Below are 72,089 nucleotides of genomic sequence, written 5' to 3' on the forward strand. Positions count from 1 at the left end.
CCTGAACTGAACTTATCTAAACTTATTACACATGAAATAAGTGAAAATAAGGTGAATTGAGCACACCCATTAAAAAAGATTAAGCACATCAAATAAGTCCAGTTCATGTTTAATAAGTTCTGATAAGGGTTGACCAAGTACAAATTAAATTACAACTATATTAAGTTTTAATCAGGTCTAATAAGTTCAGATTAGTTAAGACAAGTTCAAATCAGTGAAAATTTGATTAATAGAACACACTCTAAGGGTCTATTTCACCTTATTTTAACTTATTTTAGGTGTTATATATAAGTTCAGATAAGTTCAGTTCAGGCTTAATAAGTTATGATCGATAAGGGTTACCAAAGTATGTATGAATTAAAACTAAAATAAGCTTTACGGAGTAATAAGATCTAATAAGTTCGAATAATTCCAAGTAAGTTAAGATAAGTTCTAATCAGAGAAAATTAGGTGAATGGAACACACCCTAAGTATTATGTACTCCCTCCGTGTTTTTTTAAGTGTTACAATTTGACCGCCACATAGTTTTAAGCAATTAAGAATATTAAAGGCTCAATCAAATTAGGCATTCCTATTAAATATTATGTAGTCTCAATAAAAAAAATATTTGAAAGTTATTATAGTCAAATTAGGCAAACCTAATAAAGTATTATAAAGTCCTGATAGATTATATTTAAAGATTATTGCAAACAAATTAGGGAGCCTCATTAAGGGTCTGTTCTATTCACCTTATTTTCACTTATTTAAAGTGTAATAAGCTCATCATATAAGTTCAGTTCATGTTTAATAAGTTTTGATAAGGGTTAACCAAGCACAAATTAAATTACAACTAAATTAAGTTTTAATAAGGTCTACTAAGTTAAAATAAGTTTAGGTAAGTTCTGATAAGTTAAGATAAGTAATAATCAGTGAAAATTGGGTGAATAGAATACTAATTTTTGTTTAATTGAATTAATCTTAGGCTTTAATTATACATCACAATGCCACTTATTTCATCCTCCACCTAGCAATCAAGCTTAGCATCGTGCTGTATATTAGTTATTCTTAAGATTTACTTATCATATATATTATAAAGTTCCAATAAAGAATATTTGAAGGTTATTACAATCAAATTAGGCAGCCTCAATTTTTTAAAATTAAGTATTATAGATCGCTGATTTCATCACTACCTATGTGTCACTTTTTTATTTAATTTTTTCCCTCCAAAATGCAAAGATAATGTCATTTTTTTTTTCCTTTTTAAGCTATCCTATTTAACATAGCTTTGAAAATATATTCCATTTGAATGTTTAAATTTTTAATTTTGGGTTTTTTACACATACATATTATGCTATTTAGTTATTTACGAGTTGTTAACAATAGTTAATAATATAATTTAATTGAAATTTCCTAATTAAATATAAAAATTATGCATTTGGGGAATTGTATATTCATATTTAATTATAAATTAGTTAAGAAAACTGAGAAAGTAGTTATTTCCTTTTAGTATATGTTAAAATTCTATAATTCAATTCTTATTTTAAAACCGTGTATCGCACTGGGTTAATCTAGTTAGGTATTATAGAATTCCAATAAAAATATTTTCAGGTTATTATAATCAAATGAGTTAATCCCAATTAATTATTATAGAGTTCTAATAAAGAATATTTGAAGGCATTATAATCAAATTAGGCAGTCTCAATTAAGTATTATAGAGTCCCAAAATAGAATTTTATTTGGAGGTATTATAATCAAATTAGGCAGTCCCAATTAAGTATTATAGAGTCCAAAAGAGAATATATGGAGGTATTATAATCAAATTAGGCAATCCCAATCAAGTATGATAGAGTCCAAATAAAAAATATTAGGAGCTAGTATAATCAAATTAGGCAGTTTCAATAAGTATTATAGAGTCCCAATAAAGAACTTTTGGAGGTATTATAATCAAATTAGGCAATCTCAATTAGGTATTATAGAGTCCCAAAAAAAGAATATTTACAGGTATTATAAATAATCAAATTAGGGAGTTTCAATTAAGTATTATAGAGTGTCAATAAAGAATATTTGGAGGTATTATAATCCAATAATGCAATCTCAATTAAGTATTATATTGTAGAAGCCTAATAAAGAATATTTAGAGGTATTATAATCAAATTAGGCAGTCTCAATTAAATATTATAAAGTCCCAATAAAGAATATTTGGAGGTATTATAATCAAATTAGTCAGTCTCAATTGAATATTATAGAGCCCCAATAAAGAATATTTGGAGGTATTATAATCAAATTAGACAGTCTCAATTAAGTATTATAGAGTCCTAATAAAGAATTTTTGGAGGTATTATAATCAAATTAGGTAGTCTCAATTAAGTATTATTGAGTCCCAATAAAGAATTTTTGGAGGTACTAGAATCAAATTAGGCAGTCTCAATTAAGTATTATAGAGTCTCAATAAAGAATTTTTGGAGGTACTAGAATCAAATTAGGCAGTCTCAATTAAGTATTATAGAGTCTCAATAAAGAATTTTGGAGGTACTATAATCAAATTAGGCCGTCCCAATTTGGTATTATAGAGTTCCAAAAAAAATTAATATTTGGAGGTATTATAAATAATCAAATTAGGCAGTCTTAATGAAGTATTATAGAGTTCCAATAAAGAGTATTTGGAGGTATTAAAATAATATTATTTGTGAGATTAAGTTGCAAAAAATATGAAATAGAGGTAATATATCTATTTTAATAAATTAAACCCTAATCATTTGAGGTTGCCTATATATTAATTAGAAGGTTCCATTTGAATATTACAAAATATATATATTTCAACAAAAAAATTTTTGAAGGGCAACATGAAAATATTTAATTCAAATACGCACACACCTTTTTAAATGTCTTTTTTGACTCAAAAAACAATTTTAATCTAATTTTTTGAGTCGAAAAGTCATAAAAACATAAATAAATAAAAAACAACCAAACTACAAATACTTGACTTGCACCAAAAAATTATATATAATTAGACAAAATAGATGCATATAGTTTATGTTGTTCAATTGTCTTGATTCAATATTTTTTTTTTTTGAGGGAAAGATTCAATGTATTTAGTTTGACACTAAATAATAATTTGCACTTTTTTTTTGAGGAAAATAATTATTTGTATTAATTAAGTGAATGTTAATTACGAGTAATAGAAAATCCGTACTATGTAAAAAATCAATACTAAAGAAAATCCCAAAATGTATGAGTAATGCTAAATTTCAAATATTAATATAATATTTAAGCCTTTGTTAAGAGAGAATATCCTCTGTTTATAGATAGAGAATAATGGATAAAGAATCAAATATAACACTAGTGATGAATAATATTAATAAGGTTCATTTAGAACTTATATTCTCCTTACAGATTAATATGAATATTCCAAAATCTGTTATGAAATATTTGTGGATATCCATTATCCTCTTTTGTATCATACCGGAACAATCTAAATCTAGGGTTTATATTCTTATCCATTCAAACCCTAATGTATTGTATTTATATATACCCCATTATATGGAATAGAAATACACTGATATATTCTCTATCAATCTCTCTTATATTTCTCCTTATTTTATAACACGTTATCAGCACCAAAGCTCTACGCAAATTGTTTAATTTAGATCCGAATTAAAGAACTCCATTACCAAAGCTGACCTGTTGTCATCACCACTTTTGGTGGCACCATTCTTGTTTTGCTCGTTACCAGCATCTCAAGCTTTCTCACTTTTCAACAACGTGAAATTGAGCCTGGTACTATTAATCCTAATGATCAGGTTTTGTTTACTCGCAGTCTTCTCGATACTTCTCTCATGGGTATGATCTCTTCAATTTTGTTTTTTTTTGATATTTTATTTTTTCGTGAAATGATGAATATGGTTATTTGTTCTGTATTTTGGTATCTAATTGAATTGTTCGATTTTTAATTTTGGTAATTGAATGATGAGAGATCTTATTGAAGGAACTATATGATGTTGTTAATTTTTAGGATTATTCGATTGATTCATTCACCTAAATAAATATATTGAATTTGTTCTATTAGTTTAATAGTTTAATTAATTTGTGTTCATTAGTAACTAGATTTAGATGGGGAGATTTGGGCTTTCTATTTGATGCGTTATATGTTCTTGCTTTGGTATTTAGGTTCCGTTTATAAGTTTCGTGTCCATATTCGATTATTGAACTCGCATTATCTCTTTGTTTTGTGTTGTAGTTAAATGTTAAGTTATCATTATTTTTCTCTATAATTAACGTTACATATCCTAAGTTCAGGTGTATGTGGTTACATAATTGTTGGTTTACATAATGTCTCATGATATTTTACTACCTTAAATTTTAAGAATTTTGGTGGTTTTTGATGTGTGAATAGTAATAAAGATACGCATACATTATATACTATTTATATTAATTCTTTATCAAATTACTTTATGTAAAGAGTATGAGTATTTGGGTTCATTAGCTACCAATGATTCAAAGTAGGATGTACCAATATGAGGTCAATGACTACACTATATTATGACGCAAATTAATAATGTCCAAGTAATTAAGTGGATTAGTGGGTTTTATATTTTGTTGGAGATTGATATTGTTCAAGCAAGTGGGGTATTGATCAAACTGGTTAATTCAATGTTTTATGAATTTCATTTGTTGAATATGTTTTAATTTTGATACGGTTGTCGAGCAGTAATTACTCTCTACATGCTTATAATATTAATTGCATATAGGCCTTCACTTTTGTTTTGGTAATTTGCTATGGAATCAGTAGATATGTAACCAGTTTCAACAAAAGGCTAGGAATTAGAATTCTTATCTTTGGAGCTATACAAGATTGATATACATGCTTAACAATATTAATAAGATAATCGTTAAGCAACAGTCTATGGCTTGAATAATAGTAATAACCTTATCAGTATTATCATTTATTTGAATTATATATATGTATACACTTTTTAAAAAGATTTGCGTGGACCTGGTCCACAATAATATTATTGTGGACCCGAGGTCTATACACACGCAACTGACATTATATTGAACATAGTGACCATTATTTTTAACATAGTAACCTTATTTTTAACCTAGTAACCTTTATTAAAACTACTACAACGTTTAATAATATTGTGAACTTGAAATATGACGCTATTACCCTAATTTTAACATAGTGGCCTTTATTATTCATATTGACCAGTATATAAAATATTTCATTACAAAAATAACCACTTAGGCATATATATTACCAAAATAAATTTTTATTTCAGTATAGTGACCTTTTTTTTAATTATAGTGACCCTTTTTTTATTAATAAAACAACCCTACTTTCTCTAATGTTAGTGGTCCACAATAAATTAGTGTGAACCAGGTCCATTTAAGAATTTGTATACACTTTTGGTTCACTAAATAACAGTTGTATTTGTAATGGATTATAAGATAAATCAAGTAACAATATCTTGAGGAGTCTAGACATTAATTAATTATATCAAGTTATTATATCATATTAATTTTTTTGGTAGTATATACTCAAGAAATAAAAGGTATTATCAAATATATCTTTATAAGAGTCATAATTACATATGACTTGCACATATGGAGTTGGTTTTTTTTTGAAGTGATCAATTTGCAAATTATATCTTCTGCACTAGTAAAGGTACGTCCAAATGTCCAATAATATAATTACGGACTCAATAGTAATGCCAAATTATTATTTTCTATAATTAATAATAGATTTGAGATTTATCATGTGAATTTCTTTCAAACAAAGCATTACGTTAATTGTTTATTGTATCTGACAATTGTTTGACCTTGAATCCCACTTGGTCACTTGGCTTTAGTGAGTATAGTATGTAGTAGGCACTCCATAACAATCATGAAAGCAATTCTATATTTGTTTGATAAATTACCTTTCTTATACATCATATTTGGTTTTATGATTAAGGTTGTTTATATTTTATTGATTAGCCAAGGGCAATTTTGTTTCAAGTACATAACATATATATTGCTTTAAAGTGCTAAACCGCTAGGATACAACTGTCAATGAACGTAATTGGGCATGAGGAACATGATAAGTGTTCTATAAGTATAATTTTATATAAGCATGTTTTTGCTAAAAGGAACATATTACTTGATACATGACATTGCCAAAAGAATTTATGACTTAAAAGTTGCAAGGATTTTAAAGGTTGTTGGACCCGTATGCAAGGATTAGGGGGAGATTGTATGTAACCCTTGCATATAAATAATAAAATATATTGATGGTCAGTTTGATACATACAATAACTTAAATATCAACGATTTATTTAATAAAAGTGACCATATGTTCATTAAATATTTTGAAATGATACCATCCTGAAGATGGATATAAACAAATGACATTTATCATATACTAGTTGTAAATGCTCTAATTTAAAATTGATGTCCTAAGAGTACAACATCAATTGTTGATGAACCTATAGCATGCCTGAAGCGTGATAAATCAATAGGTTCTAAAGATAATTAAGTATCTTTGAAAAGGAAAGGAGTCACTATTGACAATGACAAATTTGAGGAAGTGGTAAATATCATTACATTTCTAGAGAAATCACTTTTAGTAAAGTTCATATGTTTCATGATTATATAAAAGACTCCAGAAGAGTATGAAATATCCAACAAGATTAACATGTATCAAGTTTATAGTATAAACTCCAGTAGAGTATGAGTAATTATTGGATAAAATATTAATTGATTGTCTTCCCAATTGTATAAAGAAACACTTGTTGGTGTTCTAAAATCACATCACATTCATGGCCATCTATATAGTAAGTTAAATAAAGTGATCACTAGTGTTGAAAACTGACCAGAGTTCAAATTTAGAGAAGTGATTGGATGTGATAATTAAATTAGGCCATCCAGGTTTAATAATAATTACCCGTAATGGAAACCTGAAGTTTCATTTGATAATGTGCTGACGCTTTCTCAATGTTAAATATATAAAATGAATTGAATGGCAAGACGTAATATTGATATTGAGTTATATTTGGATTGTGAGTTATAATAATTTGTATTGATGAAAATTTCAAGATTTAATATGTTTTGAATTTTTTTTTTTATATAAAGGAGTAAGGCTGATAAAGGAGTAATTGCTGACCAGAAGTTCACCAAAATAACTTATATATTATTGTCAACTATCAAGTGATCAGAAGCTCACCAAATACACTATTTAAGTCTTTAACGATCCAGAAGATCATCACCTACTAGAATTACGAGCAAGTGATTTATGCTTGTATAACAATTCTTTTGATTGAGGCTATTATATGTCAGCACATATTAAATTGGAGAAGAAAGAAAAACGTACAACTGCACAACATATGTCTCCCCATTGACATTGATATCCAGAAGAGAAAATATTATTGAATATTTAATAATAAATACACATGAAATATAAAGTTAATGAATAAATGATTCTTCATCGAAATTGTTCTCCAGAAGAGATAAATTTTGATTGTGATCCTCCCAATGAAATGAATTTTAATGCAAATTTATATACTAAATTGGTATAGAATCAGACGCCCCTATAAAAGAGATATATTACCAACTTAGGGGGAGAAGAAATAGCAAAAGTTGGGAAAATCAAAATAAATAAATAAAGAATATATATGATCCCTATAATGTTAGTTTGAAAAGTTATATATATGCCAACTTTTGTATATATATTATCAAGATATGTTACACATTTATGATTTGATTTGTATTCAGTTATGACTCATGTTGCATAGCGTTGAAGATACATTTTTGTCATATTAATTATGTGTATACATTGAGATTAAATCTTGCCAATTGTACTTGAATCACTACACCTGAAGTGTAGGTTGTGTATGATCGGTTCCAAAATAAAGAAATGTTTAATAAATATGATGTTTGACAAGATAGTGCAGTTGACACTAATAGTGTAATAGTATATAAATACTATAGTGTATGAAATACCCTAAAGTGGTATAGATATCTGAATTATTATAATAGATGGCCTATGATGTTAGAAAAGTTATGATGGTACCAATGAGAAATGTATTAAGATATCATAGTAAAATAGCATGCGGAATGTAAGTTAAAGGAATTTTATGATACCGGTAGATAATGGAACCGATGAATAATATGCATATGCATAATGAAATGAAATATGGATTTTTAAATCCACAAGTAAGGGATCTGAAATATATGTACATTTTGATGTCGACATAATGATAATGATCATAAGTTTATCATAGACCCGAAGTCCAATGAAATATGGATTTTTAAATCCACGCTGTACAGTGTCTTGCATCATTTTGAGTCTTATATTCATGTACATGTGAGTCATAGGTTAATGGTTTATTTCATATGTAGGAAGTTAGATGCATTACTCATTATATAATTTGTTTAATATGTTATCATGTTTTATATATCTCATATTGCATGGATTAATTTCTTACAATGGCTGTGGTGTATGTGAATGTTCTTTCAAAATATAGCAAGACATATTTACAACTTTGATGAAAAATTAGAAAGAGATATTTATATTCCAATAGGCTTATAATTGTAATGAAATTATTGATGACACTTATATAATAACATGTTATGAATCATGTAAAAGGAGTTCCTGAAGAACTTATATATGACGTATTAAATGCCCAACTCTACAAATTTTTATGTCTTGAATATTGCAATTATTATCAAACTCTTGAAAAGTCTATGTGACTACATTATTGACATCTCAGCCTGAAGTTTGAGTATATGAGAGCTAGTAGGATTTACTATTTGTATTTATAAGAGAGCTATCATGTCAATCATGAAACATCTAAATAATATCAATGGAATACTTATGCGCGAGAATGTTTTCTCATGGTCTAGAAGAACCATGATTAGCGAACATAATTACATATTTTATATTATAATTCATATGAGATTGAAGAATGACATTAATAATATCAAGTTTGTCATCAAATTATCATTAATGAATGTTAAATCAAATAATGATCACCAATATTTATTATTTAACGACTTCCAGAAGAAGTCATAACCGAATGAGTTTAACCTTTTTAATCAACTATTAAATAGATATTTGGAATGGTGATATTAGAGATAAACACATATATGGAGAAATGAAGACACTTCACATGTTCACGTGAAGACTTGAAGAATTGAAGATGCAACTTCAGCTTAGGATAGTCGAAGATCAACAAGTGATATTTTACCAACTTATTAGAAGATATCCAACATATTGGATTCATTGTTGCGACACTAGAAGATCTCAAGTTATGTATTTATCAGGGGGAGAAAATACGCGCTGCACTCTTTTTCCCTTGACCGTGGTTTTGTCCCAAATTGGGTTTTCCTGGTAAGGTTTTTAATGAGGCAGCATCTCGAGCGTATTATGAAGAATGATGTACTCTTTTTCCTTCACTATGTTTTTATCCACAGGGTTTTTCGTAGTAAGGTTTTAATGAGGCACAATCTTCGATAATGGACATCCAAGGGGGAGTGTTATGAAATATTTGTGGATATCCATTATCCTCCTTTGTATCATACCGGAACAATCTAGATCTAGGGTTTATATTCTTATCCATTCAAACCCTAATGTATTGTATTTATATATACCCCATTATATGGAATAGAAATACACTGATATATTCTCTATCAATCTCTCTTATATTTCTCCTTATTTTATAACAAAATCTAAATACTTATAATTAGGGGTGAGCAAAATATCAGGGTACCCTGAATCGGAACCGGAACCTGTTGAGAACCGCTGGTTCTGGAACCGAGACCTGTATAAGAGGTTCCGGTTTCGGGTAGCAAACTGGAGAACCTGTTGTAACAGGTTTCGATTCAGGTTCTCAATTTTTTGGAACCGGAACCTATAGGGTACCTTGTACTTGATAAAAGTATCACTTAATTTCAAATTATACACTAATTCTTACTCAATTTTTAAATAATAAATATCAAAATTAAAATTATAAAAATATATATATTAAATTTGTTAGACAACTACTATTAGTTTGTCTTATTTGCAAGTTGAAAACATTATAAATTAGTGACCAACCAGTTTTTTAATAAAAAATCCGCAAAAAAGTTAGTGAGTATATTATAATACAGGGTACCCTAAATCAGAACCGAAACCGGAACCTGTAGGTTCTGGTTTCGGTTCCCAATTTCCAGGAACTTGTTCAACATGTTCCAGTTCCGGTTCCCATTTTGAGGAACCTGTTGCAACAAGTTCCGATTCCTGGAATTTTTACAGGATACCCTGCTATGCTCACCCCTACTTATTATCAAATTTAGAATATCTTTTTTTGTTCAAAAAAATAATAATAAATTCAGAGTATCTTTTAAAATTAAATGTCAACCTTAATTTGAGAAAAAATAATTATACTACATATTTTTTTTATATACTACATATTCATAAATTGAAAAAAATAAAATTATATTGAAAAAAAAAGATAAGTAAAGAAAGATTTAGTCAAAGATAACTAATTAACCCCACCCCCAAATCACGAAGTACTGATTTATTTATTTATTTACACACTAATTACATCGATCTGCGCGTGTTTTTGTCCTGAATTCCTAACTTTATACATTTTTCAAGAGTAAATTCAATGCTTATATATAGCCCTAAGGGCTATGTATAGCATTACCCATTTATTTATATGTATTTTGATAAGCATTTTTTTTTTCAATGAAGGTACAGGGCTAATTAATTTTTTATAAACCCCACCCCCAAATCACAAAATACTGATTTATTTATATGTATTTATTTATATGCATTTTGACAAGCATTTATTTATTATTTTTTTAAATAACACCAATTTCTCTTTTTCCTAAATTATGGTTGTATGGTTTTAGCTAAAATATTTAGATTGATTATATAATCTCAAAAAAGATTTTTTTTCGTATAAAACCTTTTGATATTTCTTCAAAAAAAATATCCTTTCTATACAAAATGCGAAATGCTAAAATCATGGAAGTTTTTCAACTTATCTTTTATTTATTTTTGTACAAAAATAAAAGAAAAATATAAAATAAAATAAATTCATCTTCAACATAAACATGCACCCATCTTAAACAATGGCATTGTAGATTCAAGCTTTAACAATGGGGTTACTAAAAACTCATATGACAAATTAAAATTTAACATGAAATCATGTGACAAATGAAATTAAACACAATATTATAAAATATTACGCTATTGCTTTAATCAAATTGTGTATACATATACTTACATTGATTTCAATCTCATAAATTAATTTTATATTGACGCATAAATATGATGATTACATTAATCTTATTGATATCATATATACGAATGAATTTTGGATGAAAAATAAGGTTAAAAATTAATGATGAAGTACGCCATGAAAAAAGGTTGAAACTATTAATATGAGTTCTCATCTAAAAATAATTGTTAACTATTTTATAATTAACTTGGATGGTTTTTTATAATATTGTAAATTGGGGGAAAAAAATTAACCTTCTAAAAGTATGAAAACAAACAACACTTTGTCGACTGGTTGCTGACTGGTCATGACTTAAATGATATGTAAATTAAGTTTTTAATTTTTTTTGAAAATGTAATATTCAAAGGCTAAGATTAAGCAAAAAAATAATAATAAACGGCTTAGATTTAATTTCTTATCATAGTCGTCCGCAGTCGACGACTACGGTAGAACCATCCCTGTTGATATCTTTGATTTATTCTATGTTTAGTTTTTTCTATAAAAAAAAAAGATGTAGTTTGTCTTTTTTTTTATTTTTTTTTAGAAAATGTTAGCCGAGTAATTTTATTAAATTAAATCAATCCACACCCAAATTAAATAAAACTTTGAGGAATAATTTGAACCCTAGATAACACATATTGATCCAATGAATTAAATGCACCAAGTTCGACCTTAATTTATATTTTCTTTTAAAAGAACCTTAATCTGATTACGTTATCAAAAGTGAAAAGCCTACGTTCCATGCATACGTTGACCTACATTCTTAAAGGAAAAAATCAAAAGACATCAACAGATAATGATATCCATGCATATGTTATACTCGATAGTTAAACAACCTACATTCATTATTTTAAAGTTATTCCTTCTTTTCCAAATTTTCAAGAGAATAAAGTCGCAATACATATAATGTTCCATTGAAATTTTTATAATAGTCGTTTGAAATATGACTATCATAATATTTTAATGATTATAGGGTTCATAATTGACATATATATCTCTAAATAATAAACTATTTTATTATATTTTTCGTATAAAATAGCATTATCAGAATTTTTTTTTTAGATAAAATATTTTGTCTCATTTATATAATTATTATTATTATTTCTTAGTTTCTCAAAAAATAATTATTTTATGTTGGATTAAACTTTTAAAAAATTATATTTACGTTGCCATTTTAAGAGACTAATTATATCCAATATATAGTTCCAAAGTTTGCTTAGAATAGGGGAGATTCAGTACGAGTTAATGGATATTATAGGGGATCCATTAACAAGATCATTAGTGATTAGTCAAGGGGGCCATTGCATCAGTCCCAGACTCTGATCCAGAAGCTTTAAGGCAATATCTTAGCGCATAAATGAAGGATAGACTCAGACTAACATAAGATCAAAGATTCAAAGAAGGGGGCATAAGGAAAAGATAAAATATACATATAAGAAGTATATAATATAGAATTTTACAATTACTTTGTTGTTACGAAACATGTAAAGTGGGCTATGTACATACCCTTTATTATCACAAATTTATAAATAATTGTGTTGGACATTGAAATAAATCGAGAGCTTAGAAATAAATATTAAGAGCCCAGGAGTAGCTAAAGATGGATATCAAGCTGTGCCAAAGATTCGCTTCATCCGCATAACTTCCTTACGACTCAAAAGTGTAATATCCTGGGCAATGTCAGCAGGTAAATTCCCAGCAAATAAAGCGGTAGGAGTGAGTTGTAATGCAGGGTTTGCACCATTCAGACTGACATAGGCAGTAGCCGGAGTTTTACCAACGTTAATTTGGAAGTGAAGCATGGCCTGTGGAAACACCATGACATCACCAACCTCTAATCTTTTATAGTATGCGGTGTTGTTGGTGTCAATAAACCCTGCTATGATTGAACCTTTCACTAAAAGAAGAACTTCTGACGTACGATGGGAGTGTACTGGGATCACTCCTCCTACAGCAAAGTCTAGCCTGGCCATAGATATACCTAAACCATTAAAAGCCGGGAACACATCAGAAAATGCTAGTGTCACATTGTTCCCAAATACGTTATTGGGTGTTTTTTCACCACGGAAACCTGTGTAAACAAAATCATCAGTTGTGACTTCAGCAGGATCTTTGCAAGCATATCCTTCAGGTCCTCTAGGAAGACTAAGATCTCCAACACAAAAGTCGAGTTCTATAGCATGTGAGAGAGACGATAGGAGACAAAAGACAAAGAAAAATGAAAGATTTCTCATTTTCTTAGAAGCCAGAAATCGGTGGTACAAATGGTGGACAAAATGAGAGAAGTAAAGAGGTAGGTGGTTAAGATGGTTTGATTGTATTTTCATTGCGGCAATCGACACCCTTTATATAGTATTGGCTGAGCATGCAAGTTTACGCGGCTTAAAAGAATAATAAATGATGTATGCGATAATGTTAAGAGGAATTTGACTATTTGAGAGATCCACTTGTTTAACCAATTCATGTTTTTTTAAGTATCATTTTATTGACTAAAAGTTTCCATTTATAAAAACCGTTGAAATTGTTTATTAATAAGTTATTTTTTCTTCGTTGATTAAATAGGTTTAATAGATTTTAGCAAGATTTAATTAAGGGACTGTTTAGTTCTTCAAAGGGAAAGGGAATGACTTAAACAAAGGGAACGGATCGGAAAAGAATAGAATGTAATTCCTTTTGTTTTGCAATGTTGTTTGTTTTATACAATAATAAAATCACAACCACCATAAAAACTACCAATTCACTTTTCCTTTCCCTTTTTCTCCGGCCACTGTGAATATCCCAACCTTCCAGTCACCCCACCGTAACCAATCGCCACCCCTCTCCCTCCCCACAGTCGACAAGGACAACCGTTGCAATCGTGGCCGTATGAAGGGGAGGTTGCAGTGACGACGTGGATGGTGGGGAATCTTGGTTCGGGGGTGGGGAATCTTGCGCCTAGGGTGTTTGGCTGGGCATTTTAGGGGAGAAAAGAGGGTTTTTTAGGTTTTAGCGGGGACGGGGGAAGGTTTCGGGGGTGGCGAAAGGTGGGGAAGGGATGTTGGTGCAGTGGTTGGTTTTCCGGTGGTGTGGGTAGGTAGGTGGGTGGTCTGGTGGTTGCTAAAGAATGGGAATGGAAATACCTAGGGGTGAGGAATCGACTTAGAGGGATTTGGGGGAATGAAGAGGGTAAAGGGAATGGAAAAAAGACCTAACAAACGACAACAAAGGGAGTGAGGGCAGTTGATTCCCATTCCCTTTGATGAATACCCCCAACCAAACGACCCCTAAGAGTAATGATATATATTGTCGTCCTTACAGCTGTAATTAATACTTAACCCTTTCCGAATGCTACTGGTTCATAACAATTTGATTTTAGCATTGTTCATTTATTTAATTTTACTACATTTATTTTACTAGAATGTATATACTCATTTTTTTAGTAGGAAATTAGCAAAAGAATAACGTATCTCATTTTTACAACAAAAAATAGTTGTTCAAAATTCGATATATTTTTCTTACGCAAAACGAGGCACTTGCGTTATTTTTATGCTAATTTCGAGCTCAATTCAGATCCTTTAAAACTTAAATGGCCTCTTAAGCGTTGATAGAATATTTTTCAATATGTAAACCGATGAAAAAGTTAAATCGGACTGTAATTTACATTTTATAAGAACTTTTGGCTGCAATTTGCAAAATACTAACTTTAAATAAATGCAATTTGCAAATTTTCTTTTTTTTAGTAATACATAATTGCAATGTAAAATATATATTGGCATGTATTTATGTTAGTCAATCTAAAAAGAGTGTTTAAGAACACAAGGAGTAATATATTATTATTACTTATTAATTAATGAAATACAGGGTACTTAAATTAGGATTACATGACAAAATTACACGTAGGGTTATTATTTTCTTTTACCTAGTTATTAAAAAAAAAAATCAGTTTTTAGGCTTGAATGTATTTTTTTGGTATTATGCTTAAAATATATCCGTAATAGTGCTAGTACAATATTAGTAATCCCCCGTCAAAAAAAAAAAATAACAATAATAATATTAGTAATGTGGCTTGACTTTCCTCTTGAAAGATGCTTCATATGATTTAAATCATTTAATAGTAATTTTTTTTCTGTATTATTAATTTGTCACCGGCATTCAGCCCCACAAAGTTGACTAAATACATGATAATATGAGACTAGAATTATTTAAAAAACAAATTGCCTGATGTCTGGTCTTATATTCAACTATTCAAGATATGTAGACCTTGTAACAAGCAATGCTATATTTCAAATTATGTAGAGATTACGCAATAAAAATGTATTAATTTGGCTAATTGTTTTCTTTTTCGGGGTCACTTAGCTTGGTAATTATAAAATCTTTCAAGTTACATTTTTTTAATGATTAAAAGAGTCTTAAAATGAATAAAAGCCACACCATGGCCAATATATATATTAATATATAAAATTTACCCTAATACAAAAAAAATAAAAATAAAATAAAATAATTATATACTTCTGATAATACACTCTTTAAATAATTGAAAATCAGAGAGTGAGGGGTATATAGCTTAATTATTGGTTAGAATTTTCCTCTGGATTCCAGGAATGTTAAAGGCCAATTCTCATCACTTGATCATGTAATTTATTCCGCAAAAACTTTTTTATACACCCGGATTACACTAATATTAGTGTACATCGAGCAATATAAGGGTAACTTTTAGCTAATTTTAGGGTAACTTTTTACCTTTTTTGGGTAACTTTAAACATAATACAATTTTTATATAAATAGATAACAAGAAAAATTTTATAAAGTTAATTTAATTACATTCAATCACTAATAACTGATTTTTTGTCATTTAAAATGTGATTCCTTACTAATAAAGAGTACATAATTTTTATTTGTATTGGGTTACTTTTATGCATATTAATTGGGATAACTTTTATTCATTTCAAGGATAACTTTTGCTCATTTTAGGGTAACTTTATATTGGATGTACAATATTTACACGATTTTTTAAAAAGTTTATCATTTCTTCCAAACCAAAAAAAAAAAAAAAAAATCAAATCTCAAATGCATGAGATTTGAGTAGGTGTTTTCGGGGTTGTGGTTGAATCACTCTACAATCATATAAAAGATTAATAATATTTAATTTCTATTACTGATGTTCACATCAGGATTTGGATTTCATTTTAGCTACCAACTAGGTTAACTCCCGTGCTATGCACAGTAATAATTAAACTTTATAACAAAAATTATACAGAATGATGTTAAAAAAATATTTGTAACAAAATAATACTTAAGGATATTGATGGTTAAAGTTATGTCTCGACAAATGTGCAAATCCAACTATAACATATAAAAAAAACGGAGCAGTATAATATAATAAAATAATTTTGTTTGGTTGTTCTTACAAACATTATGCATAATTTTAAGATTTATACAAAGTATGCTATCAAAATATTTTTTTTCTATTTTTAATTAAAATAAATTTTAAGTTGGAGGAAAAAAATTAATAATATTATAATAATCTTGGATAATGATATACGAAGTATTTCAATACCTTAATTTTAATCTATGTTGCTATATTTGTAACTAAAAGATTCCTAGTATATAAAATATATATTACAAAAATAATAATTAAAAAATTAATTGAGTATGATTGGATTAAATGTGTTGTCAAAATGGAAATAAGTATTATTGTAGGTTAAAAATTGGAAGTCATTCAAATTTGGCAATAAATAAAGAAAAAAAAAGGCGGGAAATTTTTTAATGACATCATGACAAGTGTCACTTTAGGTTCGCTTTTAGTATAGGTTAATTGATTATTGTGAGTGTTTATTTAAGGAAAAATATTGTGTAGAATGGACTCACGTGAGTCCAATCATACAAAAAAAAATTTGTTAGAAATTAGATAAAATGGTCAGATATTAGATAATAAGTATCAAAAATTAGATAATAAGGAGTTAGTATTATATAAACCTGGATCGTGTACTCCATACCAATTATGATTGAGTTATTTTGCCTAAACCTTATGTTATTTTGCTTAAATCTTGTGTTATTTTGCTTAAACAATATGTTATTTACTTATTTACTTCAACATGTATAAAAAAAGCATGCAAGAACGAAATAACATGTACTTAATTAAAAAATATCATATATATAAATTGAAATAATAAGAAAATCCTATCAAAATAACATGAATTTTATAAACTTGGAGTACAATCGATGTTGAATATAAAAAAAATAAAAAAAAATATTCGTATATGCAAGTATAAAATAATATGAACTTATTTCAAAATAACATATATATAAATCAAAATAATAAGAAGTTAACATCAAAATAACTTAAATTTTATAAACCTAGACTCCAGGAGTAACATAGAAATTACGGATAATAAGTGTCAGAAATTAGATATTATTGGTCGGGTATTAGATAAAAAGTATCAGGAATTAGATAATATTGGTCAGATATTAGATAATAAGTATCAAATATTAAATAATAAGTGTCAAAAATTAAAAAATATTGATCAGATATTAGAAAATATTAATCAGATATTAGACATATAGTCGGTAAATACACAGTTATTGCAATAGAAAGCCTTACTGCATTTAGTGATCTGAAAACCAGCAACAAACCTTCATGACCAAGGGATTATTATGCACTGTGAAATCAAGTGATGAGCAAATGAAGGTCACGCTACCATCTCAACCACGTTTGCTGTTTGCACGAAGGACTAAGAGAAAATGAAAATTTTCCATCAACAATCAAATACAGAGCATGGACCAAGGTAGTAACAGATTAAACAAGGGTGCACATAAAAACTTGAACAGAAAGAATTAACATTTGAAGCAAGGGTGGAGTAGTGACTAAGAGTTGTTTGATTGGTGTGTGCTGTGTGCGATGGATAGAGCAGCAAGTAAGGGTTTTGGCTAGGCGAGTGGTGGAAGGTACTACGGGTAAGGAGTTGGGGATGGGAGGGGAAGGTGGTCATTGGCCACCAGCAAATGTCTAGGTATTGGTAGTGGTAGTGGGTGAGGAATGGGTGTGTATGGATTATAAACGGGACTCACGTGAAACGGTTTCACGCAAAACCTTCTCTTATATTAAAGGGTACCTCCTCAACTCTCTTCGATCTCTGTCTTTGAGGGGTTTTTGGCTGTCTTTTGTGCCAAAAATAATCTAAATTCTTCAAAAAATAAAATATTTTCAATCCTTATTATTTTATTCAATTTAGTTTTTTGTTTTCTTGCTTTGTTCTATCCTTTAGGAGAGTCTTCTGTCCAATTTCTTGGAATTTTGGTTTTAACCTATGGATGAGATTTTTTTTTTTACGATTTTCATTATTGGGAAGGTGATTTGGATTCGCATAGTCCAGGTCAGGTTTAGGTCTTGTCATCAGCTTTATAATCAAAACATACATCACTGCATAATGTGAAAGTTTAACTAGCTCACTCTACTTGAGAAGATAAAAATACATCAAAATCAATGCTCACATCAAGCTTGAAGCTAGCGTTGGAGTATGAGCTATGCCGAAATTGCAAAAAAGTTATGATTTTGACTGTTAGAGTGATGGTCTTTTCTCTAAATTTGTGGTTTATATATGTATATTATCAATGTAGATGTCATGTGACTAATAATTATTAATAAAAATATTTTCCTGTTTTAAAAAAATTATCTACTTATATATATAGATGTTTCATTTATTCCATTTTCATATTTTGGTGTCAATGTTTATTGAAAATATGGGTATGGGCTACATTTTCCATCAAGAGAAAAAGTCTACAAAATTTCATACTAAAACCATGTAACAAAATGATTATGGGTCTCACTCTAATACATGTTAAATATGGGTTTGGGTCGCACCGTCTCTAAGGGATAATCCGCTTTACGAGTTCAAGAAGATTCCATCATAATATCATATTGTAATTAAAGGATTAGACTCTTAGCCTTTAAACAATATTTAATACTACTATACAAGAAAAGGATCGACCTAGTTCCGATGGATATATAGCTTCCAAGGACCTGACCCTTTAACATGGTATCACAACTGGGTATATGGGAGATCATGCCACATCCACACTTTAAACTGATCAAAGAACTCCTATGTAAAGGGGTGTGATAGAGTATATAAGTCGATCTTAGGATTCAATTCAACCATCATTTAAGATTTTGGATATCGTTATCTGTTGACGTCTTTGATTTATTCTATGTTTTGTTTTTTTTTTTTAAAAAAAAAAAAAAGAGATTAAGATTGTTTTTTTTTTTTATTTTTTTAAGGAAATGTTAGCCGAGCAATTTTATTAAATTAAATCAATCCCCGCCAAAATTAAATAAAAACTTAGAGGAATAATTTGAACCCTATATAACACATATTGATCCAATGAATTAAATGCGCCAAGTCTGGCCTTAATTTATATTTTTTAAAAAAGGACCTTTATCTAATTACGTTGTCAAAAGTGAAAAGCATACATTAAATGCATACATTGACCTACATTCTTAAGGGAATAAATCAAAAGACATCAACATATAACGATATCCATGCATATTTTATACGCGATAGACTCATATTTACATAAGATAAAAAATTCAAGAAAGGGAGTATAAAGAAAAGATAAATTATACTTATTAATCTTGAGAACATATAATTATAAGTATAAAATATAAAATTTTACAATTACTTTGTTGTTACAAAACATGTATAGTGGGATATGTATGTACCCTTTATTATCACAAATTTATGAATAATTGTGTTGGACATTGAAATAAATCGAGAGCTTAGAAATAAATATTAAGAGCCCAGGAGTAGCTAAAGATGGATATCAAGCTGTGCCAAAGATTCGCTTCATCCGCATAACTTCCTTACGACTCAAAAGTGTAATATCCTGGGCAATGTCAGCAGGTAAATTCCCAGCAAATAAAGCGGTAGGAGTGAGTTGTAATGCAGGGTTTGCACCATTCAGACTGACATAGGCAGTAGCCGGAGTTTTACCAACGTTAATTTGGAAGTGAAGCATGGCCTGTGGAAACACCATGACATCACCAACCTCTAATCTTTTATAGTATGCGGTGTTGTTGGTGTCAATAAACCCTGCTATGATTGAACCTTTCACTAAAAGAAGAACTTTTGACGTACGATGGGAGTGTACTGGGATCACTCCTCCTACAGCAAAGTCTAGCCTGGCCATAGATATACCTAAACCATTAAAGGCCGGGAACACATCAGAAAATGCTAGTGTCACATTGTTCCCAAATACGTTATTGGGTGTTTTTTCACCACGGAAACCTGTGTAAACAAAATCATCAGTTGTGACTTCAGCAGGATCTTTGCAAGCATATCCTTCAGGTCCTCTAGGAAGACTAAGATCTCCAACACAAAAGTCGAGTTCTATAGCATGTGAGAGAGACGATAGGAGACAAAAGACAAAGAAAAATGAAAGATTTCTCATTTTCTTAGAAGCCAGAAATCGGTGGTACAAATGGTGGACAAAATGAGAGAAGTAAAGAGGTAGGTGGTTAAGATGGTTTGATTGTATTTTCATTGCGGCAATCGACACCCTTTATATAGTATTGGCTGAGCATGCAAGTTTACGCGGCTTAAAAGAATAATAAATGATGTATGCGATAATGTTAAGAGGAATTTGACTATTTGAGAGATCCACTTGTAAAACCAAATCAATTTTTTTTGAAGTATCATTTTATTGACTCAAAGTTTTCATTTATAAAAACCGTTGAAATTGTTTATTAATATATATATATATATATATATATATATATATATATATATATATATATATATATATATATATATATATATATATATATATATATATATATATATATATATATATATATATATATATATATATATTCATATATATTTCTTCGTTGATTGAACAGGTTTAATAGATTTTTGCAAGATTTAATTAAGTGTAATGATATATACCGGCTGTTTCGGTTGAAAACAATGGGACCTTGCCGAAGGTCCGCTGAAATGGAGAAGACTGGATTCGGTCCAAGTTGTGTTGGGCCGAAGGTTTCCTGCACAGTGAACACACGTAAACTAGCCTCGGGGGTGTTTCCGAGGAAGGCCCCTCCGATGCTAAAGTCAGTACAATGTGTAAAAGGAAGACACTATGCAAGAGAGTTTGTAGCTTGAGGCTTTTGTGGAATATTTCTGAATGCTAGAATGAGCATATGAATTGGAATATGAATTTCTCTCCTCCTGAATGTGTCAATATGATGGCTTTTATACCTCATCATACATGGAGAGGTTGGGCTTTAGCCCAATTGGCTTACTTTGTGGGCTGACCTTTGACTTTTGAGCAATTGGAGAGTTGAACCTTGACCTTGGGCTTTTAATTGGATCATTTAGTGCTTAGGCCCAATTTTGACTAAATTGGACCCAAACAACTTGCCCCCCAGACCCGATTTGGAAGGATGACGGGTCGGGTTTGATTTAATTCAGAAAAGGAGGGAAGTAAATGATTTAATTGATCCAAAAATTTGAATTTAAACCGTAATTAATGAGATAACAACGGTTAATGATTTGCGGAAGTTGGACGGATAATGGGCAGTTTAATCACAAGACATGTGTTTAATGGCTACTTAGTGGGTATTTAAGAGAAATTAAAGCACAGACTCTTCGTATCCCGTACCTGGAGATATAAACAGAGGCGCGTCATTCTCCTCACTTATTCACCAATACAAACCCAGAATTCTTCGAGAGAGAAACCAAGAACCCGCATCAAAACTTCGCAAATTCCCCGAGCATTGAGCTTAGAAACTGAGACTTGCCACTACGAACTCGTAAATCGGCAACTTTCGCTTCAGATTAAGGTAAATTCCTTTGATTTCAGTTTATTTTTCTTCGAATTCGAACTCCTTCCCCTTTTCTTTCGACTTTTCTCTTCGAAATAATCCATGGCAAGAGGAGTTAGAGGTAGAGCCCGTGCTCCAAGAAGAGCAAGGCCGATTCCCGATCCTAGGAACAGGATTGGGACCTGGAATGGTCAAAGGCCGGAGTCTGACCCTGCTGAAGGGATTAGGGCGACTCCCCTTTCCTCGGCTCCTCCTCAAAGAACGGATGAGCCGAGCGCTTCTGGACGGGATGATGAAATTCCCGCTGTCCTTTGGGATATCCTCCCTGGGTTTTCAGAGTGGGAGAATGCCGAAGTCGTTTCGGCCATGATAAAGAACCGCCCCTACTCATGGTGGGTAGAGAACGCCGATCAATATCGATTTGCCGAGCAAATTGAGTTGCATTACGGCATTTTTGAAGCTGATGGATATTGGTGCCGAATGCCCTCAGCATCCGATAGAATCCATCGTCCACCCCCGGGGTATGTGGGGGTGTACACGAGACAGCTTCAGTATGGGCTGAGGTTCCCTTTGGACGTTTTCGTCCGAGACTTGCTGATCCATTACAACATTTCCCTATGTCAGCTAACCCCCACCAGCATCCGAAGGGTGATGACATACTTATGGGTCTGCAAGTTCTTCAAATACGTGCCGAACCTGCACTGCTTCAGAAAGCTCCATCGGCTAGTGCCAAATATTCAAAGTGGGCACGGAAGCCATGGTTCTGGGTGGTATCGGATTGAGTCCCGGCCCCAATATTTGACCATGTGGCCAAATGACTCTTCAGACAAGGACTGGAGAGGTCAATGGATTTGGGTTAGGGCACCCACAGATCCGGGCCACCCTTGCGTCTTCAGCGCTCCCCGGTACTTAGCTGAGCCTGATCCCGAAATGGGAAGTCTAGGTCCCCCCGCAGATAACGGGGCGGATCCGAACCTGGATCAGCAACATATCTTCGGCAAGCTGCCGAACCCGGGGGGCAGTGGTCGAATGCAGCATATCCCGGAGACTTGGCTCCCCGATACGCATTACGTTTTCCAAGAGAATATGCTAGCAGCTGTTGGCCTCAGCCGAAAGTTTAAGGATGGTAAGCTTCTTCGGCTGGGGCCGAGGCTTTTTAACTACCTCTTTTTCTTCTCTTGCTTTGCTTTTTTTTTATGCTGTGCCGACATATCTGAGCTAAACTTTTTCCCTTTCCTTTTTTCAGAGCGGGACGAGACCAACGTTGGTATTAACTACGCTCGTCTTGGTGTTAACCGAGAGCGAGTTGTAACTGAACGGGCCCCGTCTATCACTGAGCCGAGGCATAGGGAAGTTCATCTGGATTCTTCCCACTTCCAAATTGAGGCTGTTGCTCTGTATCAGAGGCAGAAGCCTTGGTGGAAGAAGAGAGATCCTTGGTTTCAGCTGCTGAACGAAGAAGCTGAAGCTGCCCGCACAGCCGAAGAGGTTGCACGGGTACTTGAGGCTTGCGAAGGAGGAGAAGGATCCTCCAGAGCTGCTGAAGCCGAAGCTGCAGCTAGAGCAGCTGAAGAAGACGAGGCTTTGCTGAAAACCTCGGTGAGAACTTTTTTTCTTTTCTTTTTTTTTTTTTTTTTTTTTTTTGTACTCACATTCTTCTTCCCCCCTGTCTGTTACAGTCTGAAGAGAGTAACAGACACAGAGAAGGCAAAGCTCCTGTTCGTCCCGAAGACCAAATACAAGAGTCTTCAGACTCAGATATGGACGAGCAGCCCCTTCTGAAAAGGCGCCGAAGGATGGCCATCATCGGCCCTCATGACTTTCAGCAGAGGCCGATGACCATCGGCGTCGCAATAAGGGAACCTGAGGAAGGCAATGGATCGCCGAGGGTTCCCCAGCCAACACCCCAATCTCCTCAAAAGACCCCTCCGCCACCTCCTGAGATGGAGGTGGATCAGAGAACTCCCGAACCTAAGGGAGGGGTCCAAGAAGAAATGAAGAAGAGTGCTGATGAGCACGAAAATAAGGATGCCGTGATGTCCAGCGCTGAGGGCTTCACGGCAGACATCACAAGAGAGGTTGAGGCTTTCGTCCTCACCCCTGAAGAAGAGGAGGTCATAGTAATTGACTCCTCTGAGAAGGATGATGCTGAGACAACCAAAGCTAATCAAGCTCCATCGTCATCCTTCCCTTCTTTCCAGACTCTGCATTCTGGAGAAATGGGTTTCTCGGCCCCCCGAATTCCAATCCCAGATCACATCTGGGACCTCATATGGGGTCAAAACCGAGAAGGAGCTGCAGCCTACTTCGGCAATTTTGCTGGCATGTCCGAAGTAGACAGGGCAAGGATCTGGTCGCTGAAGGCCACTGCTGGGATGGGCGAATCCAGCAGATCAGTTCCTGACCCAGCCAGGTCTAACCAACTGCTGATGATGCAGGTAATTTTCCTTCATTTCCTCCGAAATTCAGCTCTTCATATATATATATATATTTTTTTTTTATTTATTATTTTTTTTGTCTTCCTGTTTTCAGTTCGTGCACAATCAGACTCTCACTGTAGAGCTGATAGATACCCTACAAGATAGGGTAGACGCTGCTGTGCACGAAAAGAAGGTGGCTGAAGAGGAAGTTAAGCTTGCTAAGCTGAAGCAAGCAGCAGCTGAAGAGAAGCAGCAGGAGGTTGAAGAGTACGGGAAAAAAGCTGCCGAAGCCCTGAAAACCTTCTGCGATGCTATGGAGAAGGAAGTTTTTCCCCCACTGATGGAAGGGGAAAAATTCCTTCAGGAGCATATGGGAGTGGACGTCTCCAAATTCAAGGCTGCTGTTGAGAGCCGAATTCAAGAAGGAACTGCTGCACAAGCTGAAGTGCAGCAGCGTCTAGAGGCTCTTGAAGCCAGCCGAATGGCTGCTGAAGAGTTGCTCCTGGCCAAAGACGTCCAACTCTCAGAGGCTGCTGCTGCTGCTGAAGCCCAAAGAGCTAAATTCCAAGAGGCTGAGGATCAACTGCTGACCCAGAAAGTTGAAGTGGCCCAAGCTCAGACAAAGGCTTTCCAAATTCAGCAAGAGCTGAATGAGCTGAAGGGTTCCTCCTCCAAAGTCGCTGATGAGCTGAAGAAATCCAAGGAAGACTTGGAGGAGACCCAGAAGAAGCTGGCTGATGCTGAGGCTTTACTCAAGGTCCGTGTTTATACCCAAGAGGAATATGAGATGGGTTTCAGAAACGGATTCCGAGTATGCCGAAGAGTCTGCCTTCATGCTGAGCCGAAACTGGACTGGTCTAAATGTGCTGAGTGGGTCCAGAATCCCGAAGACCCTCACATGAAGTATGCAACTCCAGCCGAAGCCGAAATTCTTAAGGCTGAGGAAGCCGAAGAGGAAGCTGAAAGACTGGAGTTGGAAGCTGAGCAGAGGGAAAGGGAGGCTCGGCAAAGTGCAAAGCCCGCTTCTTCTGCTGCTGGGGCTGAGGCCACCATGGGGCTCAACGCTGATCAGTCTGATCCTCCGGCTGAAGCATAGGAACTCGGGCAGTCGTCTTCAGAATCTTGCAGTTCATCATGTGCTTAACTTTAGACTTGCCGCTTTCTGAGTTTTTTGCCTTGTTTTTTTGCTTCAGCTTGCCTTGTCGTACAGCAGTTTTTATTTTTTTGCTTATGTACGTATTTCGGCAGCTGTTATTTTCCGCTTGTGGGCGGCTGCCGATACTGAATTATTGAACTTGTAGCTCAATTTTTGAGCATGAAATATTAATCTAATGCTCTTTTCTTCAGTTGCTTTATTTTTGAATGCTTTACTGTTTCTTTTCTTCAACTCTGCCGAACATAGTTGCACTGAGTGCTTCTTGCCCCCACAGAAATTGAAGTATGACTTCAGTTGAATAAGCAATTTCTGAACTTCTTCAAAATGGGTATCCGAAACACAGGGCCAACTGAAGGCAATGCTTCTGGGATACAAGTCTTACTGAAGATTGACTGTCTGAAAGTTGGATATCCGAAACACAGGGCCAACTGAAGGCAATGCTTGGGATATTAGCTTTCTGGGACTAACCTCTTTAGAACAAGTCTTACTGAAGTTTGACTTCAGCTGAAAGACCAGCGTTCTTAAAGAAGACGCATATCCGAAACACAGGGCCAACTGAAGGCAATGTTTCGAATAATGGCTTTCTGGGATACAAGGCTCAGTTAAGGCAATATCCCAGAATTGTCCATGGACTAATGTCTTTGGAGAACAGGTCTTACTGAAGTTTGATTTCAGCTGAAAGACCAGTGTTCTTTAAAAAGACGAGTTTTGTAAGCCATCTGAAACCCAGTTACCCGAAGGCGAAGGTTTCAGACGAGGCTGATTTAAAAATTTTCAACTGTTGCTGTTATCCTTGATTTTCTGTCTATCTTTGAAAAATGGATACCCGAAACACAGGGCCAACTTAAGGCAATGTTTCGGATAATGGCTCTCTGGGATACAAGGCTCAGTTAAGGCAATATCCCAGAATTGTCCATGGACTCATGTCTTTGGAGAACAAGTCTTACTGAAGTTTGACTTCAGCTGAAAGACCGGTGTTCTTTAAAAAGACAGGTTTTGTCAGCAATCTGAAACCCAGTTACCCGAAGGCGAAGGCTTCAGACGAGGCTGAATAAAAAAACCCTTAAAGAGTAGATAGAACAAAGAAAATTTTGAAAGGATAAAAAGTTGTAAATATTTATATAAATGGCGGCTCCAAGGCCTTTCATTAGTTCAAAATGTACTTACAAAGATTGTTCTGCCCCGAAGGGTTTACACATGATATTTTTTCAGTACATCAGCGTTCCAGTGATTTTTCAACTCAGTTCCATCCAACTGCCGAAGTCGGTATGTCCCTGGCTGAAGCTCATCATAAATTTCATAAGGTCCCTCCCATGTAGCTGAGAGCTTCCCATGGATTCGGCCTTTCTGAACTGCAGCAGCATTCCGAAGGACAAGATCTCCAATTTTGAGAGGCCTTGCATGGACCCTTCGGTTATAAAATTTGCTGACTCTCTGCTTATAGGCCGCCATTTTATCTCGAGCTGAGTCTCTTACTTCGTCGAGGAAATCGAGAGATTCCCTCATCAGTCGCTCATTCTCAGTCGAGAAATGGTGCACTCGAAGGCTCTCTGAGCCAATTTCCACTGGAAGGACGGCTTCGGCACCATACACCAGTTCAAAAGGTGAGTGGCCCGTTGCCTCTTTTTCAGTTGTCCGAAGGGACCAAAGGGTTCCAGGGAGCTCCTCTAGCCATTTGGACTTTTGATCTTCCACCCTCTTCTTGAGGGCATTTAAGATCTGTTTATTTGCTGCTTCGGCTTGTCCGTTACTTTGCGGGTGGCATACTGCTGAGTATGCAAGTTTGATGCCGAACTGATCTGTATATCGCTTCAGCGGTAAGTTATCAAATTGCCTCCCATGATCGAAGACAAATACTCTCGGGATGCCAAAGCGAGTGATGATATTCTGCCAGATAAATTTTCTGACAGTTTGCTCTGTAATGTTCGAGGCTGCTTCGGCCTCGATCCATTTACTGAAGTAGTCGACACCAACTATCAGCCATTTTTTCTGGTACACAGCCTCTGGAAATGGTCCCAGTATATCCAGTCCCCATTGGGCAAACGGGAGTGGATTAAGGATCGGCTGAAGATCCCTTGCTGGCTGATGGATAACTGGAGCATATTTTTGACATTTTTCGCATTTCCGAACCAGCTCCTTAGCATCTGCGATCATGGTGGGCCAGTAATATCCAGCCCTCAATGCCTTTTGGGCTAAGGTTCTTCCCCCAATGTGGTTCCCACAGATGCCGAGGTGAATCTCCCGCAGGATATAATCTGCATCTGTTGGTCCCACGCATTTCAGCAATGGGGCTGAGAAGGACTTTTTCAGAAGTTCCCCCCTGAAGACAATGAACCTAGAGCTGGTTCTCTTCATTTTGGAGGCCAAAGCTCTGTCCTCAGGAGTTTCTCCCCGAAGCTTAAAAGCTAAAATGGGTTCCATCCAACTAGGCTCTGGGTCGGCGCAGCACACTTCAGGTGCTTCGTCGACACTTCTTACTCGACGCACTTCTACATATACAGACCTGTTCAGCTCGGTAAAAGATGAACTAGCAAGTTTGGAGAGTGCATCGGCCTGAGTATTCTGACCCCTTGGGATCAGCTGAACCTCAAAAGTTTTCAGCTCTGCAATGACTGATTTGATCTTGGCAAGATAAGCTATCATGGAGGGCTCTTTGGCCTCATAGCTGCCACTGATCTGATATGCAACTAGCTGAGAGTCTGTTTTTAAGCAGACATGATCGGCTTCCAAGGAGATGCATAATTGTAAGCCGGCGATTGCTGCCTCATATTCGGCTTCATTGTTCGAGGCCTTAAAAGAAAATTTTAGTGCATACTCAAAGGATTTGCCTTCGGGAGAAGTTATCACTACTCCTGCCCCCGAACCGTTTTCGGTGGAAGACCCATCCGTAAACACGGTCCAGACTTTCTTTTCACTGTCCAGCACTTCTTGGTATGAGCATTCGGCCAAGAAATCCGCCAGGGCTTGAGCCTTGATGGCAGCCCTCGGACGGTAGCTGATGCTGAATTCGGTGAGCTCAAAAGCCCACTTGGCTAGCCTACCGGATTTTTCAACCTTGCCAAGAACTTTTTCCAACGGCTGATCAGTTAAGGTCCATCCCGATTGTTACACATTTCTCAGCATCTCCTTCGGCCAACTCAACTGTTTCAGTCTGTTGGTCCATGTCCATTGCCGAGGGACTGGACTCTTCAGAATCTGGTCTGCTGCCAATGTCAGCAGGTGTCCCAGTCTTTGTGTTCTTCGGCTGGCTCTCCGAGTCTTGCGGCTCAGCTGAAGAGTCAACCTTCTCCCTTTCGGGACCTTTTTCTCTGGGCACGGATCCTTGGGCCGAAGCACTTAGGCCTTTCGGCTTTTTTGTGCTTGGCTCTCTTTCTTTTTCTTTCTCCTCCTCATCCTTGTCGTTATCTGGGCGACTACTGGATGGCTTGAGGTAGTTGCACCTTCGGGCGTCCTTTTGGTTGCCCTGTATCCTTTCGGGGAAGCCGGCGTCTGATACGTAAATCATCAGCTGATGATAAGTTGAGACGACCCCTTGGATCTCGTGAATTATGGGTCTCCCCAAAATCACGTTGTACACTGAAGGAGCGTCGATGACCAAAAACTCAATCATGACGTTCCGGGCTGCCTCATCGCAACCGATGGTGACAGGGAGTGTCACCTTCCCATCTGGATAAGTTGAAGCCCCATTGAACCCGGATACCGGATAGGGTACCGGCGTAAGGTGCTTGGGCTTCAGCTTAATTTGGTTGTAGGCCTTTCGGAACAGAATGTTTGCTCCGCTGCCACCGTCAACAAGGACCTTACTGACGTCGTGGTTGGCCACCGTGGCGATGATCACCAACGGATCCTCGTGAGGGAACGTAATCCCCCGGCAGTCGGCGGCTGTGAACGTCATGTTCGGCACCGGCGACTGGGGAGATTGAATGTCAGCGTTGTTCACCTGGTGAGTCAAAGCTCTAAGGTGACGCTTGTGCTCCCTCCGAGAGTATATTCCTCCCGAGATAACATTGATCGGAGGGAATTTCCCCTCCGGTTTTTTTACTGTTTTTCCGGGGGAAATCAAGGTCCTGCCGAGGGTCCTTTGCTAGCCTCTCGGATTCTTTTTTCTCGCGGTGATCCGCGATGTATTTTTTCAAGTATCCCTTCCGGACCATGTCCTCTATCTGGTCCTTCAGCTGGATACACTCCTCAGTGTTGTGGCCCGAAGACTCGTGGAACTCACACCACTGATTTTTATTTTTTCGCTGATACCACTCTGGGAGTGGTCTCGGCTTTCGGTAACTCTGCTCCTCCTTCGTCACACTGTAAATTTTGGCGCGTGGAAGAGAGAGCGGAGTGTAGGACTCGTATCTGCCTGTGTATGAGGCAAACCTGTCCTTCTTTAGGTCGCTGGCCGGAGATGGCTCCGGAGCCTTTGATTTTCCCTTTGCCTTATGGCCTTGGCCTTCAGACAAGGGTATTTGCCTCTGTTTCCCTCCCCCGGATTGAGGTTGGGTTTTTGCTTTATTCCATTCTTCGGCTCGGATGAACTTATCCGAAGCACTAAGAGCTTCCTCCAAGGTCTGCGGGGTATGCATGACCATGAAGTCTAGGAATTTTCCTGGCTGAAGGCCATTCTGCATTGCAAAAACAGCTAGCCCCTGGTCCAGCTGAGAGACGCTTGATGACTCGTTACTGAAACGGGTCAGGTAGTCTCGGAGGCTTTCGGTTTCCCCCTGTTGCAGACTCATGAGCTCTGCGGTAGTCTTCTCTCGGCGGTTTGCCGTGGAAAACTTGCTCCTGAACTTGGAGGACAGATCATCCCAACCTGTTATGGAGCCTTGCCTTACTCCCTTGGAGATCCACGCTTGCGCGATCCCCTTGAGAGTGGTTGGGAAATATTTGCACCAAGTCGCCTCGGATCTGGGGCAAAGATGCATATGAGTCTCATACGAGGCCACGTGGTCCTTCGGATCCGTGGTCCCGTCATATGTGATATGCGACGGTATTTTAACCGTGGGTACGTGCTCTTCCAGTATCCATTGCTCGAATGGTGAACTAGCGGGAAGCATAATGGCCTTGCCCTTGTTCCTGGCCGAAGGGACCGCGCTCCGCCCTCTTAGAGAGGTAGGAGTGGTTTTCGTCCCTGGCTGGGAAGTCTGGGCCTCGGCTGCAGGGAACGAGAGGCGACTACGCACGCTCGGTTCCTGGCCGCCGAGTCGGTCAAGGACGCTTCTGCGAGCAGTCTCGGGTTCCCGGCGAGTAGATTCTGGCCGAGAAGCTGAGCTGCTGCTCTTATGCGCTGCTGGTCTTGAGGATGAGGATCCTTTAAATAATTGAGAGTTCTTTTTCCTCTGTTTTTCATTTTTCCAAGAATCCTCCTCCCACTCTTCCAGTTCCCGGAAGGAAGGAAGCTTCCCACCGTCATGGTCTAACTTCCTCCGCTGATGCCGGGTATGCGGAGGAGTTCGATCACGAGGCGGTGGCATATTCTGTGCCCTCATTGCCTCCATGAGTACTGCCAGCGCTCTTGCCACCTCTTCCGAACTGGGCCCCGTCAAAGGGGTCCCCGGCCGAGTGTGGTAATGAGGCCGTGCAGCCGATGGTTGGCTTTGGGACACTGAATATGTCCTATGATCAGACTGACCCCTGCTAGACCGAGAGTGGTCCGGCCTATATTGGGAGTCATGCATTATAGGAGATAGGGAATCCTCCTTGCGTGATCCTCCCCCCGAGCCGGCACCCTTGGGAGAGTTCCGGTCCGGCGAGGGCGATGGTGTAGGGGTTTTAGGCTTTTCGCCCGCTCCTTGACGGAGGCTTTTGCTCTTGCGGTTCTTAGCCATGGCTGCTAAGATAATTGCAAGATGATCTTGGTTAGGAATTTGGCTTAAAGATTTTTGAAAGTCTTCCCCACAGACGGCGCCAAATTGTTTCGGTTGAAAACAATGGGACCTTGCCGAAGGTCCGCTGAAATGGAGAAGACTGGATTCGGTCCAAGTTGTGTTGGGCCGAAGGTTTCCTGCACAGTGAACACACGTAAACTAGCCTCGGGGGTGTTTCCGAGGAAGGCCCCTCCGATGCTAAAGTCAGTACAATGTGTAAAAGGAAGACACTATGCAAGAGAGTTTGTAGCTTGAGACTTTTGTGGAATATTTCTGAATGCTAGAATGAGCATATGAATTGGAATATGAATTTCTCTCCTCCTGAATGTGTCAATATGATGGCTTTTATACCTCATCATACATGGAGAGGTTGGGCTTTAGCCCAATTGGCTTACTTTGTGGGCTGACCTTTGACTTTTGAGCAATTGGAGAGTTGAACCTTGACCTTGGGCTTTTAATTGGATCATTTAGTGCTTAGGCCCAATTTTGACTAAATTGGACCCAAACACCGGCGTCCTTAACGCTGTAGTTAATACGTAACCCTTACGTTTCTGAATGCTATTGGTTCATATCGGTTTGATTTTGGCATAGTTCATTTATTAAAATTTTACTACATTTATCTTACTACAGTGTATATATATACTCGTAATTTTTGTAGGAAATTTGTAAAAAAATAACGTAAGTGCCTCGTTTTTACAGGAAAAAATAATTGCCCACAAATTAATACATTTTTGTTACGTGAAATGAGATACTTACATTTTTTTTCTAATTTCGAGCTCAATTCAGATCCTTAAAAGCTTAAATGGCCCCTTAAACCTTAACCGAATATTTTTCGAAATCAAAAGTTAAATCGAACTACAATTTACAATTTATAAGAAGTTTTGGCTGCAATTTGCAATTTTTTAAATGACTGCAATTTGCAAAATACAAACTTTAAATCACTTCAATTTGCAAATTTTCCTTTTTAGTAATACATAATTGCAAAGTAAAATATATATATATGTTAATCAATTTATAATGAGTATTCAAGAACACAGGGAGTAATATATTATTATTACCTATTAAACTAGGGCTACAAGACAAAATTACACATAGGGTTAATTTAAGTAATTATTAATAAAACATTTTCAGTTTTTAGGCTTGAATGTACTTTTTTGGTATTTATTATTAAAGTATTATACTTAAACTATATCCGTAATAGTGCTAGTACAATATTAGTAATGTTGCTTGACTTTCCTCTTGAAAGATGCTTCGTATGCCTTAAATCATCTAACAGTATTTTTTTCTGTATTATCAATTTGTCACCGGCATTCAGCCCCACAAGGTTGACTAAAAATGCATGAGAGTATGAGACTAGATTCACTAGAATTATTAACAAAAAAACTGCCTGACGTACGAGAGATTATGCAATAATAATGTATTAATTTGGCTAGCTGTTTTCTTCGAGGTTACTTGGTAATTACTTCCTCCGTCCCCTTTTTATAGTTCCTTATGGGCTTTTTTCACGGGAATTCATAAACACAAATAAGAATAGTAAAAGTACATTGAAAAAGTAATTTAACATTAGATATGTAAAAAAGTACAGAGATAAAGTAATAAAAGCGCATGGAAAAAGAAAATTTAAATTTGCACAAATATTGTTGCAAATTAGAGGGAATTTTGGTAAAAAATTAATATTAGTGGTTGTTGGGAAAAGCAAATGGGGTGATCATTTTGGGACTAAATTTTGCCCACAAGGGACTATTAAAAGGGAACGGAGGGAGTATAACAATCTTGTAAGTTGCATTTTTATAATGATTAAAAGTTAATCTTGTAATGAATAATAGTTACCCCAATATATATATATATATATATATATATATATATATATATATATATATATATATATATATATATATATATATATATATACATATATATATATAGGGGAGGGATCCGGTGAGAATAAGTTCATATGTGAGAATTCATACTTATATGAGAATTGATTTTAAATTTAGAACATGTGTCTGAAGTTAAAATTTAGAACATCTAACTAATAATTTAGAACATCTATGTGAGTAATATATTTAGAACATTTGATTTAAGAATTAGAACAAGTGATTAAAAATTTATAAAATATACTTTATGAAATTTTAAACATATGAGTAAAATTTAGAACATCTGATTTAAGATTATGAACATGTGAATAAAAATTTAGAACAAACTGATATAGAATATAGAAAGTGTGAGTAAAAAATTTAGAACATATGAGTAAAAAAATAGAACATATGCTTTAAAATCTGGAACATATAATTAAAAATCTTAGAACACACATTTTAAAATTTAGAACATATAAGTTAAAATTTTGGAACAAGTTATTTCAAATTTATGATATTAAAATTAACTAATTTATGGTTTAGAACATGTGAGTACTAAATTAGAACATTTGATTTAATTTAGAACACCTAAGGAAAAATTTAGAACATTAGATTTAAAATTTAGAACATACGAGTAAAAATTTAGAACATAAAGAATGTTCTCACATAAGGAAAATTCTCACATAAGAAAAATTCTCACGAGAGCCTCCTATATATATATATATATATATATATATATATATATATATATATATATAATTTACCCTAATACAAAAAAATAAAAATAAAAATAAATTCTTTTATATACTTTATTGATAATACACTCTTTAAATAATTGAAATTAAGAGAGTAAGAGATATATAGCTCAATTATTGGTTATAACTTGCTCTTGTAGTTTCTTCCAAAAAAAAAAAAAAAATCTCAATGATTGAACATATATAACTCCGTGATTTTGTACGCAATAAAAAAATAATTTAGTTTGTATTATACACGTTAACTTGGTCAATTCGGCTATCTAACTTCTGGCAAATATGAAGATAATTGCATATAGCAATTTATAATAACTTGAAGTTTTGTCCCAGAAAAAAAAAAACACTTCCCTTTGCTAACTACTCCTTCCGTTTTTAAATACTTGCTCCATTTCTATTTTTTACACTATTTATTTATCCTACTTTGACTAATATTTGTGATTTATGCATAAGAAAAAAATATAATCTTGTTGAATTGAGCCGCTAAAGTATTATGGATTTACTTTCTAGAAATAATAAGTTTCATAAACTCAAAATATTAATAATATAGAGCTTAAGTCAGTAAAGATATGGATTACGCGCGCATAACGGGGTTACTATTTACTCGTATAACGGGGTTACTGATTTTGTCAGAGTTACCTGTATTTTTTTATGGGTTACTTGTATTTTTTTAATTTTTTTCAGGGGTTACTTGTATTTTCTTTTCAGGAGTTACTTGTATGGATTACTTATTCAGGGGTTAATTGTATTATTCAGGGGTTACTTGTATTTTTTTTCCAGGAGTTTCTTGTATTTTTTTTTAGTGGTTACTTGTATGGATTACTTATTCAGGGGTTACTTGTATATTTTTTTCAAGAGTTACTTGTAAATTTTTTTTAGGGGTTACTTGTATGGGTTAATTCAAGGGTTACTTGTATGAGTTACTTATTCAAGGGTTACTTGTATGAGTTACTTATTCAGGGGTTACTTATATGAGTTACTTCAAAGGTAACTTGTGTGAATTACTTATTCAAGGGTTACTTGTCACTTATTCAAGGGTTGCTTGTAAGCCCCATACCAAACCAGTAACACCCTACAAGTAACCCTTGATAAAAACTAGTAACACCCTACAAGCTAAGTAACCCCTAACCAAACCAGTAACACCCTACAAGTAACCCTTGAAAAAAAAACTAGTAACACCCTACAAGTAACCCCTAACCAAATCAGTAACACCTTACATGTAAACCATGACCAGACCAGTAACACCCTATAAGTACACATGACCAAACTAGTAACACCCTACAATTTTTGACATAGAGTGTTCGATTTAAGATTCCACGAAGAAAACGAGCTCACATTTCTTTGGTTCTCATCAATTTCACTATTTCAAATGTTGTTGATGATTTTAAGGATAATTAATCACAATTTTTCACAGCAATTTGACTCCCAATTTCTACAATTTTGGGATTTAATTGCAGCAATTTGACAAAGAGGAGAGAGAAAATGGGTGGAGTAGAGATATGACTGTTGGTGATGTGTGGTTTGGCTTGGCTTGGAGAAGAAGATAAGAAAAGAGGAGAGAGCAAAGTTGTGGTATTTAAAAAAATAAAAATAAAAATTGTGGCTAGCCACATACAAAAATTTGTGTTAATAATATTAAAGTATATTTGACAATTATCATTTACAATTGTTGTTATTTTAGCAATTATCACCTACAGTTTTTTTTGTTTTGTTTTGTTTTTATTTTTATTTTTACCACCAACTATTTTGTAAAACATCAAAATTTCCCACATACTTGGCACTAACTGAAGTGTGATGTCATGTGCGACCCACAAACTACCTTCTAACGTTATTTCCCTCCTTTTCTTTCTTTCACTCTCAATTTCTCATTCCCCTATATTATACTCCTCTCAAAATTGGGGAAATACTTAAAATTAAATTGCATATTCATGTTAATTATTTCACGAATTGAAGTTTTTCCCCAATTTTGATAGGTATACAATATGTGGAAATGAGAAATCGAGTGAGAAAAAAGCAAAGGGAGGGAAAAGGTAGTTAGTGGGCTCCACATGACGTCACATTTAAGTTCAATGACAAATAGGTGGGAAGTTTTGATGTTTTAAAAAATAGTTGGTGGTAAAATTCGAAAAAATGGTTTTTTTCAAAAACTACCTAATAAAACCCATATTTAGCATGAAACTACCAGATAAAAAAAATGTTGTAATAAACTACATAATAAAAGTCAAATGTTGTAAAAAAAAAACTACCTAAGAAAAAGGTAAAATGTTGTAAAATACTATCTATACCGAATTTTCACCGTTGATCAACCTCAAAACACTACCAAAACCACTGCTTTCATTCCTAAAATTAACACAACTTGCTTGAAATCGTCTCCATCACATCTAAACCACCTTTCAACCCCAAAACCACCACCTCTAACCCTAAAAACCACCATCCCGAAGCACTAATCTATCCTTACCAACTCGGAACATCCTCCAACCACCCCGAAAATAACCTAACCAACCCTCACGGTGGTTTTGGGGGTGTTCTAAGGTGGATCAACATCCTAAAATTAAATCAACGGTGGAATTTCGGTCAAAGGTAGTATATTACAACATTTTATCTTTTATTAGGTAGATTCTTACAACATTTTTTTTATTAGGTAGTTTCTCGCAAAATGTCCAAAAAAAACTATAGGTGGTAATTGCTAAAACGACAACAATTGTAGGTGATAATTGTCAAATTTTTCAATATTAAATTTCAATTATTGATGTTCACATAATGATTTTTTTTAGTGTTTTCTTTATTGGGAAGGTGAATTGGATCCACATAGTCCAGGTCAGGTTTAGTTCTTGTCATCAGCTTTATAATCAAAACATCACTATACAATATGAAAGTCTAGCTAGCTCGCTCTACTTGAGAATATAAAAAGACATCGAAATCAATGCTCACATCAAGCTTGAAGTTAGCGTTGGAGTATGAACTATGCCGAAATTGCAAAAAGGTTATGATTTTGACTATTAGAGTTATGTTCTTGTCTCTAAATTTGTGGTTTATATATGTATATTATCAATGTAAATGTCATATGACTAATTATTAATGAAAGTATTTTCTCGTTTAAAATAAATTATCTACTTATATATAGAGGTTTCATTTATTCCATTTTTTTAAATTTTGTGTTAATGTTTATTGTAAATATGGGTATGGGTCACATCCGTCATCAAGAGAGACAGTCTACAAAATTTCATACCAAAAGCATGTAACAAAATGATTGTGGGTCTCACTCTAATACAATGTTAAATATGGGTTTGGGTCGCACCGTCACTAAGGGATGGATAATCTACTTTACAAGTTCAAGGAGATTCCATTATAAAACCATATATTGCAATAAAAGAATTAGACTATTAGCCTTTAAACAATATTTAACACTACTATACAAGAAAAGGATCGACCTAGTTCCGATGGATATATAGCTTCCAAGGACCCTTTAACATGATATCACAATTGGGTAAATGGGAGATCATGCCACATTCACACTTCAAAATGATCAAAGAGCACCTACGTAAAGGGGCGTGATAGAGCACATAAATCTATCTTAGGATTCTATTCAACCATTAGTTAAGATTTTGGATATCATTATCTGTAGATGTCTTTGATTTATTGTATGTTTAGTTTGTCTTTTTTATTTTTTTTATTTTTTTTTTCTATTAGGAAATGTTAGCCGAGCAATTTTATTAAATTAAATCAATCCCCGCCAAAATTATACGAGTATAAAAATAAAAACTCTGAGAAATAATTTGAACCCTAGATAACATATATTGATCCAATGAATTAAATGTGCCAAGTCTGGCCTTAATTTTTATTTTTTAAAAGGACTTTAATCTGATTAGTTGTCAACCGTGAAAAGCCATTTATTAAACATCGTGAAAAGAAAGGGATTGGAACAAGTTTAAAGATAATATTTTATACAAATTATATTAATAATGATATAAGAATCATACAATCACGATTCATGAATTACAACAAATAGTTAACTACGAGACATGTAATAGAGGGATATGCTACAAGACTACAAGTAATACAAGGGGCATATGTATACCCTTTATTTGTTACCAAAAACTTTAAAAACAATTATGTTGGGCACTGAAATTAAATAAACCGAGAGCTTATAAATAAGTATAAAGAATGCAGGAGTAGCTTAAGATGAATATTAAGCAGTGCCGAACAATTGCTTCATCCGAATTACTTCCTTACCACTCAAGAGTGTGATTTTCTGGACAATGTCGGCTGGTAAATTTCCAGCAAATAAGGAGGTAGGAGTGAGTTGTATTCCTGGATTTGCACCATTCAAACTAACAAATGCAATAGCCGGAGTTTTACCAACATTGATTTGGAAATGAAGCATGGCTTGTGGAAAAATCATGACATCACCAACCTCTAATCTTTTATAGTATGCGGTGTTGTTGGTATCAATAAATCCAGCAATTATTGAACCTTTTACCAAAATAAGAACTTCTGACGTACGGTGGGAATGTAATGGGATCACTCCTCCTACGGCAAAGTCTAACCTGGCCATAGATATTCCTAAACCATTAAAGGCAGGAAACGCATCCGAAAATGCTAATGTCACATTGTTTCCAAAAACATTATTAGGAATTTTTTCACCACGGAAACCAGTATAAACAAAATCATTAGTTGTAACTTTAGCAGGATCTTTACAAGCATATCCTTGAGGTCCTCTAGGAAGACTAAGATCCCCAACACAAAAGTCGAATTCTATGGCTTGTGAGACAAAGGCTAAGAGACAAAAGATAAGGAAAACCAAAAGAGTGTTCATATTGTAAGCTAGAAATAGGTGTTACAAAAATGATGGATAAAGGATGTAATAAAGAGAGAAATTTTTGTAATGTAGAAGGGTTGATTGTATTTTCTTTATGGCAAATGACACCTTTTTATAGAACTTTGCCGAGTTTGCATGTTTACGTGGCAGCTCTCTTTCTAGATTATTAAGACTTGTTCAGTCACTTGATCGAGACGACATCAATCATTTATAGGCTATGCGTAAATTATATTCTATTGAATTTATTAGATTAATCATAATCAATGATTTTTAAGTGTATGATTTTAATGACTTAATGGTTGCATTTATTATATTCTATTGAATTTATTTGTATAAGAATTTTTTAGAATGTACTGCGTTGTTTTTTAATTAAGGAAAATGTTACACATAGCCCTAAGGCTTACATATAACTATTAAATTAACATTTGAAAATCGTAAAAAGTTAAGAATTCATAAAAATATAAAGGATCTTGCTAACGAGCGTCCCGTGGCGTTAGATAAGGATAAATTATATTGGTTGAAATGGTATTAAGTTAGGAATTCATGACAAAATCACATGTCGTTCGGTGTAATTAATATTAATTTTATTCTAATATTTGCACTTTAATTCTCTTTTCTAACGCCCCGGCCCCCGGGGGCGCTCATTAGCTTTTGCCAAATATAAACACTAAGGGCCTGTTCCGATTGACTGAACTCAACCGAACTGAACTTATTAATCAGTGATTTTTAGCTACGGATTAGTGATCTTTGATTATTTATTACTATACATATGTATATACAAATGTACATATTATTATTATTAATATTATTATTATCATTATTATTAATTATTGATGATTATTATTATTATTATTATTATTATTATTATTTATTGATTATTATTATTATTGTTATTTTTTTTATTATTATTATTATTATTTATTGATGATTATTATTATTTATATATTATTATTATTAGTATTATTATTTCAATTATTATTGTTATTATTATTATTATTATTTATTGATTATTATTATTATTATTATTATTATTTATTACTTATTGATTATTATTATTATTATTATTATTATTATTATTATTATTATTATTATTATTATTATTATTATTACTATTACTATTGTTGTTGTTGTTGTTGTTGTCGTCATCGTTGTAATAAGAATTTAAAAGAATGAAATTTGGCTTTATATCATTAGCAATATCATTAGACGTAAATTAAGAGCTGAACTGAACTGAATTTCAACGGAAGAGAACATGCCCTAACTATACTGATTTACGCGTGTTTTTGTCATGAATTCCTAATTTTATATAATTTTCAAAACTGTATTTAATGCTTATATATAACTCTTAATGCTACATATAGTATTACCCTTTAAAGGTTACTTAGTGATTCATACTTTTTTTTATTTTTTTTATTTTAAGCTAGTGATTCATACTTCATTGTTTATATTTTTTTAAAAATATATTTTACTCCAATGTGTATATATGTAAGAATATGGTGGAAATTGGTAAAGAAATGGCGAATTGAATTTGGGAGCGGTTTAAAGAAAATAAATCGGGAGGAAAAACATTATAAAGGCTCAACATAGCCATTAGGTGGGGTCCATTGACTAAAAAGCCACCAATTTTTTAAAAAGGTGAAAAAATAAATGTGTTTTTAATTTAAGGAGTGGTAAATTAAAACAAAATATTAAACGGGGTGGTAATTTCAAAACATGTATGCTTTTTGAGTGGTAATTTACATGTTATTCAAAAAACAAATCAAAAGGAAAAAAATCACCTTTTGAACAATTAAAGTTAGGACATTTTGTGAGAAACTACCTTTTAAAGCAATTTTTTTGTGAGAAATTACCTTATAAAAAAAATGTTGTAATAAACTATCTTATAAAAGCTAATGTTGTAAGATACTACCCTTGGTCGGAAAGTGAGAGTTGACTAAATTTTTCCGGCGTTGACCAAGTCATTTGCCGGTCACATGACATTTAATTCATCTTGGGTATTATATGGATAGGCTCGGGGAAAATTAGGGGGGAAATGGGGAAAGATGAATTAAACGTCACGTGACCGGCACATGACTAGTTTAACGCCGGAAAAATTAAGTCAACTCTCACTTTCCGACCAAGGGTAGTATCTTACAACATTTAGCTTTTATAAGGTAATTTTTTACAACATTTTTTTTATAAGGTAGTTTCTCGCAAAAAAAAAAATGTTTTAAAAGGTAGTTTCTTACAAAATGTCCTTAAAGTTACTCTTAATATGGCCAATGTTAGACTCTTTCTACTGAGCACATGGCCAAAACTTGCCCTGATTATCTACTAAATATATATTTCCTTTTTTGTTATTGTTTTGTTTAACTTGTGATAGATTCCGGTTCCATTAAACACTTTCTCCTTATCTAAAAAAAAAATAGAAGTATATATGAAAGAAATCCGGTTAAATGTAATTTTCTAAACATCAGTATCAATCTTGACAATTTCCTTTAATTGATCAAATCAACTTTTTTATTGCAATTAACTTAGTCTAATTATCGAGCTGTATTTGTTCACTACTGATTATTTTCAAGAAATTCTTTTGCGTAATATATGGAGGAAGGCCTGACCAATACCAGATCTTTGTAATCGTTCAAAGTTTGAATAACTGAAACTTTCATCCAATCATTAAGAAGTTATATCTTGTAAATAACTTTGTTTATGTAAAATCATTAGATGAATGTTGAAACCCATTATAACCTACTCCTTATTTGTTAGTGAACTATATTTGGAGAAAAAGGAGAGTTGGTTCCATTTTATAAGGTAGAGGATTTACTACTACTTTTGCGAATTGATTTTAATATGGAAGTCCCTAAGCCTTGTTAGTGGATCAAACTTTCCTCCTTTTTTTGGGTTGTCCAGACCCATTTCATATTCTCTCAAAAATTTAACAATGAATAATGGTGATTAATTTCCAATTACTCCCTCCGCGTTTTTTTTAGGTGTTACACTTATCAAATTCGGCCGTGTTTTAATAAGTGTTACACTTTCTATTTTGGCAAAAAGCTACATTAAAATATTGTATTTCTCTCCTCTCATGGTCCTCACCCAAATCTACTACTACCTTTTTTTTATAATATATTTCCTCTCACATTCATTACTTTTCAATAAACTATTAACGTCTCTATCTTTCTTTTACAATTTCTTAATATTCCAACTACCCCACTTACCTCTTATTTTATTTAAGTCAATTAAATTACCTTAAATCATGTGCCGATCAAACTGTAACACTTAAAAAAACACGGAGGGAGTACATAATACATTCATTTTTCATCGTGCATTGAACATTAATCCGACGAAAAAAAATCTACGTAAACCATGATAGTAGCTCATATCACATTGATTTACCAAAAAAAAAAAAAAAAAAAAAACAAAAAATACAATTTAAAACTTCCACCAAATTGCACGTACTAGATCAATTTGTATAGCATTAATATTCATATATTAAGGCAATACTACTAAAAAAAAAAAAAAACAAAACAAACAAACAAACACTGTCCATTTATTGTTAGGAAAATTTGCGAGGAAGGTCCTTTTATGAGGTCAACCTTGTGTGGAAGGTCCTTTTATGAAAAAGCTGGCACGAAAGGTCCTTATATGAACATTGGGTTGCGAGGAGGGTCCTTTGACCAAATTTCAGCGTTGACCAATTTTTTTCGGACAAAAATTAAGCTTTTTTTTCCCTCTTTTCCCTTAATTTCCCTTTTCCCCTTTAAATTAAGCTTGAAAACAACAATTAGAAATAGAATTATGGTTGTTATAGTGTTTAATTTCACCAGAACCACCAATCTAATTAAAGAACCACCGATCCAGACTAACCAACCACCCTATATCTACCCATAACCACCCATACTCACTGAGAACCGACCACCTACAAAAACCACCCTTTAAAACCCACACCTCGAACATCCACCCCACTAGGACCCAAACCCACGACCCCCACGAACACCCACCCACTAACAACCGGCGAAAATTAAAGAACGAAGAAGACGATGGGAAAAGTTCAAGCAACAACACTAAGGTGAGGAGGAAAGAAGAGCACGCAGCACCGGCTATGGTTGAATGTCTTTGATTGGTCTTCAATTGTAATTTTAGGGATAAGAATTGAAGATTTGATATTAATTTGCTCTAAAATTAGGGTTTCATAAGGGAGAAATGGGGGATAGATGGAAAATCGTGAGAAAAGAGGGGAAAGGAATTTTTTTTTTTTAAAAAAGGGAACTTAAGGGGTCACGTGATTTGCACGTGATTTTAAATGGCTGGAAAATTTTGGTCAACGCTGGAGAACGGTCAAAGGACCTCCTCGCAACCCAATGTTCATATAAGGACCTTTCGTGCCACCTTTTTCATAAAAGGACCTTCCACACAAGGTCGACCTCATAAAAGGACCTTCCTCGCAAATTTTCCTTATTGTTAATCCAATACCCTACCTGTTGTTGATTTTGGTGTTGCAGATTTTAATTTTCCAGGTACGCCAGCCGTTTTCGTTGTAGGAATCCGGTAAACTTAGAAGCAGATGACTTTGTTTTCTCTGGTTTGGGTGTTGCGGGCAACACGTCAAACATCTTTGGTGTAGCTGTGACATTTGCAATCGATTTGACTTTTCCCGCTTTAAATGGGTTAGGCCTTTCCATGTCGCGGTTAGACGTTGGTGTGGGTGGAGTTGTCCCAATCCACTCGCACGGGGTATCAAAACTTATCCTTGTGATTGAAGGATTGATACTTGCGGGTTTTATAGATTCGAACGATCAAGTATATTATGAAACATTAACCAAGGGAGATATTATGATCTTCCCTCAATCATTACGTACTTCACTTCCAAGTTAATATTGGTAAAACAGTGCAAACCCTAATTTTCAAACTACTACCACTTCTCTGTTTGCTAATAACTTACCTACGGACATGATTGAGAAGATTACTTTACTTTATGCTACACAAGAAAAGAAGTTGAAGAGCATCTTTGGCGGCATTAATTGAATGTTCTCTATTGATGTGAAGTACTATCACCCATAGAACTATTGGAATCGTTTAGCATAAAAAAAAAATCAAGATTATTACGCAATTCAAACGATTCTTAATTAATTTATTAATATAAAGTCATACGTCATTTATAATTTCAATTTTAAAAGTGATGTATACACATTTTTACCTTGTTTCTACCCATATTTGGAATAGTACATTTATTTGCATGTAAAAGTAAAAATAAACATGTTGTATACTCCATCTTAAAACACTTCTATTTTATTAATTTCAATTATTTTTTATCCTCTTTTTCCTCTTTCCTCTCTGTTCTCATTGGTAACCCGTATCTTCATCTGTTCATGAGCTAATCACTTCATGACTTTTTGTTGCTGCTTGAATTCAAGGCTCAAAAATCATTATTAATGAAAAAATTGGCTTTAGATAGGTAAGTTTGACAACAATGTCTATTTTACTGGCTGATTAGATGTTAAAATTTGAATTTAATATCATGATTCACATTCCAAAATAAAAAAATAAAAAAGAATAAATAATAATCGGTGAAAAAGTTTAGTATAATTTCATATTTTTGCTAAATTTCTAGAATTGGTCAATGTTGGAATATTTGCTCAAATTGTTAGTGGTTAGTTAACTCCTAATATGTAGAAATATGCTCTACTAAGTATTAGTTTGTATTAGTAGATTCATAATTTTAGAGGGGTAATTTTGTGGGTTAATGTTAGCATGAACAATGATCATGGAATCATGTTCTCTTTTTTTTTTTCCATCTCTCTTCATCAATTTGAAGAGACATGCTTCAATATTTACAAATGACAAGCAACATAAGCTTTTAAGCTAATTAGCTTGCCATGCAACATAAGCTTTTAAGCTAATTAACTTGCCATGCAACATAAGCTTTTAAGCTAATTATCATCTTAGCTACTTTTTGCTCGAATGACTAGTTATTAGCTTAGTTGTAGATTTTGGATAGAAATTACATAGAAAGAGCTTAATTGGTAAGTTTAATTCCCAAGCAAATTAACTTGACAAAGCTAATTTGCTTAGTCAAGCTAATTAACTTTTCTAGCTCCAATGATCAATCTAGTAGCTAGGGAATTATTGAAATTGCAAACAAATCCCTAGCTACAACCATTGGAGTTGCTCATAAGAATAAATGCTTCAAAATGTTAATAGTTATTAATTAAGTCAATTGTTAATGGTTAGTTATTATCCTAAATAATAGTAGCAGTTCGGTAGTATTGTAGTTAGAATTAGTAAGTTTGGATGGTGTAGTGGAGTAAATCCTGGTATATGATTTCCCACTAACTTATTCATGTTTCCAATATTTTTGGCACTAGTTAGGATTAGGAAGTTGTTAGCTTAAGATTAGGCTTATATATTAGTATTAGTTTTCTGCCTATATAAAGGCTATTATTATCTGTTTGATTTGAATGAGAAAGCAGTTTATATAATTAATTTTATTTTCCTAAAAAAAAAAGAGAACATGATGATCTCATAATTATTGTTAATACTAACATTAACCCACTAAATTACCCCACTAATAGTATGACTCCACTAACACAAACTAATACTTAGTAGAGCATGCATATTCCTATATATTAGGAGTTAACTAACACTAACAATTTATTTGAAGCAAATATTCCAACACACCCCCTTCTTCAAATTGGAATACAATGACTATTCGATCTTCACGCTTGACCTCGACGAAATTTACTTTTGCTTTTACAACATTTTGTGATGCACATCTCATCACCCACACAATTTTACTGATGCACATTATCACCAACATGATATTCTTGGAGCACTTCTCTCCGCACAAAATAAACCTCGACTTTTTTATTGATGCACTTCTCATTAATTAATCAATCTTGTTAATGAACATATTCACCAAATTACCTTCAATGGAGCACATCTCTCCATTAACTCTCTTTGACATTGTCCTTCAATTGACCATGTCACCTTACATTATACAAAAAAAATTTGGTATTATCTTGACAACCGTCTCTGCATTGATTATTACGACTTCCATACTCGTAAAGATTTTAGGATCTTCTCTTCAAATAGTCGATCCTACAATTTGATTCTACTCTAGGTACTTCCGATTCAAAATAGAATCGCGATTCTAAAGACATTAATTGTTATGCTTGTCTATGCACATAATTAGTCAAGTCTAAACTAGGTATTATATTACAAAAGTTCTTAGATAAAAACAAATTCTCTAATCTCTAGTATACGATAACATGTTTAGCTTCATGCACTTGATCCCTCTTCCCTTGCAGGTTTGCAGCTTTAAGACTAGCCCTCCTCGCTCGCTCTTAGAGCAAATCCATGCATACGTTATACGGGATAATTAAACAACCTACATTCATACTTTCAAAGTTATTCCTTCTTGTCCAAATTTTCAAGAGAATTAGGTTAGATCTAGTGCCATGCATGGTAATTTTCAATAATTTTTTTAAAATTAACATTTTTTTTTATTTTTATGTTTTTTTTTAACTTTTGTATGTTATATTCATATTAAATTCTAATCATAAATTAAAGTATCATTAGATATTGTATTTCATTATTTAAGCTTGTAACTTGTATTACATAATTAAAAAAAATTAAATCAAGAAAATAATATATAATCTTGTTGTATTAAACATATGTAGTACATAATATGTCTTTCCTAAAAAAAACAAAGTATGTATCTCACAAATTAAGTTAAGAACATTTTTTTTAATTCTTAAGTTTATAGTTGTCAAAATGTTATTTTTTTTGGAATGCTACATCAAATATTGCATTATACTTTATATGTAATTATTACTTATATGTAGAAATATTTAGTTTGTTTCTTAAATAGATTATATTGTTTCCCAAAAGAAAAAAAAAAAAAAGTAAGGACACACCAGGAAATGACATGTGTCATTGCTGGCGTGTCTTTAAGTATATATTAGTTATAGTTATTAGTAGTGGCTATACATATCATGTTTTTGAAATTTTATAATAGTCGTTTGAAATATGACTATAATAATATTTTAATAATTATATGGCTCATAATTGACATATTTATCTCCAAATAATAAACTGTTTTATTATATTTTTCGTATAAAATAGTATTATCAGCTTTTTTTTATTTATCGAATTTTTTGTTTCATTTACTACCTCCGTTAACTATTATTTGCAACAAAGGAATATTTTATGTCTCACAAATAATACCCCTTTGTTGTAAATAATAGTTAACGGAGGTAGTATATAATTTTTCTTATTATTTCATAGTTTCTCAAAAATTAATTATTTTATGTTTCCCTCAAAAAAAAAAAATTATTTTATGTTGATTAAACTTTTCAAAAATTATATTTACGTTGTTGATCTTAGGAGACTAATTATATCTATTATATAGTTCCAAAGTTTGCTTAGAATAGGGGAGATTCAGTACGAGTCAAGGGGGCCATTGCATCAATCCCAGACTCCGATCCACAAGCTTTAAGGCAATCTCTTAGCGCATAAATGAAGGATAGACTCAGATTAACATAAGATCAAAGATTCAAAGAAGGGAGTATAAAGAAACGATAAAATATACTTATTAATCTTGAGAACATATAAAAAGTATACAATATAGAATTTTACAATTACTTTGTTGTTACGAAATATGTAAAGTGGGCTATGTATATACCCTTTATTATCACAAATTTATAAATAATTGCGTTGGACATTGAAATAAATGGAGAGAGCTTAGAAATAATTAAGTATTAAGAACCCAGGAGTAGCTAAAGATGGCTATCAAGCTGTGCCAAAGATTCGCTTCATCCGCATAACTTCCTTATGACTCAAAAGTGTAATATCCTGGGCAATGTCAGCAGGTAAATTTCCAGCAAATAAAGCGGTAGGAGTGAGTTGTAATGCAGGGTTTGCACCATTCAGACTAACATAGGCAGTAGCCGGAGTTTTACCAACGTTAATTTGGAAGTGAAGCATGGCTTGTGGAAACACCATGACATCACCAACCTCTAATCTTTTATAGTATGCGGTGTTGTTGGTGTCAATAAATCCTGCTATGATTGAACCTTTCACTAAAAGAAGAACTTCTGATGTGCGATGGGAGTGTACTGGGATCACTCCTCCTATAGCGAAGTCTAACCTGGCCATAGATATACCTAAACCATTAAAGGCCGGGAACACATCAGAAAATGCTAGTGTCACATTGTTCCCAAAAACATTATTGGGTGTTTTTTCACCACGGAAACCTGTGTAAACAAAATCATCAGTTGTGACTTCAGCAGGATCTTTGCAAGCATATCCTTCAGGCCCTCTAGGAAGACTAAGATCTCCAACACAAAAGTCGAGTTCTATAGCATGTGAGAGAGACGATAGGAGACAAAAGACAAAGAAAAACGAAAGATTTCTCATTTTGTTAGAAGCTAGAAATAGGTGGTACAAATGGTGGATAAACTGAGGGAAGTAAAGAGGTAGGTGGTGTTGATGGTTTGATTGTATTTTCTTCGCGGCAATGGACACCCTTTATATAGTATTGGCTGAGCATGCAAGTTTACGCGGCTTAGAAGAATAATAAATGATGTATGCGATAATGTTTAGAGGAATTTGACTATTTGAGAGATCCACTTGTTTAACCAATTCAATTTTTTTGAGTATCATTCTATTGACTCAAAGTTTCCATTTATAAAAACTGTTGAAATTGTTTATCTATAGTTTTTATTTATTTATTTATTTTCTTCGTTGATTGAACAGTTAATTGATTTTAGCAAGATCTAATTAAGAGTAATGATATATACCGTTGTCCTTAAGGCTGTAATTAATACTTAACCCTTACGTTTCTGAATGATATTGGTCTATAACGGTTTGATTTTTTCCATTGTTCATTTATTAATTTTACTCTATTTATTTTACTACAATGTATATACAATATACTCGTATTTTTATTAGGAAAATTTACAAATTGCACCATTTATAGTTAGTCTTTTGCAAATTGCAGCCATATAAAAAAATTACAAATTGCAGCCATTTAAAAAAAATTGCGAATTGCAACCTAAAATTTCATCGTTTTACGTGTCAAAAATATTCAATTAAGGTTTTAGGGGTCATTTTAGTTCTTAAAAAACCGAATTGATCTCGGAATTAGCCAAAAAATAACGTAAGTGCCTCCTTTTTATAGAAAAAAATAGTTGCCCACAAATCGATACATTTTTGTTATGCAAAACAAGGCAATTACGTTAATTTTTTTTTTTGCTGATTTCGAGCTCAATTCAGATCTTTAAGAACTTAAATGGCCCCTAACACCTTAACCGAATATTTTGGGGTCTCTGTACCCCTCTCGTACACCAAAAAAGAAATTAATAAAACATTTTCAGTTTTTAGGCTTGAATGTTTTTTTTTGGTATTTATTATTACAATATAAAATTTGTCAAAAACAACCTTTTAAAATGTCCACTTTATTTAAATCAACCTTTTAATTTTTTTTTTTTTTGCAATTTCAGACCACATTATAAATTTTTTTTATCAAAGACAACCAAATGCTACTTTCCGGCGTTGACTCTATTTTTCCCGATGTTGACCACTAGTGTGCAACGCACATGAACTCGTATATTGCTTAATACACCAATTTTCCCTCCAATTCACTCGTACTAAAAGAGGGATGAAAGAGAAGCAGGGGTTTTAATAGGAGTTAATTGGAAGGAAAAGGGGTGTATTAAGCAATATAGGAGGTCACGTGACTCGCACACTAGTAGTCAACATCGGGAAAAATAGAGTCAACGCCGGAAAGTAGCATTTGGTTGTCTTTGATAAAAAAATTTTATAATGTGGTATGAAATTGCAAAAAAAAAAAATTTAAAGGTTGTTTTAAATAAAATGGACACTTTAAAAGGTTGTTTATGACAAATTTTATCGGTAATAGTGCTATCACAATATTAGTAATTTAGCTTGACTTTCCTCTTGAATGATTCTTCGTATGATTTATTTCATTTAATAGTAATTTTTTGTTCCACCTGTATTATTAATTTCTCACCGGCATTCAGCCCAACAAAGTTGACTAAATGCATGAGAGTATGAGACTAGAATTATTAAACAATATTGCCTGATGTGTGGTCTTATATTCAAGATATGTAGACATTGTAACAAGCAATGCTATATTTCGAATTTCATACAAGAGATTATGCAATAATAATGTATTAATTTGGGTAATTGTTTTCTTTTTCGGGGTCACTTGGTAATTATAACAATCTTTTAAGCTATATTTTTTTAAATGATTAAAAGTTAGTCTTGAAATGAATAAAATTATCCCAATATATATATACTTATATATAAAATTTACCCTAACACAAAATATTTTATATACTTTATTGATAATGCACTCTTTAAATAATTGAATATCAGAGAGTGAGGAATATATAGCTCAATTATTGGTTAGAGCTTTCCTCTCAACTCCGTGGATTTCAAAGGCCAATTCTCTTCACTTGTAGTTTCTATCAAACCCAAAAAAAAAAAAAAAAAAAAAAAATAAAATTCAACATATATAATTCGTAGTTTGGTATGCAATAAAAAATAATAATAAAAAAAATAATAATAATTAGTTTTATACACGTTAACTTGGTCAATTAGGCTAATCTAAGTTCCGGCAAATACGAAGATAATCCATATAGCAATTTCTAGAGTGAAGGAAGAATAACTTGAAGCGAAAGTATAGCAATTCCATATAGCAATTTCTATATGACTTTAAAATGACGAATTGAGCAGTGAAAGTATTATGGATTTACTTTCTAGAAATTATTAGTTTCTTAAACTCAAAATATTATTTAATTTCAGTTATTGATGTTCACATTAAGATTTGAATTTCATTTTTTTTTTTTGAATAGATTTGGATTTCATTTTAGTTACCGATTATTGTGAGTGATAAATTTTTTTTTTTTTTTGAGAGCCACAATTATCTTAAAGCTTGTCTCCTCAACTCTTTTCGATCTCCCTCTTTGAGAGTTTTCGGCTGTCGTTTGTGCCTAAAATAATCTAAATTCTACAAAAATTAAATTATTTCCAACCTTATTCTTTGATTCAATTTAGCCTTTGTTTTCTTACTTTGTTCAATCCTTCTAGGAGAGTTATTTCCAATTTATTGGAATTTTGATTCTAACCTATGGATGAGATACTTTTTACACTACGTGAAAAAATGAATTTGGCACCGGTTCAAACCCGGCCTAAGGCACCGGTTTGAACCGGTGCCAATGTGGGGGGTGGGGGTGCCAAAAAGGGGTTTAAAAAGGCACCGGTTCAAACCGGTGCCAAACGGTTAACCGGTGCCAAAAAGTACCAAAAAATTTTAATTCACCACTTTTGGCACCGGTTAACCGGTGCCAAAGTTGCCAAAAAAATTATTTTTATTTTTTTTTCTTAAAAATTAAATAAACTAAAGTTAAATGAGAATACAAAATATAAATCAAACATCACAACATATAAATCAAATCTATTCAATATATATATAATCAAAAAAAATTTACAGTATAGATCAATAAAAAAAATTACAACATATAAATCAAAATAAAAAAATTACAACATATGAATAAAAAAAAAATACAATATAAATCAAAATAAAAATTTACAACTTAACAATAAAATAAACCCATACAACATCTAAATCAATATACTTGCATCTTGATTCTTCAATTTAAGATCTAAGTACCTGCACCAATTAAAACAACCAAAATAAATTGATTAAAATGATTTAATTAAGCTGCGAATTTTTTTTTAAAAATAAAATCCCGAAAATCGAAAAAATAAAAAAGAAAATCAGTTGAAAAGAAAAAAAAACCAGAACATCAGTTAAAAAGAAAATCAAAAATAAAAATATAAAAATAAAACCCAGAAAAAAATCGAATAAAATAAAAATCAAAATCGAAAATCATAAAAAAAAACCAGAAAATAAATAAAATTAAATTCGATTAAAAAAAACCCAGAAAATAAATTAAAAAAAACCTAGTGTTCGAAAAAAACCCAGAAAACATAAAAAATTAAAATCGAAAAAAAAATTGAAATCTGAAAAAAAAAACCCAGAGATCCAAAAACAAAAATGAAATCGAAAATAAAATAAACCCAGAGATCCAAAATCAAAAATGAAAATCGAAAAAAAAAAACCCAATTAGAAGAGAATTGAAATGGGAAAAAAAAACCCAGGAAAAAACCTAAAAATCACGAAAATAAAAACCCCAAAACCGCATGCACTAACCCAAAATAATCAATTATTTTAACAGAAAATTAACCCAGAAATCGAAAAACAAAATCAAAATCGAAAAAAACACAATAAAAAAAGAAATCGAAAAAAAAACCGAGAAATAGAAAAAAATAACAAAATCGAAAAAAGAAACCCAGAAATCAAAATTACAAAAATCAAAATCGAAAAAAAAACTATTAAATTCGAATTATAAATAACCAGAAATCGGAATAAACAATCAAAATCGAAAAAATTGAAAATAAAAAAAAATTGAAATCGAAAAACCTAGAAATCGATTGAAATGGTAAAAAAAACCAAGAAATCGATTGAAAAACCTCAAAATCAGTGTTGCATGTTGTTGTCTTCGAATTGTTGGTGGTTTTCGAATTGTTGGAGGAGGAGATCCAGAAAGATAAAGAATGAAGGAGGTAGATCGGCGAAAGAGGAGGAGAGGAGAGAGAAAGAGGAGGAGGAGGAGAGAGAAAGAGCTAGGAGAGGAGAGGAGAGGAGAGGAGAGAGATGACCAAGAAAATTAGGGTTAGGGGGGGAGTTATAAGGGCGGTTTTTTTTTATATTTAAATGGACCGGTTCGTAAAGGCACCGGTTCAAACCGGTGCTTTTTTTTATTTTTAGCACCGGTTTGGGCTGAACCGGTGCCTTTTCTATTTGTGTAAAATTGCGCCCAATTTTGGACCGGTTTAGGGCACCGGTTTGGCCTAAACCAGTGTCTTTATGGGGGTGCCTTATTGTATTTTTCTACTAGTGTTAGGGTTTTTATTATTGGGAAGGTAATTTGGGTTCACATAGTCTAGGTCAGGTTTAGGTCTTGTCATCAGCTTTATAATCAATATATCACTGTACAATGTGAAAGTCTAGCTAGCACACTCTACTTGAGAAGATAAAAAGACATCGAAATCAATGCTCACAACTAACAAGCTTGAAGCTAGCGTTGGAGTATGAGCTATTCCAAAATTGCAAAAAAGTTATGATTTTGACTATCAGAGTTCTGTTATTTTCTCTAAACTTGTGGTTTATATATGTATATTATCAATGTAGATGTCATATGACTAATTAATGAAAGTATTTTTTCGTTTAAAAAAATAATCATCTACTTTTTATGTAGAGGTTTCATTTATTCCATTTTCTTATTATTTTGGTGTTAATGTTTATTGTATATATGGGTATGGACCATATCTGTCATTAAGAGAGAAATTAAAGTTTACAAAATTTCATACCAAAAGCATGTAACAAAATGATTGTGGATCTCACTCTAATACAATGTTAGGGCCTGTTCTCATACGTTTATTTTCTGTTCAGTTCAATTCAGTTCAGTTCAGCTCCTAATTTCCTTCTCTTATAAAATATTCAGTTCAGTTCATTTCATTTCAGCTCAGTTCAGTTCAGCTGAGTTTAGTTTATGAGAATAGGCCCTAAAATATGGGTTTGGGTCGCACCGTCACTAAAGGATAATCCACTGTACAAGTTCAAAGAGTATCTATCATAAAACTATATTGCAATAAGAAAATTAGACTATTAGCCTTTAAACAATATTTAACACTACTATACAAGAAAAGGATCAACCTAGTTCCGACCTAGTTCCGATGGATATATAGCTTCCAAGGACCCTTTAAATGGTATTACAACTAGACATAACATATGGGAGATTATGCCACATCCACACTTTAAACTAATCAAAGAGCTCCTATGTAAAGCTAAGGGACGTGATAGAGTATATAAATCGATCTTAGGATTCAATTCAACCATCAATTAAGATTTTGGATATCATTATCTGTTGATGTCTTTGATTTATTCTATGTTTAGTTTGTCTTTTTTTTAGGAAATGTTAGCCGAGCAATTATATTAAATTAAATCAATCCGCGCCAAAATTTAAAAAAAAAAACTTTGAGGAATAATTTGAACCCTAGATAACACATATTGATCCAATGAATTAAATGTGTCAAGTCTGACCTAATTTTTATTCTTTTTAAAAGGAGCTTACTCTAATTACATTGTCAAAATTGAAAAGCCAATTTTAAAGATAACATTTTATACAAATTATATATTGATAATGATATAAGAAGCATACAATCATGATTCATGAAATACAACAAATTAGTTAACTACGAGACATGTGATAGAGGGATATGCTACAAGTAATACAAGGGGCATATGTATACCCTTTATTTTGTTACCAAAAACTTCAAAAACAATTATGTTGGCATTGAAATTAAATAAACCCACATCAAAAAACCCTAACTCAAGCAAGCAGGTTAAAACTCTCTCAACAATTACCTTGTCGGTTCCTAGTTTTCTAGGGTACACCTCTTGTTCTTGAGTATTTCCTCCAAATTCCTTCATTTTAAGGTTTCTTTTGCTACTGTCAAGTTGATTTTTGGTGTTAGGGCCCCTTTTTACTTCTAACCAATCTGGTTTTTGGTTTATTTTATTCTCTTTTTATCTCTCTGGGATATTTCCTTGCTCTTAAAGGTTTGTTCTTGAGGCCTCTTCTTATACGTGGCATGTTCATTGTGTTCCTAAGCTCTACACGTGGAAATCATGCAACTGTAAGAGTAAGCTTAGTGTGTTTGTGTCAATCACAGTTAAATTTGGGATTCTTTTTTTAAAATAATTTTTCGTATTCCTTTACTTCTTCTTCCTATTCTCTTTCTGCTGCTTAACATTTATTACCACTCTATACTGCTCTGTTTTTTTTACTCTGTTCTTTTACCCTACTCTCTTAATTACCTTGTTCTTGGTGGTTGAGTTCGTTATGGCGCATAATAATCATTAGACCGTGTACCAATCTGGGGTTTATTTAAATCAACCGTTGGAGAATTATATTAAGAATATTGACTGGAACAAAGCGGTTATTGGAAGATTCTTTGGTCCCACTCCTCCTTGTAGGGCGCTTGTCCAACAGATTGTCGATTCTCAATGGCTCTCACGAGGTAATATTGTTGTTCATCGCACTGGTTGTTATTATGTTTTTGTATGTTCAAATTTAGCCGACGTAGAAGCACTTCTTGAGCAACACACCTTCGTCTTGGATGGCCGTATTTGCAATATTCGTAGATGTAATAGGTACACCGTCCCTGCCAATGTGAATTTTGACATTACTAGGCTGTAGATTCGAGTTTATGGGCTTCCTTTAGGGCTTCTAGACCCGGAGTAGGCTGTTGAAACCCTTAAGCTTGTAGGGTTAGTCGAAGCGCTTGAATATGATGGTGATGGCCTTCTTGCCGAGCCTGAATTGCAAGGTCAGGTTATGGTCGACCTTTCTAAATGTTAATTCCTGGCTGCTTTGTTCCGGGTGATGGTGCGCCATTATGGGTGTATTTTCGCTATGAGGGAGTTTTTATGTTCTGTAAAAAATGCGGGCTGGTTGGTCATTTTTCTAATTTCTGTTATAGCTCGGATTATGTTGCTGCTAGAAGAATTAATTCCTGTTTAGAAGCTTTCGAGGCGCAGGGATTAACGGTGCTTTACAATCAAAATCTCAGACCTTTTTACACAAACATGATTGAGGGTACTCAGGATGTTTCACCAATCGAAACACAAGAGTTAATCTGCTGATTTTAGCGCAAGATTTCGAGTTTGATGATGAAGACTTTTCGGGTTCTGATGATGCACTTAATGAAAATGATAATGATGAAGAGAATGATAATGATGATGATAATAATCCCCATGGAAATGATAATGAGGATAATGATGAGAATGAAGACGATCAGGAACCTCCTGATGATGATCAAAATGGTAATGACAATCAAGATTCGGGTAATGGTTCTGAGCCTGATAACTCTGATTCTGGGTCATCAGGAGCAGGGGGTAATGGGATGCCAAATGGGCATGTGCACGCAGCGGCTCCTACAGGGGATAACAATGAAAACATAGACCCTGAGTTTATTCTAATATATGGAGTCTATGAAAGTGGTTACTTATCTCATTCGAATTATGTGCATTCTTCTTCTAATTCGGATTCAACGGCTTATGATTCTGCTTCTTCTAAGGGGGTTCATAATTCGGCTTCTTCTAAAACAGATCCAACAACCCCGGAGTCTTACCATAACCCGAGTTCAACAAGGTTCATTGAAGAGAATCGGGCTGAGTTAGTTGCTGCGCTCGCTGCTGCTAACGCGGCTGCACATCAGGGAAGGATTCCTATTCCTTCTGGTGACCCTTACGAGCCTTATACCTTTCACCGTGCAGCTGCTCAGTCAGCTGGGGGTTTTCGTATGTCTGCTCCATTGGAAGATAGCTTATTCTCTAAAAGCTCGAATGCAAGCTCTGATATTCCTTCGAATTTTAGCTCTGATATCTCAACTGTAGACTCTGATTTTTCTATTCCCATGGACTTAGATGTGCTGAGTCTCTTTGCAACGCTATCAATTAATGAACATGTGGAGTAACAGTGTGTTACTTCTGCTTACCAAGTCCATGCAGGGCAGGCCTTTAAGCCCACAACTTAAGCAACACAGTTCCTGCATTCAAAACAGACGGGCTGTGATAGAAAGCGAAGTCGCCAAGGCCCTTTTACTCGGTGCAGGTCCTACGATCAGCTCCCCTTTTTCGGATATGCAGGCTCCACTTGGTATCAAAAAAGAAGGAAAATAAAAGCTCTTAATTTATACAACAAGGGCGGCTATTTGTTTTTTCCTCCTTCGCCTACACTTTCTGTGCCACAAGAAAAATGTTACTCGGATGTCTCGGCTGCTGAGCACTTGGGCTTCTATGGCTCATCTTCATCGTCCTTTTTGAATGCCGAATTCAATAAGGCAGGCACGGTTCGTTCTAGCCGCAAAAGGAAGGTTACAGATGCTTGGCTTTCTTCCACTCTTAAATACCAAAAAATGGAGGGTCTTGCTGCTTTCTTTGGTAATGCCACTAGCTCGAATGCTACTTCATTTGCGGGTTCTACGTCTTCTGCTACTTGTGTGAATTTTGGTTTGGCGGCTGGCCCTTCACAGCTCCCAAGGTGCCCATGATTGTTACATCTTGGAATGTAAAGACTCCTAATGTGATCATACACTAAAGTACGGTGGCGTCCAAAAGGGAAGAAGATAGAGCAAAAGAGTCGCCAACAAGTTTTTTAGGAACTTGTAAACCGTTCACGAGGTGAAGGTTACACCCCTTAACGATCTTAGAGATCGTCAACTCCATAAGGTCTTGAACCAAATAAGGGTTCGGGGATGAAAGTACAAATCCAACCTAAAAGAGATTGAACCTGCCCTAATAATAGGCCTCTACTTTATTCTGATCGTATTCATGTGCGCTTTCTGATTAACATGCAATCAATAGGATTAACCCTAAACCTGTTTATCTATGTTGGTTGAATTTAATGCACAAATAAACTATTATTGATGATCACTTGAAATTATAATCATAATTAACCCTAAACAAGATTATTAATTATCTTATTAAGCGTGATTACAAGTACCAATTCCCTTTAAACATGCATAAAAGGCGTGATCAAGCAATAAATAAAAATATTATCAAGCAACATAATAAAATAATAATAATAATAATTATCATAAAATTATAATCATAATCAAAACAATAATAATCATAAATAAAATAATCATTATCAAAATAATAATAATAATAATAATAATAATAATAATAATAATAATAATAATAATAATAATATTCATAATCATCATAACAATTATAATCATAATCATGTTCATGTTAACATTAAAGCATAATAATAATAGCAAGATCCTAGGCATGATACTAACAAGATTAATAACAAACCCTAGCATGTCACTAAGCAGTAAAAATCAAATCTTTAACCCTAACACGATACTAACATGAATAAATATTAGGAAGAACATAGGAAGCATCGTAACAATCATATTTAATATTAAAATTACCCTAGACATGATACTAGGAATATCATAATAACAATGTAAACATGATTTCTACATCATAATATCAATTAAAACCATTAAAGCACTTACTTTGATGCCTCGTACCTCTTTCTAATAAAAAAATACACACGTTAGTAACTTCAAGAAAAATAATAAACAAACAATTAAATTAAACAATTGAAAGAGAGATTTGGGACCAAACCCTCAGAAATTAAACCTTTCACGTCTAGAGCGAAGGCAACTTCGAATTTGGCTAGCTGTTTCTAGATCATGTGAATGCGGAATTTTGTATGCGAAAATCAATTTTTAGAAAAGAGAAAGAAAGAATTGATGAATGAATGAGAGAATTAGAGAATTGAAAACTAATTGTAAGTGAATATTCGTGAGAATTGGTTGTTGGTTAATGGAAACGGAGGTTTTAATACGTTATTTATAGAGAAAATCAGCCAAAAAGATAAAATAAACAAAACAGAGCCTGACGCACGAAAAACAGAGCTGGCGCAAACCCTGGCTAACTATCGCCAGACACCAACACTAGCGTCAGGCACCAATGGTTAGCGCCATGCGCCAATGCCTGGGGTCAGGCGCTAAGCCTGATTTTAACGCGTTTTCGAAAATCAGATAAGTTTTCCCTACTAGAAGATAAAATCATATAATTTCCTCGAAAATGCTATTTGATTTTGATTAAAACTCTAAAAAGTCAACAAAAGTCAATTTATCAATGCTAATTGAATTAAGAATGAAAAGAACCTTCTAGAAGAATCTAGAAGAATAAAACCATTCCTAATTGCATTAGGAATGATAAATTATATTAGGCCCTCCCCAAGATCATTGGGCCGTATATAAAGCTCAAACCGGACCCAGTTCAGTAATTTGGCCATAACTTCCTCAATATTCATCGGAATTGGGCTTATAATATATCGTTGGAAAGCTCTTGTCAAGCCCCATCCAACTACACTATTATTGGACCCATATCATGGACCAACCAATAAGTTTGGCTGTTTTCTTAAAATAAGTTTTCAAAAACAGAGAGAAGAGAAAAGAATTAAAACTATCCGCAACACTAGACTTTCCACACTTTCACTTCATTCGATTATGATTTGACGTGAAAGGTACTCATCACTGGGTTGGATTTTGGGGAGACACAAATGGTTGTCTACACTTAATTTTCAATAGGTCCATGACTTTGTCAGCCACACTTGGCTACTCGATAATATATGCTCTCCCATGTTTTCTCTTTCCAAACAACTGAGCTATGTTCGATCCTTAATTCGAAACTGGTGTCTTAATAATAAGAAATTTTGGGGTGTTGACTGGAAAAAATTCTCCCTAGATCTGTCGGTTGAAGGGGAGACACTACATTCTATCTCGGATGCTTCGAACTACTTATCGAATATAGTTACCTCTAAGGAAAATATTTTGTTACAACTCCAATTCTGGAGACAGCGATGCAAAAAGGACTGGATTCTCAAAGGAGACTGCTCTTCTAAACTCTTGTTCTCAAAAGTTAAGTATCGTCAGAAGAAGAATGTTATTTCTTCCCTGGTTGACGACCAAGGTCTTGTTTATCATGGTCAGTTTTGTGGTTTTTCCAGATTTTAACCGATTTTAAGTCTGTACTAATTACTATGTGAGAATAAAAACCCTCGGTCATGGGTTAAACAAAAGAGTAAACACATGAAGGTTAGCACCAAACAACCACATAGCATTTAGGCACGATGATGTAAAAAAAGTTCGCAACCTAGAGTCAACATCTATGTTCAACTATTGGTCAAGCTTTGGGTGTCAAAAGGGTACCATGGTTAAAAAAAGTGGGAATTGACATATACGATTAGGGACAACGATTAGGGACAAATAAAGTAGGGAGCCGCCAACAAGTTTTTAAGGAACTTGTAAACCGTTCACGGATCATAAAAGCCAACCACGATAAAGGGACAACGAAGGCAACAACGATTGACCCGTGAAGGTTACACCCCATTCATAATCCATGAGATTACTAACTCCATATGGTTCGGAACCACGAAAGGAGGATCGGGGATGATGGTACGAAGTGAGTCATGGAGTCACATTCTCCCGTATTGGCCTCTACTCGATTCTTATATTGAAAAGTGATTCCTGCGATCTCAAAGGCATGGAAACAAAAATTCAATTTGCTCCAAACTATTATTAAGCTAAATTTGTTTAATATTAATGCAACATATAATTCTAAAATATTTGTGATCACTTCAATTAATAACAAGATTAAAAAGGATTCTAAACCGGTTGTCCAAATTATCTTATTATGCGTGATTTTCAATTACGTATTTCCTTTAAACATGCAATATAGTGATCAAAATAAATATATTAAAATAAACATTAACATTGGAAGCAATTTAACAATAATAGAGTTAGTCAAATCAAATATAAAATAACCTAATCATGATACTAGCAATATAAAATAAAATAAGAGTAATTAATTTAATTAATTACTCACATTCCGCGCGTTCCTTTAAATTGCTACATCATAAATAAATTGTTAGTAACTTCAATAAAAATATAAAGCAAATTAAAATTATTAAATTAAATTAAATAAAAAGTAGAGTTAATTTGGTCTAAACCCTCAGTTATTTGTACCTTTCACGCCTTGGTTTAAGGACGAAACATCGGGTTAAGTATAGACTCCTTGGAGTGCTTAGGGGAATTATTATGGAAGAATAATGAGGCTAGAAATTAGGTTAAAGAGGGAGATAAGAATGATTTTTGGTGTAAGGTGAGAGAGAATGATTATTGGTGCCCTGTACATCAGAAATGAGGGGGTATTTATAGAGAAAATGTGGTGAGGGAGCACACGGAACCCTAAAATGATAAAAAAAAAACCTAAAAAAGTATCCAGCGACACGGCAAAGTGTACCATGACATGGGAAATCCCACCGTCAGACGGGAAACTTTCCCGTGATACGGTACAAATTTGCGTGACACGGGAAATATTTAGGTTACGGGAAGTGAAAACGCGTTAAGGGTTTACGCGGAAAAGACACGGAATGTCCCATGACACGGCACAGGTACCGTGACACGGCAGTATCCACCGTGACACGGTACAGTACACCGTGTCACGGTATGGGAGACGCGGAAATTACACGGAAACAGCTCCGTGTCACGGGGAATCCCACCGTCAGACGGTGTAAATTCCCGTGACACGGTGGAAAATGTCGTGACGCGGGAGTTGTTTTGGTATGAAGAATGCAAATAAGACACGGAATAGCCCCGCTTCACAGCAAGGGCACCGTGTCACGGGGATTCCCACCGTCAGACGGTGCAATTTCCCGTGACACGGTGGAATTGCACTGTGCGCGGTGATTCCAGGTTTTTACCCGTTTTTAAAACTATCATTACTTTTGATTTGTAACTCGAAATAAGGCATATAATATATCATTGGAAAGCTTATCAAGTATAATTTCCAAACCAATTAGAATCAAGTAAAAATAATATGTAGAATTTAAGATATGGCTGTTTTAGTGGAAGGGTGTCGGTTTTAGGCCGAGTTTGGTGTTTTGCTCGTATCTTTTTCGTTATAGCTCGGAATTGGGCTTATGATATATGGTTGGAAAGCTTATTTAAAGGCCTATCCAAAAAAATAATAATTTGATCAAAATTGTATATCCGTAAAATCAGTTTCTCTCAGTGGACACGAAAAGTGGAAAACAGGTTATGGTTTAGGGAAATGAGCTAGAAATTGGATTGGTTCATGAAATATGTTGGATAGAACATGGATTTAAGCACTCCAAAGATTAAATACTGAAATCGACCAATAATGGCGGTGAAAGGTGTTCATCAACGGGTTTGGTTTTGGGGAGACATTTTTAGGTGTCTACAGAAGCCCCCACTTTGACTGAGTTTGTAGAAACGCCAATTTCGAAAACGATAGTCAAAGTAGCCAATAGGGACGGAGAATGATTAAAGACGTTCTGCGATCCTAAATCATTCTGTATACTCTGGTACCTGCAGAAAAATGTTAGTTCTACATATAAAAGAGTAAAGGGATAGAATGCTTATCTAACACTAGTGTATTGGTGGCAAATGAGCTTGGTAGCTTCCTATGCTTGAAGGAATTCACCAGATGACGTCTGTTGAAACGCTTTCCATGCCTGAGGAAAGCCGACTGAGGAGTTTGGTAGTTTTCTATGCCTGAAGAAACCTACCGGATAATACTTTCCATGCTTGAGGAAAGTCGACGTATGAATTTGGTGTCATTCTATGCTTGAAGAAATCCACCGATGATGCTTTCCATGCTTGAGGAAAGCCGACTTTGCGGTTTTCTATACTTGAAGAAAAATCCACCGATAACGCTTTCCAAGCTTGAGGAAAGCCGACTTGGCGGTTTTCTATACTTGAAGAAAAATCCACCGATAACGCTTTCCAAGCCTGAGGAAAGCCGACTGATGAATATGGTGTCATTCTATGCTTGAAGAATTCCACCGATAATGCCTTCCATGCTTGAGGAAAGCCGATTTGGCGGTTTTCTATACTTGAAGAAAAATCCATCGGATAATACTTTCCATGCTTGAGGAAAGTCGAAAGATGATGAGATTGCAAGTCTCTGTGTATCGAGAACCTTGCGTCATGAAATGATGGTGGTACGCTTGTCCCGGGACGTGGGATGTAGATGGTCCGCTTGTCCCCGGACGTGGGCTGTGGATGGTTCGCTTGTCCCCGGACGTGGGCTGTAGATGGTCCGCTTGTCCCCGGACGTGGGCTGTAGATGGTCCGCTTGTCCCCGGACGTGGGCTGTAAATGGTCCGTTTGTCCCCGGACGCGGGCTGGAGATAAAACCTGCAAAAATAAATTTGCCAATGGACTCGTATATACTGTGATTGACTTGACCACTAACTTGACCAAGTTTGACTTGATGTGACATGACATGTGTATGACTTGTGTGTGTGTGTGTGCAGACACAAGCAAACGAAGATGCCAAAGCAAAATTTTCCGTCAATTTTTGTCATGAGTGGAGGGTACCGAATTTCTCCCGAAAAAGAAAGATGTGAAAACTGAACTTTTATTTTCGAACTTCCTTCCAAAAGAAAAGACGTGAAAAAAGGAAAGAAGTTTTGAGCTTCCTCATTGAGCAAGACAAAATGAATCGCATGGATTGAATTGCTTTTCTTGAAAGTAATTTATGCATGATGCATGTCCTTAGGCCAGGAGGCTAAGGTAAATTACATCATGTGACACAATAAATGAATTAACTTAGGTCTTGGAGCTAAGCATCAAGAAACGATCTTGAACGTCACTTAGGTCTGGAAGCTAAGCACGTATACAGATGAAGTGATTATTGCATAATGAACGTTGCTTAGGTCAAGGAGCTAAGCACGATATGCTTTGTATGATTAAAGATCATTGATATATAAATGTTTCTCAGCACATTATGCGATGCATGAAATAATGAACATTGCTCAGGTCAAGAAGCTAAGCAAGTATACAATGTTTCTTTTAATGAATGTTGTCTTGAAAGATGATGAAGCATGCGCGATAGGGAAACAAGATTTCATGATAAAGGGTTCCTAAGGGAAAGATGATATGGATATGTATGTGTGAAAGAAGTGTGTGAAAGTGATACTAAGGCTGGCTGCAAAGGTTATGGTGATGGAAATTTATGTGAGAAGAGTCAAAATGGTGACTCTTTAGGCTGGGTAAGCTAATGTGATGTGGGTTCAAGCCCACAAGTCTAGCTCTAAATGGGTAGGGATATAGAGATAAGCATTGGATATTCTTTGACTCGATCATGTATAGATATGAAATATGAATGTGGCCGCACCTCAATGTGAGGTTGCCTACGTATCCGTTAGGAATCAGGCCGAACGTAGCTCTAACCGAACTTTGCACAAGTGTATGTACACCTCAAAGAGGTCTTTCAAGGGTTGTAATGTGGTTAAGTTGATGGTTTAAGGAAGAAAGGGGTAAAAGGCTCAAGACCCAAGAGAAGTCCCCAAGATGTGTAATTGCGAATTTGAAAATTTTGAATTTTGCAAGTTTATTTTCAATATATGTTTTTCTTCTTTTTTTTCATTCTTTTGAATCAATGTAGGCAATCTCAGATCATGCGGTCCATCATTCACTTAGCATTCATGTTTCTCAGGCACGGTACCAAGCACTCGATGAGAGACGCAATTTGAGACATGTTCATATCAAAGACATTGGAACATTTGCCTTTAGACATTGTTTTATTTTTGCTTTGTTGCTTTTTTTTTTACTTGAGTTTTGAATGTTATACAATTACACATCTTCCAATCCCAGGGTTAAGTGAATGTGGGTTGAAGAAATGAAGGCCAAACGTTAGACGAGGCTCAAAATGGTTGATGAAGAAATGGAATGTGATTGAACGGTTAACAGTGAATGACATGGTTGCAAAGGTGCCTCAAGTCATTGGTGTACCTTGGGTTTAGTTCGGTAATTGATTTTTTATTTTATTTTTTTTAATTGAGAATGAATGAAAATTCTATGATCGAGATGTAAAGGAAAATTGCTCATTTTATTAATGGAAAAGGTGAACGAAACACATGAAACATATAAAAATTCAAAATGGAAAACCTATGCTAGACATGAATGGGGAATGGAGATGAATAATAATGAAAGAAATCATGAAATATTGCACGAAAGATCTGTTGTGCGCCTTGTGTTCATTACTTCTTGCCGCCTGGAGGGACAGGAAGTTTGTTTGCATCCACCAAGTCTTAAATGAAGTCCTTCAAATTCCAACATTGCTCCGTAGTGTGGCCCCTTCCTTGATGGTACTTGCAATGGACATTGGGATTCCATTTGGCGCTCCTTTCTTCAGGTTTTGGCTCTAGAAATGGCCCAATAGGTGTGATCAAGCCTTGACTGTAAAGGCGATCAAAGGCCACATCATAAGTCATTCCTAAAGGAGTGTAAGTTCTTTTCTTCTTGGGCAATGGAGTATCAAGAGCTAACACTTCATTGAGATCAACTTGGCTTATATTGTTGGTAGTATTTTCGTGCTTAGAAGACGAAGAAGAAGGATGGTCGTTCTTCTTGTTTTTCCAAGTGTTATTATTATTACTACCAGCAGTCTTTATTAGCTCATCCTCGATATTGATGCCGATGTCGTATACAGCTTCGAAAGTGTTCAGTGGAAGAAATTTGAGATGTTCCCTATATTTATGACACTACCACAAAAACAAGAATAAGTAACATACAATACACAATGGTTGAGTTGCATAGGCGATCTCTAGAAATATACAGAGCGCCTATGTAAGATAGGTGCTTTGTAAGTTAAACCTATAGAGCGCCTGTAAGAGGTAACCGCTCTATTTGATAGATACAAATATTACACTAGATAATATAGAGCGCCTGTCTTACTTAAGCGTTCTATATATATTATAAAAAAAAGAATCGCATCTATATATATCACTAACCCTAACAACTTTCCTCTGAATATAGACGTAGCCGTCATGCACTTCTCTAGTTTCTTTTATTCATTCCCTATCTCCCTCCTCTAACCCTAACTCCTCTATCTTCAAAGTTCTATCTTTATCCCTCAAGTACACCTGCAACCCCTTCAATCAGCCTCAAAAACCCTTCAATCACCCTCATAAAACTGACTGAGAAATCTTTCCACCGTCATCGACTGAGCCGGAGAAGCTTATATTTTTTTTTGAATTATAATGTAAAAGTGTTGCAATACAAATGATTGAGAAATCTAATAAAGATGAAAAAAGGTATATGAAGATTAATCTCATTTATGTTCAAATGTCAATGTTCAAATTTGTTTTTTTTAAAGTAATTGTTATGATTTTTTTTCCTTTTTTTTCGATCTAAATTAGTTCATGATTTCATTCTGATTCAAATATCTAATTTTCATTTAAAATTTCTTTTTACTTCTCAAATATTTTAGATCTGTGTTAGCGCGGTTGCTATGTTGGTGTTTGGTTTTCATGTAATAATCTTTGATTTATTAATTTTCGATCTATGCTTTAGATTTTATCTAATTCAAATTTTTGATTTTCATTTTATCATTTCATTTTAATTCTCAATTATTAATTTTAAATCTCATATTTCTGATTTAAACCTTTAGATTTGGCTTAATTTTTATTTTATTAATTATATTGGAGTACTAAACAATAGCAATAATTTTTTTTTTTTGGTAGTGCTGGCTGTTGTTGTGTTGATTTGTGGGTGGTTGATTCGGGAGTGTCGGTGAGCAGGGGTGTTGGTTGTGGCTAATGTGATTACAGTGATGGTTGACGGATCGTTGTTGAAAAAATTAGAACTCGGGTGCAAAGCAGGTGGTTGTGTCGCTGATTGTTGTGGTGTGGCCTGGTGTGGTGCTTGGAGGTGTTGCTAGCAGTGGTGGTTGTCTAAAATTGTACTAGCTAGCAATATAATTAGTATTTTTTCCTTAATTAGTTTTTGTAATTGAAATGTTTGTATATAATTTTTTTGATAAATAAAGTGTTATTATTAATTCATTATGGTGTTATATTAATTATGTACGTAGTATTATTATTATTATTATTATTATTATTATTATTATTATTATTATTATCATTATTATTATTCTTCATAATAATAATAATAATAATTTTTTTTTTTAAAAAATAAGTATGGAAAAGAGATCGCCTATCTGTGATAGGCATTCTTGTTTTTCATACCTATAGAGCGCCTATCTTCAGATGACAGCTCAATATTCCATGTATTTTATTTATTTTATACATAGAATAGAGAGTTGTTATCTTAGATGGGCGCTCTATATTCTATAAGATATAGATCGCCTCAAACAGGCGTTCTGTAAACTTTATAGGGCACCCCCTCAGAGGAGCGCCCTAGAGGCGCTCTATAAACCCTATTTTAGGCGATGTGTATTCCCCTTTTTGTAGTAGTGTGAGTCAGATTTGAATAAAGAGGCGAACCATCTCTCTTTCTTTGGGGGTATCTACCAAGAATGAAGTTGTTTCCCTCCACCTGTTCAGATAAGCGGTGAAGCCTTCATTCTCTTTCTGTTTGAGAATGGAGAGTGCACGTTCAGAAGTTTTAGTTTGAATGTTACACTTGGAACGATTCATGAAACTTTCGGTGACATCTTGCCAAGTCGCAGTACGCTTGGCATCTAGAGAATAGAACCATTGTTGGCAAGCATGTTCTAAGGAGAGAGGGAACACCGTAGGGAAGAGTGTTACGTCCAATCCCTTAAGAGCCATGGTTGCAGAGAACGCCTTCAAATGGAATGTTGGATTGTCAGTAGGCTTGAACTATGGAATATCAGCAGTGAAGAATTTTTCAGGGAGTCAGTCTTTCACATCCAAAGGAGTGGGAGGCCGTTCCACATAACTGAAATCCTCATAAATCTTACTCATTTGTTCCTTCAGTTTGTCAAGGGTGGAAACAGTGACCTTGTTTTGTTCCATGGTAGTGACCCTAGTGGTAAGGGTTTGCATCATGGAAGACAGTGCCTCGATGGATTTGTTGACGATGTTCTCAATATCTTCTTTAGTGGCCATTGTAAGGTGATGAGTAATGGAGATGGCAAAGTTCTCTTTGAACTCCTATTAGATCTGAGAGATTGTTGCAATAATGACTTGAACCGTATTAATCTATCCCTGTTCCTTGACCAAGTACTGTGAAATAAAATAATTCACTTAATTGTTTGACTCATTGCTCAAGATAGGAAAGGAAGGAAAAAAAATAGACATTTGAAAACAGGAGAGAAAACTCCACTCATTTTTTTATTATGACGAAAAAAGGGTGCATGAACCTAATATACGATCATAAACGACCTGGTGCACGACTCGAGTCAGAACATAAAGAAAGTGTGTGGACTATACTTGACTCGTGAGTGACTAAGTGATGTTATAAGACTCGTGGTATGATCGCATGGCTAGACATGTAACCAAAATGACTGACGCGAGGACCAAATTAACACGGAAGACTTAAAAAAAAGCTGACTGGACTTATTTCAAGGGAACCGTGACACGGAAGACTGTACCGTGTCACGTGACAAGCTGCCGTGACGTGGTGTTTTTTTCTTTTTTTTTTTTTTTTTTTTTGTAGTTCCACCGCGCCACGGTGGACTGTGCCATGGCACGGGAATGTTTACCGCGCCACGGGAAACTCCACCGTGCCACGGTGGATGCTAACGTGGCACAGGGATTTTTTTTTTTTTTTTTGGATATCCACCGTGTCACGGTGAAAATTTGTCGTGGCACGGTAGAGTTTCCCGTGGCGCGGCAGACTTTTTTTTTTTTTTTTTTTTGCAGGTCCACCGCGCCACGGTGGACTGTGCCGTGGCACGGGAATGTTTACCGTGCCACGGGAAACTCCACCGTGCCACGGTGGATGCTGACGTGGCACGGGGAAATTATTATTTTTTTTTTTTCGAAAAAAAAAAATCTATAATTTTGAAATTCTACTTGTTTAATTTTTAAAGGGAGGATATCATCCGACTTACTCCGAAAAAAAACGACACAAAAAACAAGACTACCCTAAAATACGGTCAAAAAGTAATGCACGACTAAAGAAAAAAGTGTGTGAACACGATATGTGAGTGATTAGGTGAGGCTATGGACGCGTGTTTGACCGTACAGCTAGACATGACACCAAACCGGACACAACATCCACATACGTACGCACAAGAATCAAAAAAAGACTGACAAGACACTTTTCCTGGGCACCGTGTCACGGTGCAGACTGTCGTGACACGGTGCAGTCTACCGTCAGACGGTAGTGAGCCCGTGTCACGGCACTGTTCACCGTGGTGCGGCAGAACATGCCGTGACACGGTGCGCAGTTCCAGGTCAGTTTTGTGGTTTTTCCAGATTTTAACCGATTTTAAGTCCGTACTAATTACTATGTGAGAATAAAAACCCTCGGTCATGGGTTAAACAAAAGAGTAAACACATGAAGGTTAGCACCAAACACCCACATAGCATTTAGGCACGATGATGTAAAAAAAGTTCGCAACCTAGAGTCAAGATCTATGTTCAACTATTGGTCAAGCTTTGGGTGTCAAAAGGGTATCATGGTTAAGAGTTTGGACGTGTTAGCAAGGCAGCCTCCCTTGAGGGTGTATGCCAACGGGCGGCTCCGCGAGTTCGTGATGAAATCGAACTCGACTCCATGGTTTGGGTGAATTTAATAACTCGGATGAACCCTTATTGCCATGAGCGTTTTTGGGTCGATAGAGCTTAAATTCCCCGGGGCTAAGACGCATGTAGAAAACATACGTTTTTTTTCAGAAAAATCGAAGGAAGTTGACTGTGCGAAGAGAAAATAAGCCACCGGACTGATTTTAGGAGTGCCGTGTCACAGCAGTCAGAAGATCTGACTGGTGCCCTGTTTTCCTTTGCGCGCAACCAAGTTATCCAATTTTTTCTACGGGACAGACCTGAATGCGACGTTAAAACGTCTATGCAGATGCAAAAATGCCAAATTAATCACATGAATATTTTTTCAAGAATCTTTCAAGTCTCATCCATTCATCTTAATTAAATACCGATCACTCAAATCGATAAATAATCAAGAATCCTCCCCAGTGGAGTCGCCAAATTGTAGGCGTCGCTCGAAGTGCGCCTACGTAAAAAGCATGTTGTGAATATGCTTGGCACTCATAGGAAGTGGGAATTGACATATACGATTAGGGACAACGATTAGGGACAAATAAAGTAGGGAGCCGCCAACAAGTTTTTAAGGAACTTGTAAACCGTTCACGGATCATAAAAGCCAACCACGATAAAGGGACAACGAAGGCAACAACGATTGACCCGTGAAGGTTACACCCCATTCATAATCCATGAGATTACTAACTCCATATGGTTCGGAACCACGAAAGGAGGATCGGGGATGATGGTATGAAGTGAGTCATGGAGTCACATTCGCCCGTATTGACCTCTACTCGATTCTTATATTGAAAAGTGATTCCTGCGATCTCAAAGGCATGCACAAAAATTCAATTTGCTCCAAACTATTATTGAGCTAAATTAGTTTAATATTAATGCAACATATAATTCTAAAATATTTGTGATCACTTCAATTAATAACAAGATTAAAAAGGATTCTAAACTGGTTGTCCAAATGATCTTATTGTGCGTGATTTTCAATTACGTATTCCCTTTAAACATGCAATATAGTGATCAAAATAAATATAATAAAATAAACATTAACATTGGAAGCAATTTAACAATAATAGCGTTAGTCAAATCAAATATAAAATAACCTAATCATGATACTAGCAATATAAAATAAAATAAGAGTAATTAATGATTATTTGGTGCCCCGTACATCAGAAATGAGGGGTATTTATAGAGAAAATGTGCTGAGGGAGCACACGGAACCCTAAAATGATAAAAAAAAAACCTAAAAAAAGTATCCCGCGACACGGCAAAGTGTACCATGACACGGGAAATCCCACCGTCAGACGGGAAAATTTCCCGTGACACGGTACAAATTTGCGTGACACGGGAAATATTTAGGTTACGGGAAGTGAAAACGCGTTAAGGGTTTACGCGGAAAAGACACGGAATGTCCCGTGACACGGCACAGGTACCGTGACACGGCAGTATCCACCGTGAAACGGTACAGTACACCGTGTCATAGTATGGGAGACGTGGAAATTACACGGAAACAACTCCGTGTCACGGGGAATCCCACCGTCAGACAGTGTAAATTCCCGTGACACGGTGGAAAATGTCGTGACGCAGGAGTTGTTTAGGTACGAAGAACGCAAATAGGACACGGAATAGCCCCACGTCACAGGAAGGGAACCATGTCATGGGGATTCCCACCGTCAGACGGTGCAATTTCCCGTGACACGGTGGAATTGCACTGTGCGCGGTGATTCCAGGTTTTTACCCGTTTTTAAAACAATCATAACTTTTGATCCGTAACTCGGAATGAGGCATATAATATATCAATGGAAATCTTATCAAGTCTAAATTCCAACCCAATTAAAATCAAGTCAAAATAATATGTATATTTTAAGATATGGCCGTTTTAGTGGAAGGGTGTCGGTTTTAGGCCGAGTTTGGTGTTTTGCTCATATCTTTTTCGTTATAGCTCGGAATTGGGCTTATGATGTATGGTTGGAAATTTTTTTTAAAGGCCTATCCAACAAAATAATAATTGGATCAAAAATGTATAGCCATAAAATCAGTTTCTCTCAGTGGACACGAAAAGTGGAAAATAGGTTATGGTTTAGGGAAATGAGTTAGAAATTGGATTGGTTCATGAAATATGTGGGATAGAACATGGATTTAAGCACTCCAAAGATTAAATACTCAACTCAACCAATAATGGCGCTGAAAGGTGTTCATCAACGGGTTTGGTTTTGGGGAGACATTTTTAGGTGTCTACAACTAGTAATTTGGAACAACCTTTTAACGCAACTGAGATTCAGGATGCAATGTTTGATTTGGGAAATTGCAAGTCCGCAGGTCCAGATTGAGTTACGGCAGAATTTTTCAAAGTTCATTGGCCCACGGTGGGTGCTTCGGTGGTTGCAGCTGTACAAAGTTTCTTTCTATCGGGGGTTCCTTCTTAAAGAATGGAATCATTCACTCCTGGTCATGATTCCAAAGATTGCTACTCCTTTGGAGGTTTCCCACCTTTGGCCTATTAGCCTTTGTAATAAAATCTACAAATGTGCAACTAAGTTCTTGGTTGCTAGAATCCGTCCGTATTTGCCTGGGTTAATCTCGGATTCTCAACATGCCTTTGTCCAAGGGAGGGTTATTTCAGATAATATTCTAGTGTCCCATGAATTAATGGAGAAAATCAATTCTTCCAAGACTGGTACTAATTGGCTTATTGCTGCACTCAAGATCGATATGAGTAAAGCCTATGACAGAGTTCACTAGAGTTTCCTTCTACGGGTGCTTCAAGCCTATGGGTTCCCAGCCAGATGGCTCCAAATGATTCACCAGTGCATTTCCACAGTATCCTATAAATCACTAATCAATGGTAATACTTCTGAGGCTTTTAAGCCTAACTGTGGCCTCCGTCAGGGGGATCAGTTATCCCCTTACCTCTTTCTATTCTGCATGGATGTTCTTTCCAGAATGCTACACTTGGGTCAGGATTTGCATTTGTTTCAAGGAATAAAAAACTCTAGGTAAAGTCCTGTTATTTCCCACCTTTTCTTTGCTGACGATGCGAT

The 72,089-nt window shown here is 34.5% G+C and overlaps 4 protein-coding genes and 1 pseudogene across 4 annotated transcripts; 1 reads left to right on the plus strand and 4 right to left on the minus strand.

The window, feature by feature from the left end:
* Positions 1-12,633: 12,633 nt before the first annotated feature.
* On the minus strand, positions 12,634-13,627 carry LOC110715770 (auxin-binding protein ABP19a-like). The gene has a single exon (XM_021894382.1). The coding sequence runs from the start codon at positions 13,547-13,549 to the stop codon at positions 12,830-12,832; it is 720 nt and encodes a 239-aa protein (XP_021750074.1). The 5' UTR covers positions 13,550-13,627; the 3' UTR covers positions 12,634-12,829.
* A 6,206-nt stretch (positions 13,628-19,833) lies between these two features.
* Positions 19,834-20,824, minus strand: LOC110715785 (auxin-binding protein ABP19a-like). The gene has a single exon (XM_021894398.1). It carries the CDS (start codon positions 20,736-20,738, stop codon positions 20,019-20,021), a length of 720 nt encoding a protein of 239 aa, XP_021750090.1. The 5' UTR covers positions 20,739-20,824; the 3' UTR covers positions 19,834-20,018.
* Positions 20,825-37,986: 17,162 nt separating this feature from the next.
* Positions 37,987-38,971, minus strand: LOC110715799 (auxin-binding protein ABP19a-like). The gene has a single exon (XM_021894413.1). It carries the CDS (start codon positions 38,873-38,875, stop codon positions 38,249-38,251), a length of 627 nt encoding a protein of 208 aa, XP_021750105.1. The 5' UTR covers positions 38,876-38,971; the 3' UTR covers positions 37,987-38,248.
* A 4,360-nt stretch (positions 38,972-43,331) lies between these two features.
* On the plus strand, positions 43,332-44,060 carry LOC110715876 (annotated as a pseudogene).
* Positions 44,061-47,435: 3,375 nt separating this feature from the next.
* LOC110715800 (auxin-binding protein ABP19a-like) lies at positions 47,436-48,372 on the minus strand. The gene has a single exon (XM_021894414.1). It carries the CDS (start codon positions 48,272-48,274, stop codon positions 47,648-47,650), a length of 627 nt encoding a protein of 208 aa, XP_021750106.1. The 5' UTR covers positions 48,275-48,372; the 3' UTR covers positions 47,436-47,647.
* Positions 48,373-72,089: the final 23,717 nt, after the last annotated feature.

This window comes from Chenopodium quinoa, unplaced genomic scaffold (genome assembly GCF_001683475.1).
Source record: "Chenopodium quinoa cultivar QQ74 unplaced genomic scaffold, ASM168347v1, whole genome shotgun sequence".
NCBI classification, from domain to species: Eukaryota; Viridiplantae; Streptophyta; class Magnoliopsida; order Caryophyllales; family Amaranthaceae; genus Chenopodium; species Chenopodium quinoa.

Bases quoted from the DNA above. Each gene is read 5' to 3' on its own strand.
- LOC110715770 (XM_021894382.1), bottom strand. From the start codon at position 13,549: ATGAAAATACAATCAAACCATCTTAACCACCTACCTCTTTACTTCTCT.
- LOC110715785 (XM_021894398.1), bottom strand. From the start codon at position 20,738: ATGAAAATACAATCAAACCATCTTAACCACCTACCTCTTTACTTCTCT.
- LOC110715799 (XM_021894413.1), bottom strand. From the start codon at position 38,875: ATGAACACTCTTTTGGTTTTCCTTATCTTTTGTCTCTTAGCCTTTGTC.
- LOC110715800 (XM_021894414.1), bottom strand. From the start codon at position 48,274: ATGAGAAATCTTTCGTTTTTCTTTGTCTTTTGTCTCCTATCGTCTCTC.